Raw genomic sequence first — 72,089 nt, 5'->3', positions numbered from 1 at the left:
GGAAATGAACAGAAGTTCTGCTGGGAAGCAAAGAATCCTTAACCTTGGGAATGTGGGAACTGAGCTTTTTTTTTTTTTTTTTTTTCTCTCTAGCTCCCATGACAGCTAGAGAATAAAAAATGAAGATAATGCATCTAATGGGAAGAGGGAAATGCTACTTAAAAGCATTAGTGCCTTCTAAGGAGGATGGGTCTTGTTAACTGGCTTCCTAAAAAATTGACCAGGCTGAGGACTCCCTGGCATTTCTACCCCAGCTTTTGTGCATGGAAGAAAATTCCACCTGGTCACTTCTTTAACTGCAGTGTGATTCCCTCAAATAATTTTAAAAAAGAAAAAGAACTGATGTTAAACCCCTGGTGACTCTCCCATGCGGGTGTGCTGGTTCTGATGGGGGCAAGGGTTGTGACAAAAGTCACCTCCAGGGGCACTAGTGGCTGCTCCGTGCTCCTTCTCTCCTTCCTGGGATGACACAGTCAGGCCAAGCTGGTCGGTGACAGGAGGCTGCTGAGGCCTCCGCCCCACGTCCTTCCCAAGGGCATGCCCGGTGTCCACCATGGCTGCCTCGTCAGGCAGTGAACTCAGGGCAGAGGAGGGCGGAGGGAAAGGCATTGGCTGCCAGTAGCAAGCCCTTGGCAGCGGGGTCTGCAGGAGGCTGAGGGCCTCAGCGTGAAGGACCAGACCTCTCCAGGAGGACTCGTCGTCTGGGCTGATGCCAGCCAAGACTGAAAGCAAATGGGGCAGCTTCTGATTCTCCAGCTAAATGTTTGTTTTCTATGGCAGTCATGGCTGGGGTTGGGTTTGGGGGGTTTTTTGTTGTTTTTTTTGAGATGATTCACATATCATAAAATTCACCCTTTTAAAGTATACAACTCAGTGTTTTTTTTTTTACAATGTTGTGCAACTATCACTACTAATTCCATCTATTCCATCATCCCCCAAACAATTTTCATCACCCCCAAAAGAAATCCCATGCCCATTAGCAGTCACTTTCTATTCTCTCCTCGTCTCAGCCTCTGTCGACCGCGAATCTACTTCCTGTCTTGCCCAATTCGTCTAATCTTGGCATTTCGTATTAGTAGAATCCGACAGTATGAGGCCTTCTGTGTCTGGCTTCTTTTACTCGGCACAACGTTTTCAAGGTTCATCCATGTTGTAACGTGTATCCAGACTTCATGCCTTTCTATGACTGAATAAATGTCTATGGACATTTCAATTGTTCCCACTTTTTGGTCCTTATGACTAATGCTGCTAATAGCATTTGTGTAAAAGTGTCTTGTGACATATGTTTGCAATTCTCTTCGGTGAATTCTCTTCAGAGTGAAATTTCTGGGTCATAGGATAACTCTATGCTCAACCGTTTGAGTCATTTCCAGACTGTTTCCACAGCGCCGGCACCATATTACATTCCCACCAGCAATGTGTGAGGATTCCAATTTCTTCACCTCCTCGCCAACACGTGCTATTGTCCATCTTTTTGATTAGAGTCATCCTCGAGGATGTGGAGGGCGGGGGATATGCACTAGGTGATGCTTGTGATTAGGATGACCCAAGCATGAATTGAGAGGTGGAAATTCGGGTGTTGGGGGCATCCATTGAGAGGTGGAAATTCGGGTGTTGGAAGCATCCCAGTGTACATCCCTAGGAGGTTTGGGGACATGTCCCATCAAAGGTGAGGCAAGCAGCATGTGAGGTTTACTACTGGCTTGTAGCCCCAGCACCTGGAATGAAGCCAATAACTAGAAGGCACTCAAAACTGTGTGTTGAATATATGACTGAATTAATGAATCAAAGCCTCAGTCACTGGGGACCTGGTGAGCATGGAGGGACTAGGAAATGGGTCTCTGTCCTGCATATTCCGGGTGAGAACTATTCCCCTCAGTCTTTTTCTTGGATGGGGGAAGATGTAGCTGTTAGTCTTTTTTGTAAACAAGGCAATGAGGCTGGTAAGGAATGGGTGGGAAGGGACCAGGGCTTGCATTGCGGAAGCAGCGGGCTGTGAATTGCAGCTCACAACAACCCCAAAGGACAACATCTCCAGAGAGGCTTCAGCAGCCAAGAAGCTGTTCCCCTGTTGCACCTGACTTCCCAAATCTCCCTTCCGTGGGAACGTTCAGTTTCAGATCTTGTCTCTGTTATCTTCTTCAGATCTCTCTCTGCAGAGATTGCTATGATCCTTGCATTCCATCACAAGGGAGAGGACAGCCACTCGACGGCTGAGCCTCCTCCCAGCGTGAACTAGCTAGCTATTCAGACTAGCTAGCTGGCATGGCTATGTGGGTACAAGATGGGAAGCAGAGCGGAAAGCCTGCAGATGCTGTGCTTCCTGAAGCTTGGCACTGAGGAGGAGAAGGGTGCCGAAAAGGCCACTTTCTGTGACAGAACGCTTAGTGTAATAATCGTAACAGTTCTAGACGGTTATTATTAGAGTATTTTATATACACCAGATTCTGCCCAGAGTGCTTTAGATAATCTGGTGACTGCTGTTGATTATCTCCCTGAAGGAGACAATCCTCCCTTCCTCCTTATTCCTGTTAATAGAGGACCAGAGGATAAAGTGAGATAGGCACCTCATTCCCTTTTCCCACATACTTGTCTTCCCAGCATCCCTTGTAGCTAGGGGTGGCCATATGATCCAGTTCTGGCCAGTGAGATGTAAGGAGAAGTGTTCTGGGTGCTCTCTTAAAAAAAAAAAGCGAGGTGTGGGAATGGAAGTCCTCTGTACTGAAGATTCTGCCTTTAGGGCTCCTGCAGCCCCCTTGTGACTACAATAAGGTGAAAGAAAACCAAGTGGATTTCAGAGCCATTGAGCTAACCCTGGAAGTGCCTACTCCTGATGTCTTGTTATTCAAGAAAAATATATTCTTTTTTGTTGAAGTCACAGTAAATGAGATTTTTTCTGTTCCTTGAAGACAAAAAGCATAGTAGGCACATCTGATTTATCGGATTAATCTTCATAAACACCCCAAGTATACTTATTTCCAAATTATAGACGAGAGAATTCATGTTCAGAGAGGATAAGTTACTTGTTCAAGTTCACACAGCCAGAATAAATGGGTGAGTCAGAATTCGAATGGAATGTAGGTCTGTCTCCAAGCCCTTGTTATTTTCATTGTTCCAAACCTCTGTCCACTCTGGCCTCAGATTGGGAATGTGAACAATGGCCAGACAGAGGTTTTGGCAGAAAGGGACTTTCTTCACCCCAAAATGAGCCCTGTGTCCCCCTGGTTGCTAGTTTTTTTCCTCCCTCATGGTATCAGAGTGTTTGGGCCCTTCCACAAAGCAGGCCCTTCACCATCTGGTGGGAATGACCAGGATACAGGAAAGCACACAGGGTTTAGAATAAATAGGCTTGGGCTCAAATCCCATCTCTGCCACTTATTAGCTGTGTGACCTTGGGTAGGTGGCCTGACTTCTATGAGCCATGATTCCTCGTTTGTAAAATGTATGAGAATTCACTTGGACAGAAAAATCAGGTTGAACTATCTTGAGCCAAAATGGGCATTTACTGGCTTTTTTCTGCTGAAAAGTCCAACGGGTAGCTCTGGCTTTAGTCTTAGAAGTAGGGGTATTAGTAGAAAGAGAAAACATGGCCCCTATTTCCAAATTCCACTGCCCAACTTCATCTCCCCAGGTGGCTGCATTTTCTCCTTCTCCCAGCGCATCATGTTCTGGCCCTTTCACTGGCCCCATGGAAAGATCATGCCTGTTTCCTGGGGGTACTGGCAACAGGTTCTACAATGAACACTGGTGTCTCTGATTGGTCTGGCATGGTCACATGACCACTCTGGGAGCCTGGAGTTAGTTCCATCAGAACCCTTCTCTGAAAGTGGGAATGGTTTGGTTCCCCATGGAAAGAGGAGGTCCTGTATCCAAAAGTAGGGAATAGGTACAGGAAAAATCCAAAAGATGTCCCCTCCCACTCTTCAGAGAGCAGTTTTGAGCATTCGATGAGATAGATACACATGTGCAGGTGCCCAGCACAGTCATTGACCCTGGTAGACCCCTAGTAAGTGTAGCTGGCCTCTTCCCAGGACTTGGCCCTGCCCTTGGCCTGTCCCTCTATGTCAGTGGGCACATTTGGGGGAACAGGCCCACCTTCACTATGCAGCCCTTATCCATCGCCCCAGCCTTTGTCCCCGCACCCAACATGGCAATTACCATGTTGCTTGAGATGAAATTCTAATCCTATTATTCATTCATCAACCAGTGGATGAGAACAGCACTGGATCGAACACTGCCAAGGAGGCCGGGAGAAGCCTTCTCCACTGCTGTGAAACTAGGCTTAGTTCAGGCACAATAGGTGTGTAATTTAAGGTTTTGTTGAGCTGAAATCCAATCACATACTTGACTGGTGGATCACAGAGACTCCCAGGCTAAAAGAATGAGATAATTCCACCTCACACAAACACTGGGATTCGGCTTTGACTTAATGACAAATGTGTGACCAACCTTACACTGTTTCATTCTCTCCCTCTCTCTCTCTTTTTTTTTTTTTTGGTTTCAATATATTTCCACCTCCTTCCTCTCTCTCCTCCATGCCATCATCTCCTCTGTACCATCCAGATATGGGATGGGACTCGGCAAAGTCCTAGAGCTAGAAAACAAAGGTAGATAAGCAGGAGGATGCTTTATAAACGATGATCATCTGATGGGATGCACTCATGTTCATTTTATTCACTCAATTGAATGATTACATGGAGGTGAGAGATGGCTTCTAGGGATGGATTTATTCTAATGCTTTTTATTTTTAAAAATATTTGTTTATTTATTTTGGCTGCACAGAGTCAGTTGCCGTAGGAGGGATCTTCGTTGCGGCATGTGGACATTTTAGTTGCGGCATGCGGACTCTTAGTTGCGGCATGCATGCGGTTGTAGTTCCCCAACCAGGGATTGAACCTGGGCCCCCTGCATTGGGAGTGTGGAGTCTTAACCACTGGACCACCAGGGAAGTCCCTATCCTAAATCTTACTTGTCTTGGTTCTTCTGTTCCAGGAGTGGCTTAGAATGAGAAAGGGCAGCAGGCAAGAGCGATGCCTGGTCCTGCTCATGAACTATTCCCTTTACTCATTCAATGCTTTTTGTCTAGTGGGCATTGCTCAGTCTGGGGTGGGGAAGGGTTGTAAGAAGAAATATTGTATTTCGTTTTTGAGCCCTGTTAAGTGCTGATATAGATGTTTACATAATTAGATAATAGTATACATGAATTCACTCAACTTCATGAGTTCACTCAAATTTATTCACTGCACAAACATGTTATTGAATAGATACCACATGCCTGCACTCTGGTAGCACTGGGTGATGCTCTGGCGAGTGAAGGCATTAAACAAATAGGCAACAAATAGCATGTAACTAGGAATGATGGAGAGTGCTACTTTGCAAGTGAAAGGGGTGCATTGGTGGTGAATTAAATGAGAGGTGGTTGTTAGGGAAGACTTCTCAGAGGAGGGGACATTTGAGTTGAGATCTTTATTCCGAGATCTGGGGAAAGAGCTTTGGAGTCCTTGGCTGGGGCCTAGATGGGAGACAGCAGGGTGAGCCAGAAGGCCTGGCATCAAGCTCTGCCCGCCATTTACGTGGGCTATATGTCAAGGCAAGTCATTCACGTTTGTCGGGGCAAGTCATTCACCTTTCTGAGTCTCTGCTTTTTAACCTGCTGTGCTAACTTCACAAAATTTGTGAGGTCCCATTGTGATCACAATGTGTCAGTCTGAAAAGTGACAAGCAGACTGTAACTGCAAGGAAGATGATTAGATTCACGTTTCTTCATCGAATGGGCATACTAGGTGTGGGGAGTGTTGTCCCCAGAAATGGAGGTGGTCTGGAACCAGTCTTTGGAATGGGTTTCCATTAAATGTTCTTTCTTGGAACTTCTGTATACGTCAGGCCTTGGCTGGAATTTTTCAGAGAAATATTTTCTATTGGTAGAGAGCTGAACTGAGCTTTCAAATGAGATTCTGGAATAATTTGAGATGAACTTGACCCTCATCACTCTTGCACTGACCCAACAGTGGCTTGACTTTGTTGCCAACATTAATTTTACATCAAATAAGTGCCAGATACTGTGCCAAATATTTTACTTATATCATCTCATTGCATCTTTATCAAAACCCTAGTTTTAAGACAAGGAAAACAAGGTTCTTAGAGGTTAAATGATTTACTGCAGGTTACGCAAGACAGTGGCAGAGCTCAGATTTGAATATTTCTAGTACTGTTATTACTGTTATGAGCACTAATAATGATAGCTTCCATTTATTGAATGCTCACTAGGTGTCATAACTATGTTTTTATTGAGAAGTCAGTTATTATTTTAATTGCTGTCCCTTAGTAGGTAATAATTATTTGAGTTCAAGATGCTTCTTTTTGTCTTTAGTGTTCTTTCACTAAGATATGTCTAGGCACGGATGCTTATTTATTTATTCTGCTTGGGATTCCTGAATCTGAGGGGTTATAGACTATTTGTGTCCCTGCAAATCCACATGTTGAAAGCTAATGCCCAATGTGATGGTATTTGGAGGTGGGGCCTTTAGGGGGGCTCTGCCTTCATGAATAGGATTAGTACCCCTACAAAAGAGTCCCCAGAGAGATCACTCACTGCTTCCACCATGTGAGGACACAGCGAGAAAACAACCATCTATGAACCAGGAAGCAAGCTCTTACCAGACACTTAGAATCTGTCAGCAACTCGATCTTGGACTTCCCAGCCGCCAGAAGTGTGAGCAATAATTGTTTGTAAGCCACCTCGTCTGTGGTATTTTGTTAGGCAGCCTGAACAGAGGAAACATGAGGATTGGTGACTTCTATCTATTCTGAAAAATTCTCAACCATTTTTGTTTGAATATTGCCTCCCCTCTAATTTCTTATCCCCTCTTTCTGGAACTCACAGTAGATGTATGCTAGAACTTTCCCCTTTATTTTCCCTATTTTTTAAACCTCTCTTTCAAAACTTCCACTTCTATTTCTCACTGTGCTACAGTCTAAGTAATTCCTTCAGACCTGTCATCCCATTCACTAATTTCCACTCAGCTGTGTCTAATTTATTTAAGTCATCCATTTCCTTTTAAAGAGAAGTAGCTCCATCACTAGGCTTCCAGAGTCACCCAGGGAATGCTCCCATGGTGGGCCTCCTGTCCTCTGAGTGTCCTACGTTCATCTTCTGTTCTCTCCCAGCCCCGCTCCCCAGCCTAGTCTGTTCCGTGGGTCCCAGGATCCCCTCTACCCTCCTCCTAGCCTTGGATCTGGACTCCTGGGTTCCAGTCCTGGTGAACCGGGGTAACACCAGTATCTGGGGTGCCTTCATCTTGTCTGCATCTGTCTTGGTTGCTGAGAAAGAACATGCCAGCCTCTTGGTCCTCTGAGCTGCTGCTTTTTCCTCCAAAGGGAAGTTGTTTGCGTGTCAGTTAGAAATAAGGTTCAGGGGGCTTCCCTGGTGGCGCAGTGGTTAAGAATCCGCCTGCCAACGCAGGGGACACGGGTTCGAGCCCTGGTCTGGGAAGATCCCACATGCGGCGGAGCAACTAAGCCCGTGAGCCACAACTACTGAGCCTGTGCTCTACAGCCCGTGCTCCGCAACAAGAGAAGCCACTGCAATGAGAAGCCCTTGCACCGCAACGAAGAGTAGCCCCCGCTCGCTGCAACCAGAGGAAGCCCGTACACAGCAACAAAGACCCAACGCAGCCAAAAATAAATAAATAAAATAAATAAATTAAAAAAAAAGAAATAAGGTTCAAAGGGTTGGAAGCACAGAAACTAACTTCTATTGAGCTTTTGCTGTGCACCAAGCATTTGTTTCACAGTAGCGAGCAGGCGTTATTTTACTTTGATATACTTTGTGTATTTTTGACTGCCATCAGCACCTACTTGTATTTTACATCAGGTTTCATTACACCGTTTGGAGACTTAACACGGGATGGGCAGAGTAGCCTGGTGGGTCAGAGCAGGGGCTCTGGAGTCAGAGGTGACTGGGCTCAAGTCCCGGCTTTACTATTTTCTCTCTGTGTGACTGTGAGTCTATCTGGATCTCAGTTTCCCCATCTGCAAAGTGGAGCTAAGAATAGCAGCTACCTCAGATAACTAGAGTGCAGACACTGGGAGGTCACCTCTAGTCAGTTTCCATCCTTGCCAGTGGCTGAGTGTCTCCTGGCCTGTAAGGGCGAGAGTTGAAGCCCCGAGGAACACCCTCAACCGTGAGGCATGGGAGTTGGTGGGTAAATAGCCCAGCTTCTGGGCCCGCAGTTGGGACCATCTTATGGTATCTTCTACGTTGTCTCTCAGAGGGTGCCCAGCAAGGTTGAGCCCCAGTTGCCCACACTGGTAACCAGCCCATTAACACACTTTTTATAGACTTTCCTCCCTTCTTCACCTCACTTCCTCACCCCTCACTGTGCCTCCTGAGATCACCTTCCATGTAAACATGGGTACCCAATCTTGTTCTGTTAGCTTTGCTTCCCAAAGCATCACGTGGGAGATGCTCCGTGCTCTGTTCTCAGATGGAATTCTCTTGCTCGGGGATAACGGGATCCTGGGCTTATTGGAGGGAAGGATGTGGTAATGGGAACACACCACTTATAGTTTTTAAATAGCAGAATCCTTGGTCTGGTGACATCATCGTATGCACCATGATGAAGCTGCCAGCTGGGGGGCACTGCGTTCTTGACCTGCACGTCCTGCTCTGTGAAATGGGAAAGTCTTTTAGCATTTTTCCTATTGAAACATTACAACCTGCAGGCAGCGTGCCGGTGCCCCCAGATGGCAGGCTTTGGGAAGCGTGGGCAGGTGGGAGGCCCTTTGCTTCCCATCCACATGGACACCTATATCAGGCAGTGGCTCTATGACCTGCCCCTGAAATGGACGGAGGTGCTCCGAGCTCAGTGAGCTGTGGTCAGGACTTTTGGCCACTGGTCTGGGGCTGGGCAGCAGGCGTCTGTTCTGCGTAGCTGGGGCTTGGAGCAGAGTGACCTTGTCCTCTTCTCTGTCATTTGCCACCAGCTACTTTTTACCACAACGACCCTGAGAAGTGAGTTTCTTTCTACTCCCTTTTACAGATGAGGAAACTGAGGCTCAGAGTGGGAATGTGACTTGCCCCAGTGCATCCAGGTGGTAAGTGGAGAGTCCTGATTTGAAGCCAGGATTGGTCTGATGCAAAAGAGGAGACGGGAGTCATGGGGTGGGGCTTGCATGACGTGGCCGTAAGCATGGGGCTTCCTGGTGGAAACGCCTCTCTATTCCGGTCCTTGGAGAGGCAGTTGGGGGTCCCTGGAGCTCGGGGGGCAGTGACAGGATGGGTGTCACAGGGAATGGTGAGGCAGGAAAGCCAACAGAGGGGGGCGTGGTGTCCTCTTCTTGAGTGGGCACTTCCTTCAAAGCTGGGAGAAGGGGAAGAAAGGTGGTCCCCGAAGGGGCCTCCCAGACTGTAGGGAATCTGTTCCCAGCTGCCTGAGGCTGTGTGAGAGCCTGGGACTTACTGCACCCCAGCCAGCTGAGGAGATGGTGTTGAGGGACAGGCAGCAAATTTAATAGGCACCCCTGCCTCCTGCCATGCAGGGGTCATGCGGCTGGTCTGGGGAGCCAGGGAGAATCAATCATCTGGGACCCATCATGCCAGAACCTGATTTCTCTTGGGACAGGTCTTGACAATGGAGTCGTCAAAGTGGGTGGAGACAATGCTGAAACTCTTCCTTCTAAATAGGAAATACATTAGCGGTGTGGCATTTCATTGTAAAGCTTATAACCTCCCTGGGAAGTTAGTTAGCTGGGGCTGCTGGCCATTTAGCACCTGAGTTAGAAAAAGATGCTCCTTCCTGGGAGGATGTGGTCCAGTCACATCCCTGGTTGCCTGCTGAGTGAATGGGGGCTGGAATGGTTGGGCATCTTTGCACAGTCTGTGGACTGTCCAACTGTAGTGACCCCGAATAACAGCTATCCCCATTTTACAGATGAATAAACTAAGACTAAAGAGGTACTGGCCCAAAGTCACACAGCCAGTAAGTGGCCGAGTCAGGATTCGAACATGCCTGAGTCCCAAGCCACCGAGATTCATACGACACCACATTTTAGAACCACTCCATTTAATAAGTATGCTTGGGTGTGTTGGTGGGGGGAGAGGGAAGGCGCACATCTATAATGATGCCTTTCATTAAAACCTTGTAATTGCCAGACTGGTGTAAAAAGAAGATAATTTGCTACAGTTTTAAAGTCATCAGTGGATGGGGGAGAAAAAAAAAAAAAAAAACACTTGTAAATACTCTTAGCTGCTCTCCAACTTTGTTGAATTTAGCTGATGTTTTCGGTGTTGACTTTCCCAGCTATCAGCTTAACTATATAAATCCAGTCGACGTGTCTTTATTCAGATAAAACTCTAATACTGCAAGTGTAGCAAATTAGATGCAAATGCCCCTTTTTTATTTTAAGTATACTTAAAGCTGCCTTTCCAATGCAAATTTTATAGGAAATCTCAACCAGCTAGGACAAACATCTTAGCTGTCAGCAGGCAAATGCTTTCATTTTGGTCTTAGGCAAGGGAGCTGCCTGCTTTTTTTGTTTGCCCCTGCAGACTGAGATAATTAAAACTACAGAGAACTAGTTTTAAATATACATGATACACATAGTTCCTTAAATTATGGGATAATGCATAAATTCACGCATTACCATATTTGATAGTGGTCTCACTGACCAAAGCTGGGCGGCTGGCAGTTGCGGGTGGGTGATGTGATTTTCTCCAACTACTTGCTTCTCTTGTCACTAAGCCTCACAGCTCCTATCACTTCACCTGGTGTCCTACGGAGCCCTGGTAATGGTTCAAAAAGAGGTTGTGAACACACTCATTGAAAAGGGACCACTATGGTTTTTTTTTTTTAAAGATATAAAAATGTTAATGGTAACTTTTTTTTCGTTTTTTTTTTCCCCCAGCAGTTCTCAGTCTCTTCGGAATACATATCCATTTCGGCTTTGATTTGTTGAGCTCCCTGAATGAGTTTATCCAAACAATGTGAATTTACTCAGATCTCTCTCAAATCCCACATCTCTTGTGGTTGATAAAGCTGACTTTAGCTAAGAAGGGCTGGATCAGTGTGATTTGAAATTCACATTGAAAATGATAAGGGCTTTGCTGGAAATAATAAGCACAGTCAAACGCTGTCAGGAGGAAACTGTCGAGCATGCAGGGAGAAATTTGGTAAGGCCGTGCCCTGCCCTCCCCCTTCTCTTTCAAGAATCAAGGTAGAGAAAAGAGGGGAAAGGTGAATGGGGCTTTGCTTAGACACACACTTCAGCTCTGCACAAGATGGGGATGATAATTCCAAAGAGCTTTGTGCATTAGCTTATTCTTTATGATTGAAAAATCGCAGCAGTCCCTTGATGGGTAATGGACACCCCCGGCCATTTGGGGTGACAGTGATTTTTGCCAGCACAGTGCCTGACACCAGCTGGAAGGCAATACTTTCTCTCTCTCTCTCCCTCCTCTTCCTCCCCTCCCCCTTCTCCCTCTTTCTCTCCCCCTCCATCTCTCCCTTCCTTCCTCTCTCCTCCATTCCTTTTTGAGCACCTAATACATGCCTGGTGCTGGGCTACATGTTTTCTCTTTTCTTCCTCACTACCCTAGGAGGCAGCACAATGATTATACCCATTTTACAGATGGTGCCATCAAGATGTGACCTTGTGGCAGTCCAGTGGTTAAGACTCCGCGCTTGCACTGCAGGGGGCGTGGGTTCAATCCCTGGTCGGAGAACTAAGATCCCACATGCCGCACGGTGTGGCCAAAAAAAAAAAAAAGATGTGACTTTCCTTGTGGAGCCATGGAGGACACCACATCCTGAGGTGGTGGGCATGTGGGTCCCACGTGTCACGGATGAACCTTCATTCTCTTTCCAATTTCGGCGGCCAGGCTGAAACCAACACCTTAAGGAAGTGATGTTTGGAACCTGGCTCCTGAGAAACTCTAAAAAAAGACGTTTTGTTCCTGGAACATGTTAACCAGTGAAACTGACAGGGAGGAGGGGGAGTGGGGAGTGAGGGCAGAGGCTGGTGTTTTGGGGTCCAGAGTGAACTGGAGAGTGGGGTTTTTTTTGTCAGTGAGTGAGATCTGGGTAGATGGGGGTGGGTGCTTCTCAGACTTGGCACTATTGACATAGGGGCGGATGACCCTGTTGCGTGGGTAGGTGGGGGCAAAGGGTGGGACTGTCCTGTGTACTCTGGGATGCTCAGCATCCTCCCTGGCCTCTACGCCACAGATGTCAGCAACTCCTCTCCCCCTATTGTGACGGCTCTAAACGTTCCCGACATTGCCACATGTCGAGGTCGGGGGCGGGCAGCAAAATCACCCCAGTGGAGAACCACTGGTGTAGACTTGGATCCTTCGGAGCCCAGATTCCTCCTTTTCCTTAAAAGGCAGCTTGCATGTAGGTTCCATCCCCACCTCTCTGTTTTCCTTTGTCTCAGAAGGCCTCACTTTCACACGCCCTCCTAAGCAGCTAAGTAACCTTCCTTGGAAATAGGTGGATCAGAGGAGCTTTGCCACTGAAACCTTATTTCTAATTATAGTAATAGCTCCCCCTCGTCTGCATCATCAGGGCAGTGGGATCAGGTGCTGGGATTCTCCTCCCTGCCTTGATCTATACAATTCCAGTTTGGCCTCAATGAATGAATTTTCTGACTGCCCCTGCCTTGCCTCTGTGCGTCTGTGCGCATGCGCGTGTGCATGTGTGTTGGGGGAGCATAATAGCCAGGCTGGGGCTGGGGGGCAATTCATCCTTCCAAGTCCTTGTCCCCGGGGCTGCCTCCCAGGCTAGGACGGCCCCACTGCAGAATGCGTTTCCACTTACTGAGCTCAGAGCTGACCTCCTTTCCCCTCCACTTGGGGCCTCGTCTCCCCACTTCCATCCTCAGCCTGGGCCACCTCTTCTGACCCCACGACGCACTATGTCCTAACCAAGGCCACTAATAGCCACCGATCACCGAAGGGCAGTTTAAATTCTATTTAGACTTAAAAAAAAAAAAATAAAGAAAGAAAAGCGAAACTTCAAAAGCTGTTTCCTGCAAGCTGAGCGGAAGCCCAGTGCAGCCATTATCAGTAGAAGCCAGATCGATATTTCAGCACCGTCCCCTGGCTGGGTTTTCGAGGAACTTTTATTATTATTGCGGTTAAGCTGTTCTCAAGTGGAGAATCATTTATAAAACAAACGGATCCCTTCCAAATAGGTTATTTTCCTGGTTAATGACCGATCGTCTGCCCTGGGGTCTGTCTGTGTTGAGATTCCAGATGGGTACAGGTACTACCAGCCCAATTATCTTTATTAAGTGTTTTTCCTCCCCCTTTCTGAAAAATGAAATGGCAGCCAGCTCAAATATCTCCTCCTTCCCCTTGCTCTCACCCCTGTGCCATTTCCTGCGTTTGCCTCATTATGGATAAGTATGTCCTCTTAGACACGGAGAGTAATGAGGCGGTTTTATGAGACTAATACATTTAAAATTTTACCGCTGGCGCTAGCATCTTTAAATGTACAATTATACATTCATTTAGCACACGCTCTCACTCGCTTTCTCTCTTTTGCTTTAAAAGTTAACAAACCACAGGTGACTAAAAAGTGTATGAAAAGGCAGAATTTATGTCGTTCTTTAGGATCCTCAATTGTGCGAGAACAGAAATTTTCTCCTGACTTTTCTGAAGCAAAATTAGTGACTGGGCTAATTTAAAAGAAAAGGGTTTAAAAAAAATTTTTTTTTGAGTGAGGAAATACAGGAGAGGGTAAAATTATACCTCATGGAAAACTAGTATTTTTCCGTCCCTCTTTTCTACATATAGGGAGTATAGCTAGAAAGCATTTTGAGAATTAGATGTTCTGTGGTCCAGCAGCTGCAGCTGGTGAGAGAGAGAGAGAGAGAGAGAGAGAGAGAGAGAGAGAGAGAGAGAGAGAGGAAACCCCATGTATCCTGGTCTTTAACAAAAGCCCCCTACATTCCCCACCTGACAGGACTTTATCGGCTAGTAATAAATAAGGCTGAATTATTGATGATGAGAACTGCTAATATTATTATGACCTCAATTAAGTGCTTTTTGCAGACACATTAGTAACAAAGGGTCTTCCCTCTCCCGGTTGCTGTTTTTCTCCCCCAGGCCCCACTTTACATTAAAATCTAATTGATCAAACCTATTTGCCATTCGCACAAGAGTGATCACCATAATGGGTCATCTATCAGCACGAGCTCCTCATCAGGCTATTAACACCTTTTGTTGCTGGCCCCAGTTCTGCACCAGCCGAGAGGATCAGAAAGGCAGGGCCTCCGACCTGGAAGGATCGTGCCTGTGTGAGGTCTGACTTGTGGTACCCTTTAATTGCCCTCTTTAACACCCTTGCAAAACACAGAAGATGCTATGCTTCCGAGGAAGTCCCGCCAGGCAGCGGTGGAGTAACCACTCCTTATCAGAACAGAAGGTGCTGTGTGTGTGGAGCGGTTTGGTCACCTCCACTCCTCTGCTTACTGTTCCCCCCATCATCTCCCCCTCCCTCTTGGCCTTCATCTGGCCTGCCCCAGGGAGTGCCAGTGTCCTGACTTTAAGGAGTCTGAAACTTGGTGGTGCACGTGAAGGTGTGGCAAGCGTGCAGGCAAATACTTCTCAGAGTTGGTGCTGGGTTAAAATGGAGATGGGTCCCCACTGATGAGAGTCTTCCCATGACTTACTGGCCCATGGTCACTCATGGAAGGTCCATGAATGGCCCATAAGCCTCTGAATTGTGTGCAAAATTGTGTTGACACGAATTTTTCTGGGAGAAGGTTATAGCTTCCATTAGATTCCCAGATTTGTCCATGACCCCAGAGTGGGTTCGAAATGCTGTCTCGGGAGCTTCTTAGATGGGAGAGGTCTTCTCTCAGTCTCACCCTCACTCAGGGTCTTGGATCTCTGGCTTTGGGGTTACAGTGAAGCCACTGAAATGAGCTTTGCTCCTGGTATATTGCCTGATGTTGGGTTAGACTCAATCTCTCTCTCTCTCTCTCCCACCTCTGTTTTGTCTGCTGATTTGGTCAAGAGAAACAAACTCTAACCTCTTGATTTCCAAAATGACTTTGGGAATGGGCTTTCTAAGTTAGTCTAACCCATGCAGTGTCTCCCTCTGGGTGTTGGAAGATATGAGAAAATAGGAAGTGCCCTGTGCTAGTTGGGTTGCTGTTGTTTGAGAGGTGACAGCTTCCAATTGGACATGACAGGAACTCTCTTCGGGTGACATTAGAAAGCTTGGAGAAGGGTTCGAGGCCATCTTTTGGCTCATACGACTCCACCTGCCCACATGAAACTCGCTTCATCACTTTTTTCCTGATTATAAATGAATACATTCAGGAATCAGTCAGAAGGGAATTCAAACCTCAAAGCTTAACATTTTGGCTTATCTCAATTTTCATTTTTTTCTATGCAAATAATGCTAAGAAGAGTTCCATGAAAAAATTTTTGGTTCATTTTTCAAGAATTGGACTAGACATAGCATTTCTGAATTTTCTTATTTACTTAGCAATATATATTGAAAACATCTCTCCATGTAAATAACTATAGTTCAGCATCATCATTTTCAATGGCTGCATAGTATTTAATTGAATAGATTTACCAAAAGCTATTTACCAATTCCCTCTCCCTAGATATTTAGGTGTTGTTTCCACTTTTGTCTATTATAAACAGTGCTGCAATAAATGTCCTTCTATGAATGTTATTCACTTAGCCGATTATGTTCTTAAGATACACTTGTAAAAGTAGAATTTCTGAGTTAAAGGGTGTGTGTTAAATTTTTTTTTTTTTAAATGTACAGTACAGATTAAGGTTTAGGCTAGATCATTAATGCGACTTTTAAGGTGTCATTGTCAAAGGGCCTTTCTGTCTGAAGGTTGTTCTAGGTGAGGAGTTTTGGAAGGGAGGAGAGTTGAGTTACTGAAGGCTGATTTGGTGAGTTTTCTCTCTGCAAGCGTGAGTCTGGAGCAACCAGGACAATTAGGCTTAGACTTCCTGCTCCGTGGAGGCAGTGGCGGGGTCGAATCTTTTGGTTCTCTTGGAGCTGCTGTTTATAAAACATACAGCCCCTGCTCCAAACAAGCCAGTTCTCTGTCTGTAAAGAGGCTGCGGGGCTGGCAGCTGTGAGGTGATGCCCTGGCTCTCCCCTCATCCCAGAGCTCTGTCCTGATTCCCCTGGACCCGGTGCCCGGTGCCCGGCAGCCAGGCGGGGGTCTGCCTGCCCAGAGCTCCTCGGGAGAATGGGGTGGGCGGGAGACTTCAGGGTCGTGAGGCATTTCGCCACGAGGCGGAAGACATCATTTAGCACTGCCTTGTGGCTTCTCAGCCTGTGTTGTCTTAATTCAAGTTGTCATTCATAGACCAGTAGCAAACTAAAATCAATAAGTGGTGAAAATGGGCTTTAAAGGCAAACTAAAGTCACAGAGGAGGGAGGAACACAACATCTGTTGCCTCCGTGGGTTCTATTTTCCCTTCCTACTTAGAATGGCTGAATCTGGGGCCTGTGTTTTTTTTTTTTTAAAAAGGGAGGGGGAGAAAATGAGTGACTTTCTCTTTGAAAGATAAACAGGGCATCCCTTGGACAAGGCCTGGGGCAGTTGGGGGGACCATCATTTGATTAGGCCAGAGAGAAAAATGAAGATGATGGTGTTTGTGGTGGGTCCATAGTTTACCACAAGGTCATCGCAGGTGTGTTTGAGGTGTCTGTCCGCTGATTGCTGTGTTACTTCCTGCCAGTCTATGCCCCTCTCTGGGCCACAGTCTTCTCAACTGGAAAGTGGAGTCAGACAAGGTGCGGTGATTTTTCAGCCCTTTTCTGTGGTAAGAATCCACAGCAGATGTGTCTAGGGATGCATCGTGGTGGAAATTGAGGTGGGGGGGTGGTGGTGTTTAGGGCTCTGGTCCTAATCTCTGCGAAAGATTTCGTCTGAAGTTAGAATTTCACAGCAGAGACAAATTTTTTGGGGAAAAAAAATCACTGAAAAAGAGGGTTTCCAAATTTCCTTCCACTTCTCAGGGGCTACAAAGATCTTTTGCATGCCTACAAGTTATTGGTGAAACCCCAGCTTGAACTAATTCTACCTTCTTCCGGTTACTAGGGTGGAACCAGCAGGAGTAGAGAGAGTGCCAGGCGCAGGTGGGTGATGGGCTCTAGTTCTGGCTATTCCTGGAAACACTGAAGGCCTCCGTCACCAGTGGGGCATCTCAGCCGGCTTATTCTCCATCTCTGCACTTCATGGGCTTGGTTGTCAGATATGGAAGAAGAGGAGGCATGTGTCGAACTAGGAATAATTCAAACCAAGAGGCAACACCAAAAACATGGCAGCACCGTTTTAATGGTGATAGAACTCTGCTATCCAATCTCAATGGCAAAGTGAGGCAATACTTTCTTGGGCCCCCTTTGAAGAAACCTGAGCTTCAGGTTTCTTTGGCACCAAAGGGGTGGCCTGGAGGGGGCATGGAGGAGGGAGGAACAGGATTTCAGCAGAAATCATCCACCACCCAGCCATTTGTTGCTCCTAAAGCCACTTCGGGCAGGTCCCCTAGCGCCCTCTTTCAGTGACTCTGTCACCACTCACATTTAGAAATTCTGGGGTCTCTTGAGCGGTACGCAGATTTGCCTAGTGCAGACAGAGAGCACCAATAAGGGTTTAAAAAAGGAGAAACCTCCCCTCCCCACAACACTGGTAAGAGTGGTGTCAGAAATAGAAATGGGAGGTTACCTGTACTTAGAATGTACAAAATAAGTCAACACGTTGGGAAACCTTTCCAAGAAATTTGCCTCTAAAAGCTTGACTTGGAGCTAGAGGGCTGGTTTGATTTGGAGCTGGTTTTAGGAGGCAAGAAGTTACTTATCTGGCTCGGGGGGAGTTCTGACCAGTGTGGAAGGCTGGCCTGGGTCAGGCAGGGAGGGTGGGTTGTTTACCTCCACGTCCAGGGCTGCTGTGTGTACTTGGCTGCTGAGAGGGGTGGACCAGGCAGTGCAGAGAAAAAGCCTTAGTGCACGTGCACACTGGACTTCTAGAAACCTAGTGGCTCAGGGCGATCCAGACACAACTGTCGTTCTGCTTTTCCTTGAGCTGTACCTGCATGTCCGCTAGATTGTCTTATTAAAAGGGGCACCTGTCACTCACCCATCGTAATAGCTTCTAACATTTATTGAGCACTTACTCTGGCCACATACCATTCAAAGCCCTTGACATGTACGAATGGATTCCATCCCCTCAACAACCCACTTCACAGATGAGAACCTTGAGGCTCAAAGAGGTGAAAGAGGCAGAGCCAGGATTTGACCGACTCTGGAGTCTGGGTGTGCAAACACAAGACCATTTTGTCTTTGAAACCGAACACTTCTATATTTAAAGGAAGCGAGAGAGAATTCTAGTGCCTTTGAAGTTTGATCTTGGCCGCTATCAGCTCCCCTTTCTGGGAGGCCCTTGAGAAACACCTGAGAGTAGGTCAAGAGCTCCTCTGTTCATAGCTGAAGCTTCGGGCCCACAGAGCCCGATTCAGTGCTCTGCCGAGAGGGGCTGGGCTGCCTGGTGACCCCCAGGCTGCAGGGAAGACAAAGGGGAGGAAAGTTCTCGGTGGCTGAGCTACCTGCTGCAGGCCTTCCCAGGTGGGGATGCTTAAAGATGCAGAGAGACGCCATGTCCTCTCAGGGGAGCACAGTCCTGTGCTGTTGGCATCTTCTGAATCAGGATCTGGCCCCCTGAGACATCTCCCACCTGACTGGGTTGCAGGTGATGGAGAGAAATATAGACAAAGAGGACCAGACCTGTACCCTTCTCCTTCCCGAGGCCAAGCCTTCACTCCCAGCACACACCTGTGTTGAGAGCCGGTCCGCTGTGCCGTACACACGGGTGGCCGGACTCAGTCTCTAAGGTGGCAGTGACAACGGCTGCTAACACATCAGGAAGGTGCAGAGCCCTCGCTGTGTAATCCTTAATTTTTTTGAGTTGTGGAGCCCTATTATTTTATGTGACAGTCTCTTCCTTCCCCCTACCGTGACGGAATGTTCTGTGGCGTATGTTATGATCTTTAATTAAAGGGAACTTAATTTGCTTTGGAGGCATCCTTTGTTCATTGGAGACACCCTAGGGTGTTTTAAAACCAGGTTTGGAATCATTGCCATTGAAATCTGGAGTCTAAAGGCAGTCTCACTGCTCTGGACAGACGCTGGTTGCCTGGATATAAGGGGGTGTCTGTCCCCCTTAAACCCCACCCTGAGCCTCAGTGTAGAAGCTGCATCTTCTCCAAACCCTCCCTGCTTGCCTCGAGATTTTTTTGGCCCACCGTCCAAAGAACACAGACCCTGCAGGCCTGGTGAATGGACCATGGGCCAAAATTATGTTTGAGAAGGGGACGGACCATTTCGATGACAAATGGGCTTCAAGACACTGTCAGAAAGTCCGGGCGGGGGGACTATTAACGGTCACACAGAGGCAGCCGCATCTGTGATGCCAGAGCCGGTCGGTGGGTCCCCACTGCTGTGTTTACCGCTCCTTAATGCGGTATTGTTTACTCACAATTAAACCCTTTACCATTAATTTAACTTTCAGATGCTGAAATTGGTCACACAGCCTCGAGTCTCAAGGCCCGGACAGATGTGTTCTATACACTTGTTTAAACACGGCTCTCATTAGGAGGTAATGCATGTATAGCAAGTTGATTACACCACAAAGCAGGACGCTTTATCATGGGGGCCTCTCCGGAGGCCGCGGGAGGGGCCGTCAGCTGCCGCTGTCACTCTCCCCCCACTCGGATGCTGAGTGACGGCTCGGCCCGCCACCTCCTCCGCCGCCTGCTCGGAAGTACACAGCTTCCCGTCAGAGCGCCGCCGAGCTGCCTGGGAGGAGGTATTAATTGTTGTCAGCCTCCATTTCACACCCCAGATAACAAACGGGAGCCACCCGGGCAGTGTTTAAGGAAGATAAACAAGTTGCCCGAGCCCCTGCAATTAAACACGCTTGCATATTTCACTGAGATGTTTCCTGCAAAGAAAGCAGGGCCACCCCGAGCCGGCTGGTGGGGGGGGGGGGAGCGGGCACAGAACGGTCCTTCTGTCCGCGGGCATCAGGAAAAGCCCCCCACCCCATTTGTTTGCCGTGTCTCTCGGTAAACCGCGTTCCTCCATCCTGATTCGAACGAACGTCTGAGTCGAGCGTGATGTGAATCTCCTTTATTTCCTGTCTCCCAGGAGAAAGGTAGAATGGTGCAGTGGTTCAAGGAAAGGATGCTGGAGCCAGCCGACCTGGGTGTAAATTCCGGATCCACTTTTCTCAGCGTTGTGTTGTGTGACTTCACCTAAGTAGCTTCTTGGAGCCTCAGTTTCCTCATCTATAAAATGGGTATAATAATAATACACGCCTCCTGTTTCAAGAGAAGTAAAGGAGGCTAAAGTTTGTGGCACCGTGCCTGACCCATGGAAGACAGTGAGGAAATGTTAGTTATCTATAGAAGTCAACTTAGTGGATTTTACTTTTACCTTTTAAGGGGTAAAACTGCTTAGCAGCAGATGGTTAGAAGCAAGAACTTTAGGTTATCCCTAAACTAAGGAATGTGATGCCAGTGCTTGTTTGTAGGGTCCCTTTCCTCATAGTCCTGAAAAGTTGGGATGGGATGAACTCAAAGCAGAAGCTGTTGGTGGTGTTTTGCTCAGGGCAGATCTAGCAGAACCGGGAATTGGATAGATCACCACCTTCTAGATATTTCCAGATATTTCTTCCCCAACCTCTGTCAGGATTCAATCTGCCAAACAACCCAGTTTGCTTCTCTAGTTCTCCTCCTTCCCCTTCCCTTTCCCCTCCCCCACCTTTCCCCTCCCCCTTCTTCTTAAACTTGGCTCTGCAGTGAAGTCTTACATCCACCAGCCCACAGTAGCTTGCCCCTCCATTCCCTGCCCTGGGGTGGCCACCTTCTGTTCAGACCCTCATGTTTAGACTTTGAGGAGAACTGTAGCAGCTGGGATGGAGGTCTCTGCTACTCTATCCCCGTCATATTGTTCTCGTCATGCAAGTCCAAGCCACCTCCTCCCCTTTGTCGTGGGACCTTTGCACATGCTGTCCCCCCTGTCCAAACCACCTCTACTCACATCAGCATCCCAGCCCTGGTTATCACTCAGCCTTTTCCAAACCACCTGATTGGAGCAGATCTCTCTGCTTTAGGTCTTTAGAAGACCCTCTTTTTTCCTTTGTAGCAGCTCTCAAAATATTCATGATTTGAGTAATTATCTGTTGAATTTCCATCACCCAGTGAAGATAGGGGCTGTGTCTGTCTCGTTCACCACCTAACCCCAAAACTTAGGACACTGCTTGTAGATGCTCAAAAGATGTTTGTTACAGTATAGTAAACCGCTAGGATGAATCGGATCATTTTCCTTAGGGATCTGGAGGGAGGGAAAGTCCTTATTATTTCTCATGGCTCTTTAGTCTTTTCTTTCTATAACTCCTTTGTCTCCATTTCATTGTTGGAGAAGGAGAGAAGGAAGGGTTAAAGTGGACTCCCATCAGCTAGGTGCTTCCGGTGCCTCTTCCCAGGGCTGGCGAGTCATCACTTTTTCCTTCAGCCTTGCTGACACCACCAACTGCTGGAGAACCCGCAATCATTTGTCCTCGGACAATGCAAAGGATGTGGCTCTGCCTTGTGGGTACATTTTAGAGAGGCGGGACCTTCATTTATTTGTCTGCACAGCTGCTTCCTCTGGGCTTTGTGGTTGCCCATGTGCTGCCTTCTCATCCGATCGCATTACCCTTAATAACCATCGCCATGGCAGGAGAGGGGTGCCGAATTCGGTATCCTGCGTGCATGTGTGTGTAACGTGCTGGGCAAGTGATCCTAATGAGGCATTCAGCACACCACTCCCCCAAGAGCCAGCTTCCAGCTTCTCCAAATCCATTTATATTCCCACTCAGACCTTTGGGATCAACATTTCTGACCCTTTTGTGAAAAGCCAAAACACCTTTTGAAAAAAATAGAAGAGGGAGGTGAAATTCCCTGAGCTTTCATTTCCCTTCATGGTTGAACTTCGATGACTCAAGCCATTTGCAGTCAATCTATTTAGCTGACTTGTCCTGCTGACTGCCAGGAGGTCAGCGTTTCAGGATTTGCCCCTCCAGGGGCAGCATGTGGTCCCAGCTGGTTGTGCCGTGGTGGGAATGGGGGTTGGGAGGTGTGGAAGCTATGTCGAGGTCTCTTCTGTGTTCTGCAGAGATGATTCTTCTAGGGTAAGTGCTTTTGTTTGCTGTTTGTTTGTGTTGGTGGGATTAGCTCTGATTACATAGTAATAACTTAGAGCACCATCTAGTAATTAGATGTTATCTTCCAGATGTTTAAAAGAAACCTTTAATATTTTAAGCTGCTTGGAGGTCTCTTGGCACTTTATTAAAATGGATGGAATTTAAAATGGGGGTTGGTAGGTAGCTTTTTCTGGATTCTCGTGCTGGTCTAAGGCCTCAGAGCCCAGGGTACCCGTGAAAGGACCCCAAGCATTTATTGTGGGAACAATTGGGGCAGCCACCCATTGAATGGGTGGTAGAGGGAATGTCGCGGCACTTCTGGCCCCCGTCAATCGGCCAGAGCGGCTCATTGATTCCTTTGAACCACTTGAGTGAATCTCTCAGAAGTTCCCCCTTCTCGGAATCCCATACAATCGCCTGTTCTCTCTTTATTAGGCGCTTTGAGGGACAGCCTGGTCTACACCTGCCTTTGAAGGGGCCCCCATCATGGTTTTAATGACCTCCATCCGTCAAAGGAAAAGTTCAGAGTTCATTCTTTTGTCCAAGTCCCAGCGACTGAGGAGTCCAGGGTGCTGGCTGGTCCGGCCTCCTTAAATCACCCGCCCCGAAAACTTTCCCTGTGACCCCGCTCATGTCAAAACAGCGAGCTGGCCGCTCTGGCCATTGTCATTGGAATAAGGGCTAAGTGATGCTGCTTGGTCATTACGTGTGCCCTGATTGGCAATCAGGGTACAATAGGGGGTCATTAAAGGCCATAAAACTGCCACAGCTCTGAAAAGGGGATTTTGAATGGAGCCAGAGGGCTCTGGGAGCCTGCCTTTGCCCCGCCTTCAAGGAGAGGGGCTCTGAGCTGATCTGGGAGGGGAAAAGTCAGCGCGGTCTGGATTAAGAAGTTTCTCTCCTGTGACACCAGAAAAAGCAGCTCTCCTAATGCCCTCTTCCCTGAATGCTTGTTCCTCCATCCTCAAAAAAGATGCACGTGGAGCAACCACCCAAATAACGCTGCAGGAAATGAAGCCTGGAGGGATGGCTTTATATATGGAGGTAAAAGTTATTCATAAATATATAAATGCTTATTGAATTAAGGAGTCAGCATGCACGTGTGTCTGTACATAGCTCTCCGTAATGAAAGAGGCAGCTCTTAGTTAGTGCTTGCTTTATATCAGCACCTGTTATAGGTGCTTTACAGGTGTTAATTTAGCACCACACCAACCCATGGAGGTGGGTTAACATTATTATAGCTCTAAAAGGCATTCTTGTAAAGCTTCCCAACATCGCCGGTCTCGGAAAGGAATCATGAAAGAAGAAGGGGAATCGTTTTTCTTTTTTTGAATGATAACTCATTTAAAAAATTAATTTTCTTTATTTTTGCCTGCATTGGGTCTTCATCACTGCGCACGGGCTTTCTCTAGTTGTGGCGAGTGGTGGCTTCTCTTGTTGCGGAGCACGGGCTCTAGGCGCGTGGGCTTCCGTAGTTGTGGCGTGCGGGCTCGGTAGTTGTGGCTCGCGGGCTCTAGAGCGCAGGCTCAGTAGTTGTGGCTCACGCGCTTAGTTGCTCTGCGGCAGGTGGGATCTTCCCGACTAGGGATGGAACCCGTGTCCCTGCATTGGCAGGCGGATTCTTAACCACTGTGCCCCCAGGGAAGTCCCGGGGAATCCTTTTTCTTAGGTAAAGATGCGGGCAACATTAAAAGTTACATTTTGTTGAGTTCCTACTAAATGCCAGGCATTTGCTGTATCAGTTAATTCTCATGTCAAAACCCTGGAGTTGATAGTATTATTATGGAAACTGAAGAGCGTAAAGGGGTGACACGGCTGGCATGTAGGCACTGCCGACCCGGGAAGTGCCGAACACATCAATTCTGTCAGGAGTGCCGCCCCTACAGTTGTGCAACTCCACAGTGCAACTCCGGTCCCTACTGGGACTCTCACCCAGCCTTGCCGGTTCCACTGTCTGGGCTCTTGACTGTCGTGTGGGATGGATGTGGTGTCGGAATCCTGGGTTAGGCTTCAGCAGATGTGGGTCCGAGACTCTGCCCTGCTGTGCAGCCTTGGGCAAATCACTTCACCTCTCTGAGCCTCCGCCTTCTCCGCTGAAACATGGTAGGAGTGAGGTAAGATCTGGACTAGCTCTGAGCTTCTCAAACTCGGCCCTTGTCTGCATTGGAATAAAGCTGGGGCATATGTGGGCATCGATCTTATTCCAAGACAAGTTGTTAAAAACATTATTTCTCTGTTTTCTCAGATACAGATATATTCTGCAGTCAAAGGTAAAACCCCCATGACATCTTCAGATTAAAAAGGAACTTTTATAGAAGCGTGGAGCTAGCACTCTACGTGTTTGTGTTCCGTCCACTGCCCCCTCTCATCCCCAAACCTCCCAGGGCTACTTGCTTCCTCTCCTGTGCCTATAGGAGAGCTTGGAAGAAAAGTGTAGGATCCACCTGCCATGGAGACAGCTTGAGACCCTCTTGAAGTAGCCCACTAGTTGGTACAGGGTCCTCTTGGTCTGCAAAAATGGAGCCTTCAAACCCTATTGGGGGAATCAACTGAGATTTTGGATGAGGAAATGCGCTGTCAGCTATAAGTGTAGGTGCGAAGGGGAGGATGAACCCACTTTGAGATGACTGGGGATTCCCAAGCCTGTGGTTCCAAGTTCCAGCTGGGACAAGGAGGAGGGACCCTGGGGACCAGGAACAGACATCCCCATAGCTCTTGGCTCCTCACAGCACTAACTCTTGAGACCCTGGGCAGATGACAACTTCTCTGAACCTTTGTGAACTCCCCTATAAAAGGGGAATCATCCCAGCTCCCAGAGCCTAGGGTGGTGAGGATTCAATGAGGAAATCCACGCAAGGCGCTCAGAACAGGAGTTTATGTCATAAACTCTCTGTAAATATCAGGCACTGATAGTATTCCTACAGTGCTTTATTTCTGTGACTAAGCCTGTTCTGCAAAGAACTGAACCACTCACCCGGGATCCCCATGAACTCTGACTCAGAAGGAAGAAAGAGAGAAGAAAGGAAAAGAGGGAAGGAGAGAGCGAAGTAATGTGTGTTTTTTGTGGTCTTTCCCTTTTTCAAGGTTTTCTTGGAAGGAATTTTTCTTTCTCTATTTGTATGTTGAAAGCCATTGGGTGTTTGTCTCCCTTTCTATCGCTTTGCTTTGGGTCAATTAGACTCTCTTTGTCCATCTGTCTCTCTTGGAATCCAGCTTTCTCTTTCTGAATCTCTGAGACTCTCCCTCCCTCTCTCTCGGTTGAGGATGGGAGGTTTTGTTGAGTCCCTGAAGGCAGCCTTTGTTGGAGGGAGTGGAGCTTCAAGGTAAGGGAGGGGAGAGACATTTTGGGGTGAAGCCATTCTCTGGTGGGTGAGAACCCGAAGCCTCTCTTACCATCCCAACTGCCCCTTCTCCCATTCTCCATTTGGAACGCCCATTCCGCCACACTGACTTGTCCCGGGGAACTTCTGGAACGTGAAGGAACCATCCTGGACCCCTTTCTCATGTCTGACTTAGGCCAGATTTGCCCGTGTAGATGGAGATTCCCCGTGATGCCCTCCTTCCCTCCGGGAATTTTCCAGAGCACATTTTTCTCCCTCTGTGAGACAAGCAGGATTTCCTGCACTCCAGTCCAAGTTATGAATGCCCAGGATACAACACCGTTTAAAGTCTCATCAATCTTGCATCCCAGTTTCTCGAATAAACGGCAGTGGACCAGGCACGGACGTTCGTTTAAGGTTGCATGATCCCAATGGCGCCTTGGGTAAGGGACCTATTGACTTCCTGCTCAGGTAATCTGAAGATGGGCTGGAGTTTGCTGGTTTGTTCCTAGTCCTTTTGGATCTGTAGATTCTACCCTGGCCTGGCCACTGTCTTGTCCTATGACCTTGGGCCATTCTCTTTCCTTGGCTCAGCCTTAGTTTGTACATCTGTAAAATGAGGAACACAAAACACCCATTGGTGGTTGGTGGCATTGGGAGAGGCCTTTAACACACAGATTAAATATTTGCTTTTAAGAGTAGTTGAGCTTAGTGCATGCTCTGCAGCTGACTTTTAAGAGAGTAACTTGGCGATTTTTTTCCCTTGGACTAAATATCTGTCTTGATGAGCATGAAGGGAGTAGCTGCATTGAACATCAAAGCCCTCATTACTGACCAGAGGGAGGCCCTTCCCTCCTCTCTCCCTCTCATAAGCCCAACCTTATCTGGAGGGACCTCTGTCCCCAGAGCTGTAAAACAAGCTCTTTTCCTAAGCTAACGGTGCACAATAGTGTCAAATTATGTATAATGATTTTGTAATGTGAACTAATGCCACCAGGGACCTCGTGGAAAGTACCACTTTCATTAAACTTATCCAGCAACAGGGTCTGAATACGAATTTAGAGGTGCCCGTAAATTGCAAGGCACATTTATTTGAAGCATTTGCGGGCTGCTCCTAGAACGCAGAAACCCGCGAGGGCAGGAATCAACAGGACCGGTGCGTTTTGGTTTCTTGGTGTGGCAGTGGGAGGAGGTGAGAGTGATATGTTGGCTGCATCTCTTCACCCCGGGACCCCAAGCCCAGTGAGGTTCTTTGCCAACAGATGCGAGGGCTGTCTGTCCCTCTTTGTTTCAGACATGCTCGCATCTCCTGGAGAGTTCTACCGCCCTCCTGATGGAGCAGAGAGGGCACCTGGGCATCACCTCAGAATTAATGAGACCTCCAATTACATTCATTTGCTTCAAGGAGTTGTACCCCGCAATGACCCTCACGTTTCAGAGTTTTCCCACCTCCTTCGTGTTCCTTTAGAAAACGTAGCTAATTATAAGAAAATCATCCTCAAGAAGGACAAATGGAAGAGACCTCAGAAGAAAATCACAAAGAGATGCCACCTCTCCACCCCAGGGTCTGGTCCACGAACCCCACTTTGGAAGCCTGACTCGCTTTCCCTGTGACCTGATAGAGCTAAACTCTGCCTGTGTTCTGGCCACCACCACGAGATGAGAGACAAGACATCACTAATCAAAACTAACCCATGCCATTTTTTCGACTCTGCTAATCTTAATTGAATCAATCTCCCAGCCACTCTTGACAGTGAAAGATTGCTCAAATCTGGGAGGCCAGGCTGGACACGACTCCTGGAAGCAAAAAATCTTCCTTAATCATTAATTTGTCCATTCCCTCCCATTTGGCCCCATCCTTCACTGTCTTGATGGTGCACCCCCCGACAACCTTCCTCTCTTGGTAATCACTCCTAAGTGTTCTTCCCAATATGCTCACGTGACTAGAAGCCAATTTGCGGGAAGAGGATGTGGGAGAGTTGCTCCCACCCTCTCCCTTTCTTTGGTGCTCCTTCTCTCCCTTCTTTCTATGAAGTCTAGTTTGGCTTTAATTAAGTCCAATGAAGTGTCTAGTACTATCTTCTTGACACAGTGATAAACAGGTTTAGAGCAGACTTTTCCCAGGAGCCTGAACTACTGTGCAACAAATTGGTCTTAGGTAAATCATCAGACAGAATGCTATCATCCAAGGATGCATCCTGATTCTAGTGAAATCCTATAATGAATGGAGCTGCAATATCTTTAATATGTCTCAAAAGGAAAAGGACTTGTTATGTCCCCTGTATTTAACACTTAGTTTTCAGAATCTGCTCTTTTTCCAAATTATTCAGAGCTCTCAGACTCTGGCTTTAACCGTGATTTTGTCTTTCTTAAAATGGGTCCAATGGTTAGTGAGAAATATGCATGAGGTGCAAGTTGAGGTGAAAGTAGAGTAAGGGAATGTGTCACCCTTTGCATTACCTGTGGCTTGGACCGTTGCAATAGTATGCTAACTGGTCTCCCAGTTTCTATCCTTGCCTCCCAATGCTCTGACCTCCAATAAGAGAGTGATATGTTAAAAAAAAAAAAAACATAGGTCACATCATGTTACTCCTTTGCTCAAACTTTCTTAAGTTTCCCATCTCACTCAGAGGTAAAGCCCAAATCTTTCCATGGGTTTGACCACCAGTGACCTCTCTGATCTCATCGGATATTACAGGCATCCCCCACTTTTTGAAAGTTTGCTATACGCCACTTCACTTTTACGAAAGAGCTACATTAGTACCTGTTTTTGATGAGTGAAGGAAATCTGAAGAGGATTTTCGCTTTTACAAAAAAAAAGCGAAAATCGTTTTCAGCGTTTGCTTGGCAGGAGCCATTAGAGGCAGCGCGTACTCAGAATGGAGAGAGTGGCGCCACCAAGCGCCTTCCCCAGGAACTACACTCAGCATCCAGCCGCCAGAGCTTTGATCAAGCATCTGTGCTTGATCTAGATTTATTTTGTGCATCTCTTAGCAAGATGTGTCCTAAGGTAATTGCTTCTTCACCTTACACTGTTTGAACTTAAGAAAAGTTTCGTAGGAACACTCTCCTTTATGACAGCAGGGAAACATCCTACTCGTTCCTTGCCAGCCACCCTGGTCTCCCTGGTGTTCCTTGAAGATGTCAACCTTGCTCCCACCTCCAGCCTTTTCACTGGCTGGATGTTCTTACCTCTGTTATCACAGTGGCTTTTTCCTTCACTTCATTCAGGTCTCTAATGAAATGTCCGCTTATCAAGGAGATATTCCCTGACCATCCTGTCTGATAAAGCACTCCCTTCACTCTCTGCTTTATTTTTCTCTGGAGCAACTATTCTCATCTGACCTATTATTCTTTTATTTTCTGTGTCCCCCACTAGATGGTAAACTCTGCAAGAGAATATACCTGCCACATAGTAGATGTTTAATAAATGACTGTTATCCCAGAGACAAGTTTCACGGAGAGGCCTTTAAAGACTCAGGACTCTTGAAGGCAAATTTTCATAATTTCAAAATTCACAAAATGTCCCTTAAAATGTTACATATTAATCTTGAATTTCCCAATAACAAAGATGGGAAAAGTCTCTATTAACAACAATAATTAGCAGTGTTTGAAGCTAGGCAAGACGTGACAGTTGTCACACTGGACTCCCAATCCAACACTGTTTCTACTCAGGATCAAGAAGCTTTCACCAGACAACATATCTTTGTGGTTATTTGAGCCCAAGTTCTTAACCCAAGGTGGGTTGCCAGTCATAGGTGGATTTATTGTAGCCTTGTGGACTGTTCCCTGGCTCGTACGGGCCAGCTCCCCCCAGGCTCCTCTGTGTGTAAATGCCAGGTGGTAAAACAAATAAAGCACAGTGTTCTTCTCTTGTGCCTCGTCATAAATCGGTCCCAGCCTCACTCCTGGGGCTGGCGTCAAGTCTGATTTATGCAGCTGGTGAGATTTATGGTGTAGTCATTTAACATAAAAAAAAAAAACCTTTCAAACATGAGTTCTTACACATAAATTCCAGAGCTAGCAAACGTTTGGAAACTTTTGTTTTCTTTAGATGATGGTGAACATGCCTGCCTCATCTTAGGGATCATTTAAGGCAGAAGGCTTCACAACTGAAATGTCAATGGAAGAACAGAGGCTGATGAGTGAAGCCAACATCGTGCTTTGTGCAAAGTACCGAGTAAGGGTCAGTTGATTTGTTGTTCAAATTGGGGTCTGTACTGAGGGTGGTGAAGGGTAACTTCAGCTTGGCCCCCAAGGTACCCCAGCCCTGCCTCAGTGGAGGAGGAGGTGCAGATTCCACGTGGGAACAGTTGACGTCATCAGCGGACACTGCATCTTCATTGGTTGCCCTGATGAACTTGGTTCGGGGGGTGAAGGGTGGTGGTGGAAATTTCCCTGCCTTCGAAGTAAGGAAATGTAGCTTTGCATGAGTTTGCCATTTTTAGGCCTTGGTTTCCTTTTTTCTAAATTAAGGGAATAGATTAGACAGTTCATTGCTGAGATCCCTTTTCATATTTGGTTTTATGATTCTCTGCTCTGGAAGGAAAGGAATGCTTCCAGATTTTTCTTTGTATTTTCACAAGGTTTGGTGAAAGGAGGGATGCCCATACATTTGTTGAATAAAAATTGATTTTTACTTCAGAAGTTTGGGGTGAAGGGAGAGGTAGAGAAGGAGCTTCTGTTCAATTTTGAAAGGTCCTTGATGGCTCATGAAGATGAAAATAATTCTTTATTTGGTTTAGTTTGTATATGCCATTTGGAAATCACTGAGGAGTTCATCCTCAGAAATGCTTAGACTGAAAAAATTGCCTAAAATTTGGTAGATTTTTGTGATATTTGGCTATTATAAAATTTCTTATTTACTTCTTCAGGGCTGATAATTGTCATTTTGAAAGCAGTTGGGTGTTTTGGGTGTTTCCAGCCTTTCAAAAAATGATACATCTCACCATATACATGCTTATGTGGAATATATATATATTTTTCCTGTTTAGGTGACAGTTTTAGGATCCTTCTAAGCAGTGATAAAAAACTCGCAGTTATAATGTGTGATCATTTTGCCTTTCATTATAATGCAGAATTTCTCCATGCAAAATCAGGCCAAGATATAAGCCTAAACCCAGGGGCAAAATTCATTCATTATGCATGTACATTATTCCCCCAAATATTGATAATACTTTTCATAATAATTATTTTACATATATTAGCTCTTGCTGCTATATTAGTATTAAAGATACCTTTATTAATCTTGAATATTTTGTTGAATAATAAATTAGGATCTCAGAGGCTTGAGTTAAAAGCTGCTCTTAGCTAGAATGCTGTAAATCAGTTGTTTTATGAATAAAATTGGCTTCCTTATTTTTTTCCTCAGGATTGCTTATTTAAATAATTTTCCCATTTATTGAATGTGGTTTTTTTTTTTTTTTTTTTTTTTTTTTTTTGCTAGAGACACATCACCCTGCTGCCACCTTCCCTCCTGGCTCTCTCTCCCTGTTGGAGAAAAATGCAAAATCACATAAACCGCCTCCTAAACCTTCACAGTCTGAAAGGACAAACAGTTTGCATTATTTAGCAGGCAAGAGACATTTTTGTCCAGTGACGACGCTCTCTTGCAGAATTTTTTTCTTTCTTTCTTTCTCTCTTTTTTCCTTCCTTCCTTCCTTCCTTCCTCCCTCCCTCCCTCCCTCCCTCTCTCTCTCTCTCTCTCTCTTTCTTTCTTTCTCCTTCCTCCCTCCCTTTCTTTCTTGTTAACAGATAACTACAGTAATAAGGATAATGATACACACCACTTGTTGAGAGCTAAAAATGTATAAGGCCTTGAAAGTATTAGCTCACTTAATGCTCACCCTGTTAGTTGAATACTGTCATTTCCTCCATTTTACATATGGTGAAGCTAAGGCTTAGAGAGGTTAAGGTCACATAGCTGGCAAAGGATGGAGACAGGATTTCATCTCAGGCTGGTCTAACTCCAAAGCCCATCCAATGCTGCCTCTGAGGGAAAAGTTCAGAGAGGGGTGTTTGTGTGGTACTGAGGAAGGGGCCAGGCCACAGTGTTCAGCCTTGCAGGTCCCCGAGGGCTGCAGCTGGGGAGCCCTATCCTGCCATTGGTGGGTAAGGATGCCCATGGAAAAAGGATTGGCTATTGTAAGGATGTGACACATGCCATCATATAGCGGTCTCTCCCTTTTTTGTGTAATGTGGTAACTACATCTTCTGATTGTGTCAATGAGCAAGGAAAGCATATATCTTCTTAGACTTCCATAATTTCATCCATGGTAGAGGCCAAGGGCTAGCCCACTAGTGCCCACTCTGACTGATTGATAGGGTCTGCCTGGAGTTAGACTGTGTCTGAGGCAATATCACAATGGATTGGTGATGCCTGCCATGGGCTCAGGATGGGGAACTGGGCAGCAGACATACTGGGTGCTTGCTAAACCTGGGCTGGATTATGTAACTGTTGGATGATCTGCCTTTCAAAGGATTCCATGTTGGGCACTTGGAGTTATGGGTCTCACATTCTAAAGAGGTGAAGGCTCCAGTGAGGTTGTGATTTTTCCAAAGTCTTATAGGACAGTGCCATCCAGGCTCCTCAGATGCCTTTGAACAGCTTCCCTGTGAAGCATCTCCTCGTTGCTCTGAGAGAGAGGAGCATGGCTGGTTTCGTTTTCCTCATCGTATTTATGCCTGGCCGAAATGACCTTATTTTTATTTGTTTGTCCTGTCTGTTCTCTCTGCTGGGATGTAAACCTCATGAAAGAAGAAACTAGGTCTGATCTGTTTACTACATTATCCCAACACCTGGCACTCAGTAAATATTTGTTGAATGAATGAATGTCTGAATGAATGAGTGATTCGAATGACTTTCCCAGGACCTACATTCTCCTTTGAGAAATTCCCCCACTCCCATCTCAGGCTCATCCTTCCCAAACTCCATTTTCTGGAGTTGACCACTGTGTGTGGTTCCGGATTCTCTTTCTTAATTCCTCCAGTATCTTCCAGTCTTGCCATTTAATCACGACCCACGTGTGTTCCTTGGGAGCAGTCCAGGGTGAAGAAACATATTCCTGAAGTCATTTGTATTCCTAAATATGGCCTTCTCAGCTCCCACAGCTAGGGGCAGCCTGGCTTAGTCAGGTTTTAGATATGCATATTATTATGTAAATGTACTTGAATTGAATATAATTTCTTTAAAAATATTTTCCAGTGGAAATAGGTCTCCTTTCAGGAGGAACTTAGCCAGACAGTACCTGAAGGAAACCTTACCTCATTGTTTGCAGGGAGTGTGCATGAGACATGTACGAAAATGAGACACTTCAACAAGCTATTTTTAGAATTAATGATGACAATAACAATAGCGAGAATCTATTGAATTCTTGCTAAGTGCTGAGCACTGAACAAAGCACATGAAGAATGTTTCCTCATTTAAGCTTGCCAGCAACCTGAAGGGTACTTACAATGATTATCCCCAGGTTCCAGATGAGTAAACTGAGGCATGAGAGGATTTGGAACGTGCCCCAATGTCACCCAGCTTAAGGAAAATCTGAGATGTAAGGCAGTTCAGGCTGGCTTCAGAGTCATTGTTTAACCTCTTCGTTATCTTTGAATCATCTTCCAAGGCACCTCAGAGGAAATGTTGAAATAAATCTGGACGCTTAAGAAAACAATGTACAATATCCAACTCCTCTTTTTGTGCATAATTCCAGCTGGGTCCAGTGCCTCTCAGGGATAACTTGGAGAAGCCAGATATTTCTAGTTAACAAATGTGTGAAATAAATCAGAATAGGTCCCAACTCCAATACAACATGCAGGATTAGACCTGCTTGGTTTTCAAAATGGGAGTGATATTTGCATGAAAAGACTGAGTGTGACATTGTTCCCTGGAGGAGCAATTCCAGGGGAGATTCTGCCTTTTAATTTAAAGGGACATTTGACATTCCACCCCCACCATACAAAAGCACCCCATAGACTTTCCACATGACTAATCCAGTCTCCTGTGACCTCTCTTTAGCATGACGGGGACACAGGAACAGAGCCTGCAGCTTCTCCCGACCTCAAACATTTAGTTACATTAATCACAGCGTGTTTTTGGACTTGGAGCTTCCAGAATGAAAGACACTTTCTTGGGGAGACATTGATCAAACAGTCTACAGGTATCTGTACATCGAGGGACATTAATCATCTCTGCATTATCTCACCCACCAGTAGAATATGTAAATGTGATTCCTGTCAATGATAAGGGGAAGTGAAATTATTCTTAGAGATTGGTCCATCTGGAGCTGTTGATACAATCTTACCTAAGACAATAGGTTGTAAAGATAAATTTTTTAGCATTACTAATCCAGGGTTGTCAATGCCAATGGAGGATGGAGAAATTTAAAACCAAGCTAAGGATGTACAGTTGAGGGAAGAGAGGAAAACTAAAGTTTTGCTTTAGTCCCTGCAATATTATTTGGCCACCTAGCAAGAAAGATGCTTTCTGCATAATTATAAGGAGGGCATTTTTGCAAGAGTCTCACTAGGCAGTTGGAGGGTGTGTTCTGAAATGGTTCACATCTGGCCAAAGGTTTAACTCTTAACACACACAAGACAAAGACCTCAAAACACAGCAGGAGAGTTCCATTGTTTCTACAGACTGGGAGTCCGGGGATTCCATCCTCACTAGAGGAATCTTCCTAGACCCTCTGACCCATCAACTACCCCTTGTAAGAGGTGGCAAAAGTGTTCAGTGTAGGAGGAATAGGAGAAAATGGGTAGAGCTCTCAGCTGAAGGAGACCCAGGCTTCTAATCCCAGCCGTACTCCTCAATAACTTTGCAACTTTGGGCTAATCCCTTCCTATCTCTGGTTTGTTTCTTGAATGAATAAAGCAAAGTGGTTTGGGTAAGTGATGTCTTCTCCGTGATAAAATGACAGCCCTTTCTAGACACTCCATCTTCTCTGTCAAAGTTGAGAAAGTTAACAAGTTCAGTAGAGGACCTTGAGATGCGGACCTCCAGAAAGAAGTCTCCGGCATTATCTATTGTGTGGCCAAAGTGCCCAGAAACTTTGGGCTGTTTGGTGCTGGTGATCTTATGAGATGCCCTGTTATGGAAGAGACCGCTGGAGAGAGGACCTACAAGCTTGAATGAATATCATCTTTATAAAACGTATATTACTCAGGAACCATTGAAAGCAGGAGGGTGTCTTGGGGACCTACACCCTTTTTAAGCGTGAATTCTAAACGTGTTTTGCTGAAAGTTCCAAAATTCAAAATTACTGTGGGAAGGTGACTGAGAATCAATATTGAGTGAGTTTTCGGGGCCTTCCCCACACTCTAACTGTCCCTCCCTCCTTTTTCATTAATAAATAAAAGAAGTAAGGAATTCTAAATTATTATTTTTAAGTTCCAGGCAGGAAAGAAGCTGAAGGGCTTCGATGGGCATGAAGATGATCTTTCTTAGCAGTTAATGATGGGCTACATGAGATGGGTTATTAAGGGATGCAAGGAGCTCTTCCTTTGGAGACCTTTAAGAAAAGGACTAAGTGATGACTGGCAGACTGCAAGAAGGAACACTGTAATTTCCTTCTCTGATGTCAGCTTCCAAAGGTCAGAGATATTTTCTTCCTCCAAATCCTTAGCTTTCCTCAAGTAATCCATTTTGAACCTGACATCCACGAATTTGCCTGAATGTTCCTTGAACTTGATGGGGTAATGAGTTCCTCAACTTTGTTGTCTCCTGTGAAGGCTAAACGATGTCCTTCATGCTCTATAGGCTGCCAAAGTCATATTTCAGAATCTAGAAAGCCCCTTGCCCATTCAGTTATGTCCCCTTCTTCATCCCTCTTTTCAGAATTAGTAGTCTTCATTTTTTAAAGCTTGTCCTCATATGAAAGTTTTTCTATTACTTGCTAATGATCTCAATTCCTTGTTTGTTTTATGTTGATGGCGAGGTTATTGGGTGTGAAGACTATGCTATTGTACAATGATAGGGTTATGCTTTTTGGACACACGTTAGACCAGATTCTCCAAACTTGTTCAGAAGACCTAGTCGTTTGAGCCTCTATAAGACGTTACTTGAAGAATGGATTTTGTTTGGGAAACTCTAGATTAAAGAGGTAAATGGTTCAGAATGGAATGTATGTTTTTTCAGTGCTCTTATTTGTGTTCGTGAGCTCTGGGACTCTCAAAAAGAGGGATGACAGTACTAACATCCCCTACATTTATTTGACCACAGAATTCTCTTTTCTAAGCATACGTCCCGCAGTGAGTGTCCACGGAGCCCATGTTGAGAAGGCTAAGTTGAAGGTTGCATGCCTGGGATGTATTACAAGAGTTTATTCTATGCACCATTCAAGAGGGAGGCTAGATTACATTGGTCCTGGATATTACTTATGAGTTTAAGAATTCAGGATCACTTGTGAAATTTACTTATTCAAAAGATCCTTTGTAGAAAAGAGAAACTCTCATATTCTGCCAGTAGGATTAAAAATTGTTATAGCCTTTCTGGAAGTTGATTTTACAATGCTTGTCAAAAATGTCAAAAATGTTAATACTTAGTAAGTAGCAAGTCCTTTTCCAGGAATTTATCCTAAGTGAATAATTATTATACTGCAATAAAACTTAGTTCTGATGATAGTTACTCCCATATTGTTTATAAGGTTGATATTCAAAGTATTTAATGACTGTCATGGCCAGGGCACCAACCAATCAGAACACATACCTCTTACAGAGCATTAGTGTGGCTAGACTCATGCCCAACAATTAAATATCAGCCCTGATTCTTTGTAGGAAAGATGAAAATTGAAAAAAAAAAAGTCATGCAATAGAGGGATAGGTATATAAATTATGATATATCTATTTAATGGAATATTTCACAGCTATTAGAAGTAATATTATTGAAGACGATTTAATGGCAGAAATGTTCTTAAAATATTAAGTGGGAAAACCAGATTATAACTGTATATAGGTAACGATTCTCTTTTGAAAATGAAATAAATATGCAAGGAGAAAAAATCAGAAAGATACACACTCAAATACTGAAATCAGGTATCTTTGGGTGGTAGGATGTCAGGTAATTTTGTTTCCTTCATTTTATTAGTCTAGATTCTCCAGGTTAGGGGTCAGCCAGCTATGGCTTGAAAGCCAAGTCTGGACCACCATCTGTTTTTATAGATAAAGTTTTATTGGAACATAGCCAGGTCTACTCGTTGATGTATTGTCTATGGCTAGATTCATAATACAACAGGAGAATTGAGTAGGTGCAACAAATACTATAAGGTCCCCCAAACCTAGTGTATTTTCTAGCTGTTTCATTACAGAAAAAGTTTGCCAACTCCTGGTCTAGATGATCTACTAGGAACACCTTTTACTTGTATAATAGAAAAGCTTACCACTCAAACATAAAACAATAAATTAATGGGGTGTAAATATCAAAGCTGTGCCATTTTAAAGATAGAAATATTAAAAAAAAAAAACCCTTCAAACATTTAGTTATATTATTCCCAGTATTAATACCTCTCAAAAAAAGTTCCAAGGGGAAAACGTAACAGAAATATAACAACCTACTAGATGCCATCTGACATGGAAACCACAACATAGGATGTGTAGATCAGAGGGCTGGAGTTTTCAGACAAGAATAAGCTTTAACCAAGACATCAGTAAGATGCTTCTTCGTGCCTACCCATTTTTTCCTTCTCCCTGTTCCCAATGTCTTCCCAGCAAATCCCAATAACACATCACGTTTAGAACATTGAATGGTCGATCCTCTCTCCTGCTCCTTGAATTCCATCTGCTTTTCTTATGATCATCCCTCCCTTTCCCCCACTGCCACCCTGCAGGAGATAAGAGATTCTCCTCTGGAGAATATGAGTGGCCCCCAGGGAAAGACTACTAACAATTGGGGGTCTCTAAAAGCAAAATATGGCCTTTGTCCAATCATCAAAACTCATCGAGCTTCCCAGTCACTTTTTAGAGCCTATTAAATATAAACAAACAGCCAAGGATCTTCAGATATTTGAGAAAAGTCTTCAATATGAAAAAGCAAAGACACCCACCCTCCTCCAAAAAAACGAAGACAGGAAATAAAGACAATATAGGAACCAGAAGCATTGAAACAAACAAACAAACAACTATATTATCTCCAGAGTGATATTATATCTATGAAAATCAACATGTTCTTGGAAAGAGTTCTTAAAAACTAAAAATATGATAGTTAAAAATAATTTAATGGAAGAGATGGAAGATAAAGTTGAGACAATCTTTCAGAAGATTACATTAAAAAAAAAAACGAAAAAGATAGCTATTAGGAGGAAAAGATTTTTAGGAAACTAGAGGCCAAACCCATGTGTCCTTTATCCCACTATCAGGAAGCTTAGGAACAATGCACACAGAAAAGAGACACAAAGAAAAAAATGCAAGAACACTGCCCAGAAATCTTCAAATTAAATGGCCTATTGGCTTTCCAGTGCAATGAATGAACAAAGATAGACCCAAAGATTGAACTAAATGTTCACTATGATGACATTTCAGATCATTAAAAGTAAAGAGAAGGTCTTAAAGACTTCCAGAGAGAAAAAAACATATCACACTGGGAGGATTGGGGATAAGAATAGCAAGAGACTTCTCAACAGCAACAGTGGAAGTTAGAAGATGATGGAATATTGCCTTCAAACCCTGAGAAGATCCTTCTTATCCCAGAATTCAATACCCAGCAAGTTCTTTATCCAATTTTCTTTTTCAGAGATGAAACACACACACACATAAGCACAAAAACTCCCATGTACCTACTGAAATGTTATAAATAATAATTCTATTGCAGCATTTCCTAGTTGAGTAAATTAAACTTTCTGAGCCTCAATTGCTTTATCTGTAAAATGGGCATAATAATAGGACTTGTCTCCTAAGGTTGTTCCGAGGATTAAATAAGATAACAGCTATAAACCACTTAAGACATCAATTCTGGCTGGTGGTGCTCATTAAATGTTCATGATTATTATGACTATTATGATTGGGGAGGAACATGTGGAAATGGCAAATGCCCAGTCAGGCTTTTCAGTGTTGGGTTGTCCAGGCAGGATGGGAAAGTAGGATAGGAAAGAGATGACTGATCTAGCACCAACTGAGCACTCGCCCTGTGCCAGATCCTGTGCTTTCCCTGAGTTTCTCATGGCACCATTGGTGTCCCCATTTTACAGATGAGGAAACTGAGCCTCAGGAAGGTAACATCACTTGTGCAGACAGGAGCTGGCAGAGGCAGGTTTGGAAGCTTGATTTTCTGCCTCCAGGGTTCTTGTTCCAGGCTCTGGGAGGTGGGGGTCATGGGGGCTTCCGTCCTGCCCCTTCTCACCCTTCTAGTGCCTACTTCTCCTCCACTTAGGCCTCTGGAGCCAAGCAGGGGACCTCTCAGGCCAAGCCGAGGGCGGGAAGTTAGATCATCAGCCATCTTTAAGGGGGTAATTAGCTGACTATGAAAACAGCTTTGCTCACCGCAGCGATTCGCCCCACCAGGGGAGAGGGGAAGTCCATGTTTTTATTATAAACGGAATCATAGAAGGGTTTAAGGCTTAGCAGTGTTTGGTTTGGTTTTGTTTTCTAAAGGCCTGAGGTGGAACTTGGCATCTACTACCCCAGCCTAGAAGAAAGGAAGTTTATTTTCTGGGTCAGATGAAAACACTTTGGGTTTCTTGATTTGTATTTTCATGGAAAAGGAGCAACTTACGGCCTTTGCTGAATCTCCCAGACCCTCAGGTCTTCTGCTGCTTTTCCAGGTCAGTGACGGGAAGGCAGGTCAGGCAGTCTAAGGAGGGAGAGAAAGAGAGAGAGAGAGAGAGAGAGAGAGAGAGGCACCTCCAGGGTGATGGGGGAGGGGCGGCTGCTCCGAAGCCAGAGGGCAGCCTGAGGGTCTTGAGATCAGGTGGGAACATGGTGGAGCCCAAGGGAAGTGCTTCAGAGGCCACTTATTGCTTGCATGACCTTGACCAAGTTACTTAACCTCTCTGGGACTAGTTTTCACATCTGTACAGTGAGGGGGGTACTGCATCTTGTCCAGGGAACCAGGCTACCAGCATGATGTCGTGACTTAGGACATGGGCTGCCTGGTTTTGAACTCTAGCCCCAGCCCTTACTCGCTATGTGAGCAAGTGACTTAAGCCCTTGCTTCCTCATCTGTAAAATGGGAATGATTTTATTAGGATTGTTGTGAGGGACAAATGGAAACAGTTCTTCAAGTAGTGCCTGGCACATAAGTACTCAAGAAACACCAGCAATTTTATATGATTATTAATAGCATTGTTAATGTGGTCTGTCTGGTTTCTGTATGGGGAGTGATGGAGAATAAAGTTGAGTTTAGGGTGTATGGAAAGATTTAAAAGTCGCGCTAAGAAATTTGGATTCAAGGAATCAACTTTTGAGTGAAAGGTCCCAAGAGGCCATTTTATTCAACCCACTCAAGTAACAGAAGGAAAATCAGGGGTTCAGGAAAAGGATGTAGCTCGTTCAAGGTCCTGCTGTGGCCGAACTGTGACCAGGAAGAAATCTTGGACGGTAAGTCAACAGACTATCAGTGAGAAGGCTTCCCTTCCAGAAATCTCCCAGATTACATCTCCATTGATGGTGTTGAGAATCCTTCCAAAGGATCTTAAAAGACACCTTTCATATTCATAGGCAAACACCTGAAGCCCACGTAGAACTATTCACACTTTAGTATGAATTAGTTTATTGGAAGATTTTCAGTGTGCTAGCTAGCTGAGAGCAGGGAACTGCTGGGTAGGTCAAGGGGCAGATAAATTGTGATTCAGGGTAGAGGTAGAACATGGAGCCCTTCTAAGTCATCTCCAGTGTGCCTGGAGTTGGGGTTGCCGGGGAACCAGATGGTAGACTGAAGACCCCACCATTTCATTTCCCAGGGACATCAAATGTATACCTCTCTAAGAGCCAAGGTTTTCATAATTTGGAACCTACTCAGCTTTGGGTAGAGATTCCTCATCCTTCCTGACCACTCAGAACCAAAAACTGCTCAAAAAGCTTAGCCAGTGGTATCTTAACCTCAGGGGCCCATTTACAAATAGACCCAGTGCATTGGGTTCAACCATTTCCCCCACCCACAGTATCTCTGGGTTACAGCAGTATTACATTCATTTTTTCAGATCTGCCTCTGACAGGAAAGGACCTTGGGCAATTTATAAGGATATGTTAAACCAAACAAGATGGTCTCCCCACCACTCTCTCCCTCCCCCGCCGCCCCTTTAAGGAGCAAAGGAAGGAAAGGAAACAAGGGTGGGGTAGAATGTTCAATTAGAACTCAGGCTACAGAGTGGGGACCATCAATTCATTTAGCTTGTTTAACAGTGGGCTATATCTGACTCCATCCAGGGGTTGATTTTGGCCTTTCTGGAAGCTTAGATGGAATCTGCTTCTTTAACCCTCTAAACACCATCATTGTTATTTCTAATAATGAAGAAACAGTGAGACAGAGGTCTATCTGTTCCCTCAATCAACTCAACAGTCATCACGGAACCTCCCCTGCCCCCCGCCCCTTTGAGGGGGCTGCCTCCAAATGGGCTCTTTCTTTGGACCAATAGTTTATCCATTTAGTGCATATTTATAAGATGCCTACTATGTGTCAGCACTCTTCTGGGCTTTGGGGGATGCAAGGCGTAACCAAACAGTCCCAGGTCTTCCCCTCATAGAGCTTGCCATTGAGTGTGTGCTTGGCACATTATCTATTAAAATTCAAAATGCTGAGAAGTTCTCCAGGACCCTGCCCTCTCTGAATGCAACAAAGACACTTTGGAGAGGGGAGTGCATCAGTCACGGTCCAGACAGGAAAACACGAACTCAAGTGTTTTCAACAGAGGGGGTTGAATGCAGGGAATTGATTACAGCTAGAGGAAGAATCGAGATGCCAAGCAGGGAACGGTGAAGTAACTCGGATAAGTTGTGTTTCCCGAGCCCTGGGACCAGGGTCACCCAGTGGAAGCTGCAGCCATGCCAGGCTGTCTGGAAGCTGCAGCCATGCCAGGCTGTCTGGAGGGAGCCTGAGTCACAGAGAAGATGCAGTTTCTCCTGAAAGCCACTTGAGGCAGAGAGAGAACACTCTGGGTGAAATACCCTGGCTTTTCCCTTCCCCCACCCTCCGGACTCCCACCAGGACCTCCTTGCAGCTAACTGAAGCCGGTTTTTACAGGAGTCTGAGACCACAGACAACCTGCAGAGTTAGTACTGCCCACACCCCATTATGGAGCAGAGCAGAGGAAGGGCAAACAATAGACGTGTTTACAAAGCAGGCCTCTGGCCACGGAAGGAACCCCCTGGCAACATTTTATATGACAGCCCAGAATATAAACTCACCCTCATGGTCGGGGTAATAACAAAATTCAATGCCAGGTTCTCCTGAAATCATCGTCATCATCATCATCTATTACCACTGCAGACAGAGAGCCTTCTATGGGTAGAATCCTTCCCCAACTTTCAATATGTATGTATATATGCTTACCCAAAGAGATTCTATTTGGGGCCATTTTATAGATGAGAAAACTGAGGCTGAGCGAAAGCAGCTCACTTGCCCAAGGTCATGTAGTGAGCAAGAGTTAGGACCAGAATTTGAATTGCAGTCTGTCTGACTCCATGTCCTATACCCTTGACCACGGAGCCCTGACCCACCGAGGCTCCTGGGGCAGTGGGCTCTGGAGGTAAGCCCGTCTCAGGGCGTGGGGAATCCTTGGGAAGAAAAGGCAGTTCTCTGAGGGCTCAGGGCTCAGAGCCAGCCCTGGAGGAGGAAGCCTCCTCTGGACCCTTCCTTCCCCACCCACACACACCAAGTAACATCTGAATGTCAGGGGCCGGCGAAAGGCCCGGAGAACAGGCCAACAAGCGGTTGGCAAGACCACAGCCCTGTAGCCCAGAGGGTTGGAGCCAGTGACTCAAAGGGCAGTGCATGCTCATTTCAAGATGTGTAGTGTGTGTCCCAGGGCCAGAAAATGCTCACCATGCCCTCGTGCTCTGTGCAGTCGATATCAGATGGGGTTGGCGCTACCTGGGACTTTCCTGGCTGGTCCTGCTTGTGGGGTCTCTAGCTCTTGCTCTGAGGCTGCCTGGTGCCAACAGAATGCCTGGCACTGGTGGGCTGAGAACGGCCCCTCGCCCTGCTTTTGGTGCTCTAGGCGAACCCCTGTGTCTGTGTATCGTCCAAATTGGGAATGGGCTGGGAAGAGCCAGCGAGCAGCCAGCCGTAGCAGGTCAGACACTTCTTTGAGGACACGTTCCCCTGACCCTGTGTGGCAGTCCTCAGTCATTCCTGGAGGCTGGGTATAAGCTGCGTCTTCTTGAGAATGTCAGATTGTCAAAAGGAGAAAAGCCAAATAAAGATGGGGAGTCAGCCAAATAAAGCGGGGCACTGGGGTGATTGGGTGAGTCTTCTTCGAGGGCCTTGTCACTGAGTTTCTGATGTGGCTTTCACACTTTGTAATAGTCAGGCCTCCGTATGTTACAGTGTTGGTGGCCTCCGTATGTTACAGTGTTGGTGGATTCTGGCTTTATCACTCCCTAATCTCAGTTTAATTGCTGTGGTCAATTTACCCTGCACTTAATAACCCACAGCTTGGTATATTGTTTAATATGGTTGACACACACTTTGCTTTAAATGTCAGCACTGGCTGGGCCTGGGGACTTGGCAGGCTCCCTGGGAGAGATGGCAGAGGGGCAGCGTCATCTGCTCGGTGTCTGGGCTGCTGGTATGTTGGCTGCAACTTCTCTTGGCTTGAAGGCTCAGCCAGTGCCCAGTGCTGAGCTGCTGGATGGCAGTTGCCATCTCCAGACTGTATCTGAGGCCCACCCAGCCCTGATCTGCTTTCCTCTTGCTGTGTCCCACCTAGGGGTCTATGGGGAAGGGGTGTCTGTAAGGCAGCCATCCTCAGCTTGGAAAGCGCGTTGCCCCCAGGCACAAATGGGAGTCCTGTAGCCCCAGTGCTTCGTGCAGGCTGGCCCTGGTCATGTGTTTGTGACCAAGACCCCAGGGGCGGCTGTTGGGTAAATATCACACTCTGGTTGAAGGATTGCAAGCAACATCAATGATGACAGCTGTGCCAGGATGGCTCTGCCCATCGCTCTCCTGTGGTTGGACTCAACCAGCAAACTGGATACATTTTTGCTACCCACTCGACTTCCATTCCTTCTGCTTCTAATGGACTAAATGATTAAATTGGATGGACTAAAAATGATGGAACTCCCGAGGTGGCCTCCCGGTTCACCCTCCACTGCAACTTTTTATGGAAATTGCACTTTCATCCACAGGACAAAGGCACCCAGAAGTGTTGTTTGTCTTGGGTGTTCCTGCCTCATTGGCAGGACCCCTGACCTAAGCTGGGCCAATCAGCTTCTCTCTCCTGGAGAAATTCAAGATGAAGAGACAGCACAGTGGTGTCTGAAGGTGTCTAAAATGATAACTCATAGACCTGGGAGCCATGGGGCAGCCATACTTTGCCTCTGGACCAGATTGCAAAGGAAGTAGAGTGAAATGTACGGAGATACAGATGCTCCTCCGGACGTCTCTATAGCTCCAGTCCCAAAGGAGCAGTGTTTTCCCGCCTTTGGCTTCCCTGAGACTCCCTGAATCCTTATGATAAATGCCCCCTTTTGGCTGAAGCAACTTGGGTTGGGTTTGTCATTTGCAACCAAGAGCTCTGCCTAAAGCAATCCAGCGAGTGCTCGCCACAGAGCTGGCCAGGTAGAAGGCTCACCTGTTATTATTAAGATGTATTTAGGGTATGCTTATGGGGGGAATGTAAACTTCTTGGGAAGGAGTCTGGTGAGGGTCACGGTGGCTTTGAGTACAGGAGATTTGTCCCTAGGGTTGGCATGTCCCCTGAGCGCCTCACCTTCGTTGGGTTTCTCCTTCCATCCTTGACATGGAGGGTGCAGCTGGAATCTGGGGTCTGTGCCCCAGACTCAGCCTGGGGCATTTGCCCCAGTATTGGGTCTGGTCCCACTATCCAGGCGAGGCCAGCCCCTTCCAGGCTGTTTGGGAAAGTCACGCTTACCCAGGAGTACCTGCCAGCTAATCTGGGAGCATCTTCTCCATGGACATTTTCCTTTTGGGTTCAGCCCTGGGCACCACCTCTGGGATGCTGTCAGCCTGATCCCCTGCACCCCAAGACAGCCTATCTATCCTTCAGGTAGGCAGGCACAGTGTCTAGGCCCATGGTACTTCTAGGGGTGCACGGAAAGATCTTAATATCAGTTTCGTTTTAAAATCAGAGGGAAATTGAAAATAGTGGTAATAAATATATAATAATGACTCCAGACTCCATTCAATTGGTCTTTATACCAACATCATTATAAAATATGTTTTAATTTCTCTTTTATTTTTATTTTTATGGAGGAAGAGGCTCACAAGGACTAGAGTGTCTAAAGCCACCAACAGCATCATAATGTGGCCCTGGCCACAGCACTATTCCTAAGCGTATGTGGAGGTTCCAGCTTCCTGAGAACCCCAGGTGGAGCCCACAACCAAAGTGGGTAGATGTACCCTGGATTGTTTAGGGGGGTCTACAAGGAGGGCAATGACCCCAAGTGTCTCTGCTGCTCTGGCTCACATTTCCCAGTCTTGCCTGCCCTGTACAGCTGGGCTGGGCTGAGGGGATGGGCCACCTGCTCTGGGGTCATTACTTTTCCCACCTGGATTGAGCTCCAAGTTTAGCCAAGCAGAGACGTGAGCCCAGGGCAGAGGCTCAGCATTGTCTGAAGACTCTGCTTTCTTAACCTGGAGGGACAATCACCCCCAAAGGTATGAACATTGGCCCTTGTAGACTGTCAGGAACTTGAACTCTGCCGTGGCCTCTTGCAGGCAGGAACCAGACAGCATCCTGCTTCCTCTCCTTCCCAAAGACAACAGAACATCATGAGAGCTACCAAGTGCCAGGCTCATCCCACGCATTATCTCATTGAGTTACGCCAGAAGCCCTACAAGGAGGCTACTATCATAAGCCCTATTTTATAGACCCGGAAACTGAGGCTCAGAGAGACTAAGAAGTTTAGCCAAGTTCAGAAAGCTAGTAAAGTGGCAAGGTCAGGATTTGAATTCAGATCTGCCTGACCCCAGAGCGATATAATACTTCCCTTATACCCCTGCCCCCAACCAGAGGACTGGCCTCCTAGGTGAAGGGTCACGTTACCAAGGAAGCAGCGAGGTATCAAGAGGTGTTTCCAAGGTGAGGCACAAATATGGTGTCCTGGCCGTACACAGGAGACCTTGGGGTGGTACACAGAATGAACTTTTTCTGTGTATTCCGTAGCTATTTGGGCATATAAGCCAACATATATAGTTGATACATCAAAATCACAATTACCTGAATAGTCCTCCTAGAGTAAGGTATATAAGTTTTTCCAAGTGAGTAGATTTAAAGAAAATTATTAAGTAAATCATGGTGCAGCTGACACGGAAAAAGTGAAAAACAAAATAAAACAAGAAATACTAAATTCTGGTATATGGGAGAGAGACCTGTAGATCGTACAATGTAACCTCTGGGTTGAGTCATCGCGTGAGCGTCCTTGAGAAAGATTCTTCAGTTCTCTGAGACTCAGTTTTCTCATCTGTAAAATGGGAGGGGCCCCAAAGAGTTGTTTAAAGATTCAAAGGAGGTGACACACAGTGGATGGATTGCCAAGCTCTGTACAGACATAGGGCCGTCGGGCAGGGAGCCACACGGTCTGGGCCTCCTTTGGCTGTGAGCTCTCAGGCAGGGGGCAAGAAAGCCATTTTTGGACAGAAAAGGCAGGGGAGAGGTTGTGCTTGGAACTTGGGGTTCTCCATGCTTAATTCTATTTGGACTCATCCCAGATTGCTGGGCCTCCCAAGTAACATTCTATAAATCTGTTTAATTGAACGTGAGTCTTAACTGCCAAAATTACCTGTAACATTAGCTTCTTTCACGGCTGTGCCCTCTTCCGGTGTTGATGCCAGTTCTCCAGGGGTGATTGGGTCCGGGAGGGCTGGGCCCTAATGCAGCAGGCTGTTGGCGGGCCTGAGAGCTCAGCACAGGGCCCTGGAGTGGTGCAGAGGGACCAGGACTGGGAACCCAGCCTTTGGTCTTCCCAGGATGGTCCTGCGCCCTCAACACAGCCAGGCTAGCGTCTCCCCTCAAGATGCCTTCCCTGATTGAAGATGGCAGAGAAGGCTCTCATCTTCCTGGAATCTCCTCAGATCCCAAAAGTCAGACCCATGTCCAGTGTTTCTATTATAACTCAACCACAGAACTCGTGATGCTCAGCCAATGGGACCCCTGGGCATCACTGAAGGTTTATAGTAACCAGATGGAACAAGAGGCATGGAATGAACCCTGGGGAGGTAGTGGCTGCCACAGGCTCTGTGTCTTTGTCTCAGATATCCTCATCTTCATTGAATAACGTGAGACAATAAAAATGGTCAAAAGAAAGAGAGAAAGAAAAGATACCTCAGACTCACAAGTTATCAGGGAAATGCAAATTAAAATTTAAATCACATATATTTGTTATATTTGTTCACCCATCGCATTGCAAATAATTTTTTTTTAAATTTTATTTATTTATTTATTTTTATTTTTGGCTGCGTTGGGTCTTCGTTGCTGCGCACAGGCTTTCTCTAGTTGTGGTGAGCAGGGGCTACTCTTCGTTGTGGTGCATGGGCTTCTCATCACGGTGGCTTCTCTTGTTGTGGAGCATGGGCTCTAGGCGTGCAGGCTTCAGTAGCCGTGGCACGTGGGTTCACTAGTTGTGGCTTGCGGGCTCTAGAGCGCAGGCTCAATAGTTGTGGCACGTGGGCTTTGTTGCTCCGCGGCATGTGGGATCTTCCTGGACCAGGGCTCGAACCCGTGTCTCCTGCATTGGCAGGTGGTTTCTTAATCACTGCGCCACCAGAGAAGTCTGCAAATAATTTTTAAGTTTAATAATTTCAGTATTGTGTAATGTGGGGAAATGGACATTTTTAAAATTCCAGTGAGAGTTTAACTTGGTTGAGGAAATTTGGCAGGATTTACTAAAATTAAAAATGTGGGGCTTGGGACTGTGGGAGGTGCTTAAGGAGATCCTGAGCTTTATATCCACTGTTTGAAAATAATTTTTACAAGTGAGTGTATTCATGTACTATTTATGTAATTAAAAGTAAATTTATTGATGGGATTGGGTGAAGGATATGTGGAGGTCTGTGAGCTTTTGTATTTGCCCAAATTCTCCATCATAGAAATTTAAGAATTACAAAAATAAATTTGACATTATAAAAGTGATTACCTTACAGAAATATTGCTCCTTCTAAGAGATCCATTTTTTGTGCCTGGCTCTGCCTTCAAGATGGACCCGGTCAACTTTGGTCCCTCTCTATCATGGGCAGTGCTGACTGATGGTCTGACTCACTGAATGACTGAATGACTGAATGAATGGACTATTCCACTGAAAGGGAGCAGGATCTACCAAACTGGAGACCTGTCTCTTGATGACCCATTTCTGGTGTTCCTGGAAGCTCTAGAGGTGACCTATATGGGTTCAGTAGGAAATGTGGTTCCTACTCTTCCTCAGGACTGGAGAGCTGGGTATCCCGGGGCACTGGGTATTTCTGACAAAGAGGAAGCTTCACTACCCCTGCCCCACCCTAGTCAGCAATGTGAGATTCCTTTATCATGGCCCAGCTGCTCCTTCACCGGGGCTAAGCCCTGGCTTATAGAAGAGGTTCCCTGGATGGTTTCTAGACTATTGAACAAGATGAGAAAAGCTCCCATGTGTCTGAAATCCACACTGGACCCTGTTGGGAATCACCTCACACATCCCCATCATTCTCCAGTTGGGCTCAGGGCAGACACCGGTCATCCACAATGGTGGTCTTTCCCATGGAGGCATTACTTGGTCTCAGACTCTTGTCCCTGTGCCCTGGGGCAGCTACATTAATTGACAAGATTTAGCATGATGAGTAGAATATATGTGCCACTCCTGCCTGACCTTGTCAATGAGAACCGCTTTTCTCTACAGCAAGCATTTGAAAACGGAAAGGAGAGAAAGGAGGGAAGGGTGTGTGGAGTGGTCTGTGGGTGTTGGGGTGATGGTGGTGGGGAACTTGAAGGAAAGGAGGTGGGGGAACAGATACGGAAAGGGAGATGTGGGGTGCTGGAAGCACATTGTATGTGCACCCCAGTGCTGGGTGTCCTGGGGCATTGGGTGTTTCTGACAAAGAAAGAAGCTTCACTACATTTGTCCTATAACTGGTACAAATGTCCAGTTATAACACGGTGGATGGTAAGAGCTGTAAAAGAGACAGATGTCCTTGAATATTCATTTTTGGTTAATCCCATGTTGTAAGCATCTTAACACACATGACTTAATACAACTCAAATTAACTGCGAACTGAAATCAACAGTCTTGTAGAAGACAGAGGGCCTCACAAAGCTGATGAACGTGAACTTGGAGAACTTCTTGGAGTCATTCTCAAAGCCAGCGTTCAAAGAGGACCTGGCAGCAGAGGCGGAGCAGTTGGCAAAAGAAAAAGGAAAATGAACAGGGATGACGACGTGGTAAGGGCTTTGCAAGAGGATGAGTTGAATATCAAGGTGTTGAGTGTTTCTTGAGAAAATGAATGAAATCCTCTGATGTGTTCACAAGATGGACTTTTAAAATAATCATGCTGTCAAAGTCAAACATGGAGAGAAAACCATCGGATTGACTCCTTGTACAATTTTATAGGAACTGTGGCTAAGAACATGAGTGGTTTTTTGTTAGTTCTCAAAATTAACGCACAGTTGTAATTATAGCCTAGATGTGGTTAAACATCGAATAAATGTATTGGAAATCTTTCGTTTATCTCAAGGTAAATTCTAAACGAAACCCTTTTGCATTATTAACACATGATTTTGTTTGTGATTTGTTTTAAAAAAAGATGTTTTAATTGTGAATATTTTTAGCTTTGTTATTTTATTTTTATTTATTTATTTCGTTTTTGATGTGGACCATTTTTAAAGTCTTTACTGAATTTGTTACAACATTGCCTCTGCTTTATGTTTTGGCTTTTTGGCCCCGAGGCATGTGGGATCCCAGCTCCCGGACCAGGGATTGAACCTGCACCCCCTGCATTGGAAGGCGTAGTCTTACCCACTGGACCACCAGGGAAGTCCCTGTTTGTGATTTTAAATGAAGTTGCTTTTGACATTTTTTTTTTCCGATGTTTCAGAGTGTCTAACCCTGTCTGGGGAAGAAGTGGAAAGGAAGGTCCCTTGAGGCAATGAAACATGAGGAGGAGAAGTTTGCCCAATGGACAAGATGAGAGAAGGGCATGCCTGGCAGAAGGCACAGCACATGCAGAGGCTCAGAGGTACGAACGATTGAGGTGCACTTGTGGGGCAGTGAGTTTGACATTGCAGGGTCCCTGAGTACAGATGACAGCAGAAGAAGGAGATAGACCATGGAAGATGAGGGGCCTTTGTGAGAGGTTCGGACTTCATCCTGCAGGCAATGGGAAGGGATTTCAGGAGGGATGTGACATGCTCTGATTCAGCTTCTAGAAGCAGGAGGCACAGAGGAGCCTTGTACACTAGTCCGGACTTCCCCAGTGAGGATGCAGCAACACTGCATGTCACTCACCCTGTGTAAGGTAAGCAGTAACTCATTTGATCCTCACCATAATCCTGAGAGGAACAGAGAGGTTAAAGAGTTGCCCAAGGTCACACAGCGAGGAAACTGCAAGAGCTGGGTTTCGGACTCAGGCATGTGCTCTTAACCTGTTTGCTCAATCTACCCCCCAGGTAGGCGGGCTCTCCTATATACATTTTCAAAGTGTAAATGGACTTGCTTCTGTAGTAGATATATTTATTCAGAAAGACAGCCCTCATTGTTATAAATGAAAAGGCAATTTATTTTCTATTGCACATTATATATATATCTGTCTATTAAAAATAAAACATTTGCCCATGCTGGGGTCTAATGAGAGGTGAGTGTGTGAACTAAGGCAGTGGCCCTAGCCAGAGAAGGAGGGGGCCCACGGGAACACATTTAAGAGGTTGTGGTGACAGGACGATGTACTGAGTGGCTGGAATGGGGTGAGGGGTCACCTCGACACACCTGAGGTCTGGGTGACTAGAGGTGCCATTCGTTACCTGGGGGTGTGAGCGTTACAAGAAGTTCTCCCGGGCGCGTCAAAATTAAAATCCTAAATACAGTGCTTTGAGGGGTAGGTTACATCAAAGATAGTAGGATGGGATGGAGTAGAGGACTTGGTCACTGGGGGACTTCCTGGACGAGGCAGGAAGGGCTCTGGCTCAGGACACTGGGCCCTGGACCAGGGCTGTGCCATTAACATTGCGGGGAAATGGAAATTCCCAGTGAAGGAGGCAGAGGAGCGGAGGGCAGGCGGGACAGGCGGCTCTCCACCGGGGCCAAGTGCACGGTCCCAGCACAGCCTGTAACCGGAGCCCTGGAAGAGCATTAGGAACGTGACATCAGGGTGGCATTTGCAGCCTCGCCCCCAACAGGTGGGTGGAGCATTTATTACTTGAATAGTTTCAGCTGAGGGTGAGAGGTGAGCCGGGGTAACAGGAGTCCCCGCTCCTCTCCCGGGGCACCTGGCCCTTTCCAGTTTCCCTCTTAACTCTCCCCACTCCAAGTAAAGCAAGGCCTTTCTCCCCTCCTGTTGTCTTTTGTTTCTGCGGCGGAAAATTTGAAAGCCCGGCACACTGGATTTCTTTTTAGCACACCGATAAGGCAGAGGAAACATCTGTGGCTTGAGACAAAATGTGTGAAAGATGGGGGGCCAGGGTGGGGACAGAAGTTTTCTGTCTTGAAGAACGTTTTATCTCCTTGCTAGACACCTCCTTTATTAAAACGAAATTTATAGGTTGAAATGTGAACATGAACGTAGAGGAGACAGAAGGTTTAAATCCAAGAAGAGGGAATTCAAAATAAATAAAAAAGGAAATCCTGAAAAGTCACACTTCCAGAAGCAAATGCAGACACATTTGTTTCAGTTTCCTAGACTTTTTCTCCGCCATCCAGCTCAAAGAGCTGCACCACCTGTGATCCACACCTCAGATTTATTATCAGTTTCCAGGGACCAGCCGAACAGCTTCACCACCAGCCTCTTAATAAATCAGGCGCTGAAAGCGGTTCAGATGCGAAACTGATAGAAAAGGCCTGAACCCCAGAGGCATCGAGCTCTCAAGTCCCTGAGTCTCGCCATTTGCCCTTTTGCATAATCCCAAAGAGAGAAAAGATCTGGGAGAGGATAGGATTTGGTGTTGTCTGGAGTTAGCCCAGAAGTCAGAGACAGCTGTATTCTGCAGCATCCTTCCCCTGCCTCCCTCCCGGCTTGCTGTGGTCCAGGCCCTGGGATTAGGTTGAATCCAAGGAGCGGTAACCCAGTTGTGCCAGGCTGCTGGGTTGGACGGGAGCCTCCAGCTTCAGGAGGGAAATGCCCTGCTTCAAAATAGCCACAGCACACTCTGTAAGTGGGCCATTTGTTGTTGATATGTTAGAAGTTTCATCAAACCTCTGGGCATATTTATACAATTAGAGCAGCAAGCGAAAGAAAACAGCACAGTGACAAATTGGGCTCGTGCACTCTGATTAACTTGTTAAGCTAAATAGATCGCGTAGGAAACGCGCCCCGTTTGAATTTGTGAAATTGCTTCTCCTCAAGATAGATGCCTGCTGGGCCATTCGGGGGGAGGGCAGCTGGTACACGCTTTGGCTGGAATTCGACACAGGTCCAGAAGGAAAGGCGAAACCATCCCCTGACTCCAAACAAAATGACAAATCTCCTTCACCGTGGCCAGGCAGGGTTGCTTTGTCCAAAGCCTGGACCATATTATCAAGTCCTGTTGACCCAGAACCCAGGCAGCAAGCTGACTCCTGTCACCCAATGTTCTTTGGGTTCTTGGTTTCTATGAGCAAGATGACGGGTAGAAAAACAAGAGGGCATGGAGTTTTAGTTTAAAAACCCTGTAGATCCAGCTTTCATCTTCCATGTCTTCAGCCACTGTGGGTGGACCCCATGCCTTGCAGAGTTGAATTCTGTCCAACCCTAACAAATAGAAGCAAACATTTATTACATACTTACTCTGTGCTGAGATAAATGCTAAATGCTTTTGAGTCAATTATGTTATTAAAGCTTCACGATGACTCTATGGCAAAGGTGCTAGTATTATTCCCATTTTCCAAATGAGGTCAGATAAAGGTCCATGGTAGGGCACAGTGAAGCTGGCAAAGGGCAGGGCTGGGACTTGAACCTGGTGAGTCTGGTTCCCGAGCCTGCGATGTTCATTTCACACTGTGTTGCCTGCATCAGGACTATGGGAACCCTCAGGCCCTTCAGAGGACTCCCAGGCCCTTCAAAGACCCTATAGGGTCTGAAACATCCTTTTGACACATCAAAGAGGTTGAGCCAACTTGCAAATTATTTATAAAATACAAATAGCACAATGTTTGAAAATTGGTATGTACAGAGATTGTCTCCCAATCTAGAAAACTGGATTAATCAATTCGCCTTATGCCTTGACCATTCTGATGCTAAAGGGGAGAATGGAATTTACAACATGTCAACTCCACCAATAATAGTAATAGCTGATAATAATGGTAATAGCTAATCTTACAGCACCTGTAGCACCCGTGCTATGTGTCTGGCCCCCCCTACTTTGCCTGTGTCAACTCAATCTTCACAGCAACCCTATGAGATAGGTACTATTTTTTAAACACATTTTCCAGATGAGGAAACTGAAGCACTGGAGGTTAAATAAATTCTGAAGGTCACACCATTGCAATAGGATGCAGGCAGTAGCCGTCTGGAGTCCATATCCAGACAACCATGGAAACGCTGTGTCCTGCCAACAGGGCCGTCTTGTGCACCAGGTAAAGTCCTCCACTTTTCACTGCTGGGAGATGGTCCTTGGGGCCTGGTCAGGCTGTGTCCTGCACTCTGGGAAGGTGACGCATCCTCCTTGGTTCTGGAGGAACCCTCTTCCTTTTCTAATTGGTGACCTCGCTGCCCGCTCCTTTGCCGCTGATGGGTGAGCTGGGGCAGCGGGTGTGGTCCCTCAGGCGCTGCCCAGCCAGAGCAGGACATGGCTCTTTGGCTCCTACCCCCTTTGGAGCGTGGCTCTACAGCATGTGGAGCTAGAATGACAGGAACCTGGTTAATGGGGACACAGAACTGTGCTTGTCCCCTGGGACTGGGGACTCCTGTCAACAGGGCCTGTGAGGATGGGCTGGGGCTAGTGCTCTGGTTGGCACATAGGATGGCAAGAGTCACGTCATTTTCTTGCAGGGTGACAGGCCCAGGCCTACCTAGGCTGGGACAGATATGTGTGCGCTGTAGAAGGTGGGGCCCGACTTTTTCAAGAGACTTCTGAAAGAGAGGGGATTCATCTTCTCTTGAAGGAGATAAAGGACCTCTTGGAGGTCATCATTTGCCACTGGCGATCTAGGACTTTAGCAGGTCACTCATTCATTCATTCACTCATTCACTCATTCAACAAGTCTACAGTGGCAACTGTGTGATGCATGGGGGACACAGAGGTAAAGAGCACAGTTAAAGTCCCTTAGGAGTGAATGATCTAGGCTAGGATAAGGCCGAAGGTTATATTATCACATGAATAAATACAAATTTGTTCATCTGGGATGAGAGCTACAGAGGAAAGCAACCTAGTGCTTTGGGACCCTGTAGGGAAGAAAGACCTGGTCAGAAAAGTCAGGAGAACTTCTGCGAGGAAGAGAAACTGGCTCTGAGATCCGGATCATGAGAAGAACTCGCTGCATGAGGGAGAGATGGGAAAGGAAAAACACTCCTGGTGGAGGGAACTGCAGGTGCAAAGGCCCTGTGGCAGAGAGAACATGGCAGATGCAAGGGCCTGAAGAGGCTGGGGTGGCTGGAGTACAGAGTGTGGGAATGGGTCTGGAGAAGCAGCAGGGGCCTCACTAGACTGGGCCTTGCTGGCCCTGTTAAGGCCATGGAAGGGGTTGGTTTTCATCAAAGAAACAAAGAGAAACTATTGAATGGTTTTAAGCGTGCAGATGGGAGAGGAAGGTAAACATGGAGAGAGGGCTGTGACACACCCATTTGTGTTTGGCAAAGATCACAGTGACCCAAACTCATCTCTTCGTGTCAGAGCTTTCAGAAAGGGCTGGGTGTTTCCAACATGGAAGTCACAAGGGTGAGACTCTGGGTACATGGAGCCTAGGAGAAAACCCAAGTAGGAAAACAATCAATTATCTAAGCAGTTTTGGGGGGGGGGTCTTCATTTTTAGGCACAAAATCTAGCAGACTGGGAACACAGTGCTGGGGTATGCAGGACCGCACTTAATAGCCTTTAGGGTAGAGCCTTGCTCTCTTGCAGCAATAGAAGTTCATCCTAATGACCCCAAGGCTATCCAGAAAAGATAAAATTATAGTGAGTATTATTTGTTTTGGAAAATAATGAACAACGTATTACATTGCAGGTGTATCCCCCCACCCCCAGTGATGGTTAAAATAAAAAAGAAATTGGTGCTAAAGGAATACATCACATGACCTCTAAAACATTCCATCATGACCTGTCCTTTGAGCAGATAGCCAAGCCTGATTGTACTACAAGCATATTGATTAACTCAAGAGATTCTTAACTAGCAGCAAGGAAGTGCAGTGCTCCTGTAACAAAGGTCTGAACAGGTGGAAGTGGCTTCGGCATTGAATCATGGATAAAAGCTGGAAGAATTTTGAGGCACAGGAGAGAAAAAGCCCACATCCTCTTAATCGGACTGTTGGCAGAAACATGGACATTCGAATCCCTTCTGGTGAGGGTTCAGAAGAGGAGAAACATACAAAGAAGGCCGTATGAAGACAGAGGCAGAGATTGGAGGGATGCAGCCACAAGCCAAGGAATGCTGGCAGCCTCCAGAGCTGGAAGAGGCAAGGAAAGGATTCTCCCCTAGAGCCTCCGGAGGGAGTAGGGTCCTGTCCACACTTTAATCTCAGCCTCATGATACTAGTTTTAGACTCTGGCCTCCAAAACTTGAGAGAATAAATTTCTGTTGTTTTTGAGCCAGCAAATTTGTGGTAATTTGTTACACCAGCCACAGGGAACGAATACATTCTGAGTAACATTTACTTCATATTCCACAAACATCCGTGATTTCACATTGCTGGTGCATCCTCATCCTTCACAGCTCAGACCAATAGGCACCTCCTGAACTGGGGCTCCCCAGCCCCCCTAGCCCGATCAGTTAACCTGCTTGTTAACCTCCAACACACTTAAACTCTCAAGCCTAAATTCTTTCCTTAGTTTGTGTACTTGTATTTTGTCTGCCTTCTTCCCATTAGAATATGAGCTCCAGGCAATCAGGGACCGTGGCATCCTGTTCCCTGCTAAACCCTCAACACCTAGCAGAAGGCTGGAGCGGAGTGAACATTCCTTGAAAAGTTTGCTGCATGAATAAACGACCTTTCGCAGTGTCCTGGAGGCCCCCTGAGTTTGACTGGTATTAATAAGACTGGTCCTCTCGCTTGCCTTCATCAACAGGTATTGATGGTTATTTAGATTCTTATTTTGGATCCTTAGTCCATCCCAGGATGTGAGGCTGTTTAATATTCATTCATTCATTCACTCATTCAATAAATATTTATTTATTCGGGCTTATTATGTGTGAGGCAGTCCACTGATGATTCCTAATTGGGCTATTTTTTCCCCTGTTGAATTTCAATTGAGAAAGAAAAGCAATTGCAGCATCTTTCAAGGCAAAACGAGCCCTATAACAACCACAAACCGCAAACAACAAAACAATCTTTCATGAGGCTAATTAGTCCTAAGCCTTAAAAAAAATAATAATTGCCGATTCTGGAGCAGTCTTTGAAGGCTTTTTGCACTGAATAGTAATCAGGAAACTTCAGCCTTCACAAGGCAAAGGGCTCAGAGCAAAACAAGTCACTTTAGGGTTGTGTGCTTTCTGTAACTCTGATTTGGCTGAATTTTCTTCTGATAAGGAAATTTTAAGGACATTGATGGGCAAGGGAAGCACATTCATTGCACACACTGATTCTTTCAACAGACTTCACGATACACAACCAGTCTCATAATCAGAAGTGTTTCTTTCTGTTTAAAACCCAGAAGGGTAGCTGACATCTTTTATCAAAAAGACAGACAATTCTTATCCCCTGACAATTCCAGATTATGGATCCCAGGAGGCTCTCCTTACACTGGTATTTTATCACCGGAATCAGAGCGACTGCTGTTTATTTTCTGAACCTCCCCGTAGTTTTCAAGGTGTTGCCAGCAGGGCCTGGGCTGACAGTGACACGTGTTATTGTCACATTGCTAGATCTGAAAGAAAACGCCAGATAAATAAATATCAGTGTTTCCTTGGATCTCTTTTTGCTATCATGGGCACCGGAGGCACTGGCATTTGTTAATTCACATATCTTCCCTGTTTGGTGAGGCAATGTTTCCTTTCATCTACTGGAGTGGGGGAGGAAGGTGGCGGCCCAGGCTGGCAGCCTGGCATGGACCGGGACGGCCATTTGATCTGGGTGAGGGGCAGAGGGGGAGATGGCCTCTGGATAAAGTTCCATCCACCGAGAGAGGCGGAGTCTGGCTGCAGGACTGTCTTCTTATGCCTTCCTCACGTGGGTAGGTTATCTTGCAGTGCGCTCAGAATCAGGTAATGTGAGCTGGGGTCCCAGTCGGATAGGTTGCTTAACCTCCAAGCCTCTGCTTCTCTGTCTGTAGAACTGGATACTGGGACCCTCCGCTGTCCCTCCTAGGTTGTTGAGAGACCCACAGAAGAGGGAAGTGCCCACCTCCAGCCAGAGGGACTCCTCATTTCCCCCAGACCCTCTGCTTCCTCCGCACTCTGCCCTGTTCTCTCCTCTGGATCACATCTCCCTCTGCCTTTTGCCTTTTTTAGATCTCTTTATCCTACATCAAGGGATGACGTCAACAACCTACGGCCTGTGGGCCATATCTGGCCTGCTGCCTGATTTTGGAAATACAGTTTTCCTGGAACGCAGCCATGCCTGTCTGTGGCTGTCTTTGTGCTGCAGTGGCAGAGCTGAGTAGTTGCAACACAGACCGTATGGCCCACAAAGCCTAAAATCTGTACTATCTGGCCCTTCACAGAAGTTTGTCTGTTCTCTATGCTCTCCTAGACATCGATCACGCTGATTCCACTCATCCTTGAAGACCCAGCTTGAGTTCTTGATCTGCTTGGCATCCCATGGCTTGTTCATCGGTTTTATATGCAAAAAGTTTCCCATGATCAAATACATTTGGGAAATCCTAAGTTAAAGAACCGTAAGCAGCCTTCTTTACTAACTGCAGAACTTATCAGTGCATTTAATGTGCTGGTGTGCGTTGGGAATCCCTGAGAGGGGAATGTGGTATGCAACATTTCTCAGATGTGTTTCTCTATTGGGCTACTGAGTGTTGAAGAGCTTGACCCATCTTCTCTAATTATTCTCTCTCTCTGGGTGATGCGATCTGCTAGTATATCTTTAGAGTATATTGGGTTTTTATCTGAAATGTACATTTTTAGCCTGGATCTCTCCCCTGGACTCCAGACACTGCACTCCCTTTACAACTGTCTAACAGACACCTTAGACTTACAATGCTCCAAATGTACCTGTTCTTCTCCCATCATTATCCTTTTTAGGAAGTGGCAACACCATTCAGCAGTTGCTGCGGCCAAAAATCTAGCACTCTTCTTGACTCCTTTCATCCTCTCACACTCTTTCTCCGATCCATCAGCACGACTGTCCTCTCTAACTTCAAAAGGCATCCTGTATAGGACCACTTCTCACCAACTGCACAGTGCCCAGCCAACTCCAAGCCACCAACATCTGTTGGCTGGATTCCTGCAACAGCCTACAGAGTGGGCTCTCTGCTTCTGTTCTTGCCCTCTCTGGTTCATCCTCTGCACAGCAGACAGAGTAATCCTTCTGAAACTCTAATCCAATCACTTATTTCCCTGGCTTAAAATACTTTAAGGAAAATATTTCTGTTCCAACTAGAATAAAATACAAACTTCTCCAATGGCTTTCCAGGCCCTGGATAATCAGGCCTTCACCTACGTCTCCCTCTGGCCTAATTTACCCGCAAACCCAGTAACCCCAGGGCCTTTGCACATGTTAATCTTTCTTCTAGGAAAGCTCATTGTCATTCCATTTCCCTCCCCCATCTTTTCAAGGCCTCTTCTGACTCTTCATTGTCATCTAGGTCATTAGACCCTCAGAAAGGCCCTTACTGACCAAACCAAAGAATACCCAATTTCATTGTATCAAGTTATTCTAGCTTATCATCTTCATAGCTCTTACTGAAACCCCAAATTATCTTATCTATTGTTTTAATGCTTATTTTCTGTCTTCCACTGAGTACAAGCTTCATGAGGGGGAGAACCAAGCCTGTGTTTCCTTTTCCACCACTAGGGATCCAGAGCCTAAGACAGTCCCAGGCACACAGTGGCTGTTTGACAATCACCGCTTGTTGACAGACTGACCCATAATCTCCTTAATCCGCAGAGCACCCTGTGTATTAGCATTTAGATTATTGTTATAACAACAAGCTAGAACATCTGACATTCGCTGAGGGCTACTTGCCAGGCACTGTGCTAAATGCTTTTCTACAGTTATTTCATGCCGTTCTTCCAATTAACCTATAGAGCCTATGAGCAGGTACCATTTTTATTTCCATTTCACAGGTGAGGAAACTGAGGCACAGAGCAACTAAGTTGCTTGCCTAAGATTGCACATCTGGTCATTGACGGGGCCTGAACACTGACCTGGATCTGATTCCAGATCTGTGACTATGGGCAGCGTTGGGGCTGCAGCTGCCACATTACAGGGGTGGGCATTTGAGCCTCTAGGAAGAAGGTTTACAGGGGCCTGAGAGCATCACAGCCAGGTTCACCTCTGACTGTGGCTTCTGATTTGAGCGAGGCTTCTCTATCTTACGTGCACGTTACTTGGAACGTTGCTTAGTTGGGTCAAGAAACTGTATAGCACAGGGAACTATATTTACTATCCTGTCGTAAACCATAATGGAAAAGAATATGAAAAAGAATGTATATATGTATAACTGAATCACTTTGCTGTACAGCAGAAATTAACACAACATTGTAAATCAACTGTACTTCAATAAAATAAATTCAAAAAAACCCCTTATTCTCATCAGGAACAGTGAGGTGTGTGTTTCACCTCGCATAAAAAATGGTTCTACCCTATCTATCGTTCATGAGCTAATAGTTATAAAGCACTTACAACAGTGCTGGCCCATAATAAACGCTTTATAATTTTTTGTTAAATAAATAGCTATATGTAGCTGAAGGGCTTTGTCCTTGACCGCAGGGGTGAGCAAAATCACTGACTCTCTGTGTCGTCCCTCTTTCCTGCTCAGGTAGTGATTACAGGTGGCACACCTGCGTGACATCAAGTAACGTGGAATCACAGAGTCGTTCCCTCCCTCGCAGTTAACGTGGCCCGATTTTAACACCTCTCCAACACCTAGCAGAGAGTTCTCTGGGACTAACCCAAGGCCCAAAGCCTTTGGCAGGAGAAAGGATCTCTCAGGCATGTAAGAGCCTTGCTTTGTATAAGGTTGCAGACGCAGTATTTGCAAACGAAACACAATACCATTGTGTCTATTTAAATCTTGAGACTTTTATTATTATGGTAAAGTTTGCTTTATAGCAAGGGATACTGCCTTTTCATTATAGTAGTGACTTCAAGTTTTCTTTCAAAATGAATAGAAGTTAAAATTTAGTTTAAAGCACACATTTACCATATGACTCAGCAATTCCATTCCTAGGTATTTACCCAATAGAAGTGAAAGTCTGTGTTACATGCAAAAGTTCTTAGCAGTAACTGTTCATAATAGCCTCAAATTGGAAACAGTCCAAACGTCCATCAACAGGTGAACAGATAAAGGAACGGTGGCAACTCCATACAAAGGAGAACTACTCAATAATAAAAAGGAACAAGATATCAAGGCACACAACAGCATGATGAGTTTCAAAAGCATTGTGTTAAGTGAGAGAAGTCAGAAACAAAAGACTGCGTACTCTGTGGTTCCATTTCTAAAATTTTCTCAGAGAAGGTAAATTGTTGCAGAGGTAAACCAGTGCTAGAGCCCTGGAATGGGAGAGAGGATGGATGTGAAGGGGCCCGAGAGCACTTTAAGGAGGATGGAAAAGGTCTGTATCTTGATCTAGAGATGGTTCTATGAGTATTTAAGTTTGTCAAAACTCATGGCATGGGCACAAAGGGGGTGCATTTTATTGTACGTAAAGCATTCCTCACTTGAGTTGATTAAGAGTATAACGGAAAAAGAGGCAAATAATAAAATAGGTGTTGTATGAAAAGGTAGAACTTGTGAAGGTGGCCAAGGGTTCGGAACTCCTGGACCAGTGTTCTGCTGCCCCGAGCAGGAGATCTATTATTATTCTTTTGTTCTTCTCCTGACTGTCATTAAAACATTCCTCAGTCATCTTTGTCACTTAATGCAATTGTAATTTTAACTCTGTCAACCTTTTCTTTTCTGGATTCTGGATTTCATATCCTGCTTAAGACACTGAAAAGGACTTCCTCACCCTAAACGTATGAAGACTATTATCTCATATTATTCTCTCACGCTCCTATAATTTTAAAAAATATGACATTTAAAAATTTTTATTTTTAATTGTGGTAAAATACACGTAGCATAAAATTTACCATCTTAACCATTTTTAAGGGTACAGTTCAGCGGCATTAAGTACACATTACTGTGAGACCATCACCCCCAGCTAGCCATCTCCAGGACACTTTCATCTTCCCAAACTGAAACTCTGTCCTCATTAAACAACTCCCCATTCCCACCTCCTCCCAAACCCTGGCTACCACCATTCTATTCAATACTTTCTGACCCTATGAATTGGACTATTCTAGGTGCCTCACTTAAGTGGAATTGTACAGTATTTGTCCTTTTGTGACTGGCTTATTCCATTTAACACAATGGTCATACCATTTATAAAACCGTGAGATTTTTAGTCGATCTGGAATTTATTTTTGTGCGTGTATGGTGTAGGTAATGATTTAATTTTATTCCTCCCAACAAATGGTTAACCAGTTTTCCCAGCATCATGTATGGAAGAGATCTTTCTTTGTCACAATCAGTTGATAGCCACCTGTACTTTAACTGTATTCTACGCATAAATGCATCTCTTTGGGGACCCTCTTTTCTGTTCCCATGGTCTGTTTATTCCTAACACCATTGTGACTACTTCAGCTAAGAGCTCACCCAGCCCAAGTCCAGGGACTTGCTCGGACTTAATGCCTTCTTGTCATCCTTTCAGGTCCTCCCAAGGATTTGGGGCGCCCTACTGCCTCCCTAACGCTCTCCCATCTCTCCCTTTCCCAAGGGAGCCTAGTATGCAGGGTTATCGGTCCAGGTATGGGTGAGGAAGCCCTGGGCTGTGCGTGTCAGAGGGCACAGACCCCCCCAGAGACTTAAGCACCCCCATCTGCTGCAGGGCTGGGGTCACAGGGAGGTCAGCCACTGCCCTTGCCTCAGAAGGATCTGGTGGGGGGCATAGGCGCTCGGGGTGGTTTAATTGCTCTGCCTGCAGTGGAACTTTACCATGACCCAGTTGACTGTCAGGCAGACTTCAAGATAAGGCAAGTTAATCTTGGGTCCCCTCCAAGGACATTTGGTGCGACATGCAAAACCGAATCCTTTCGAAGTTCATTTCCGAGGAGACCCTGGAGGCGGCGGTAGAGTGTTCCCTGAATTTCTACAAAGAGAGTGTGGCAGTCCTGCTGGGGCCACCTCTCTGAGGCGGCGAGAGGACACAGAAGGAGCAGAGCCCAGGCCCATCTGGGCAGGGCTGGTTAGCAGGTGTGCCAGCCCACAGACTTTCTGTGACTACCTGTTGGGCTGTGTTAAGCCCTTGGCCCAGTGTCCCATGGGATCTGGGCACTCCAGACTGCTTTCTTGGGGCCAGAGGTGTGGGCAAAGAGTGGGAAAGGCTGATGTTTCTATGAATCTCTTGCTGTCTAATGTCAAATGAGTCAGGTCATGCCTGCGAACGAGCTCCCTCTAGGTCTCTGGTAGGAGGCAAGAAGCTGGGCCAAGGGAGCAGAGATAAGCTGGGGGAGCATCTTCTTTCCCCACCCCTGCCTACCTCTGAGCACCAGGGAGGCCACCTGGAGAGCCTGGCTGAATTTCATAAAAGCCCCTTGGGCACCAGGATGGGCTGCGTTAGAGGAGATGCTGGGATCGTGGGGAGAGCAAGCCAGCTCCCTGCACAGGTCTTAACATTTTAAACACACACACACACACACACACACACACACACATTCATAAATACCTAGAGACAAATGACAAAGAAAACACAATGATCAAAAACCTATGGGATTGGGTTTCCCTGGTGGCGCAGTGGTTGAGAATCTGCCTGCCAATGCAGGGGACACGGGTTCAAGCCCTGGTCTGGGAAGATCCCACATGCCGCGGAGCAACTAGGCCCGTGAGCCACAATTACTGAGCCTGCGTGTCTGTAGCCTGTGCTCCGCAACGGGAGAGGCCGCGATAGTGAGAGGCCCACGCACCGCGATGAGGAGTGGCCCCCGCTTGCCGCAACTAGAGAAAGCCCTTGCACAGAAACGAAGACCCAACACAGCCATAAATAAATAAATAAATAAATAAATAAATAAAATTTAAAAAACAAAAACAAAAAAACCTATGGGATGCAGCAAAAGCAGTTCTAAGAGCGAAGTTTATAGTGATACAAGCCTACCTCAGGAAACCAGGAAGATCTCAAATAAGCAACCTAACCTTACACCTAAAGGAACTAGAGAAAGAAGAACAAACAAAACCCAAAGTTAGTAGAAGGAAAGAAATCATAAAGAATCAGGGCAGAAATAAATGAAATAGAAACTAAAAACAAAAACAATAGAAAAGATCAATGAAACAAAAAGCTGGTTCTTTGAAAAGATAAACAAACTTGATAAACTTTTAGCTGGACTCATCAAAAAAAAAAAAAGGGAGAGGGCCCAAATCAGTTAAATCAGAAATGAAAAAGGAGAAGTTGCAAGTGACACCACAGAAATACAAAGGATCATAAGAGACTACTATGAACAACTGTATACCAACATAGAAGAAATGGACAAATTCTTAGAAAGGTACAATCTCCCAAGACTGAACCATGAAGAAATAGAAAAGATGAACATATTCAAATGCTTTTTTAATGTAAGTAAATTTAACATTTTTATAAGCAATAATATCTGTGATATAGTAATAATCAGTATCACTCAGAGAACACTTATGATATGCCAGGCATTGCTGGAAGTACTTTAAATATATTGACCTAGTCAATATCAACTTTCATTCCCCCCCAATTAACACATGAGGATGCTGAAGCACAGAGAGGTAAGTATAGTCACTTGCCCAAGGTCATGCTAATAGGCTGCCTCTCAAATCATGGACCAAACATGGGCCACGCTGATTTTTTTCCCCAAGTCACATTAATGAATCCCCAAGAATATATATATGTATGTATATCTCGAAGTAAGAAATGTTCATCTGTATATCAGCTGGTTCTTTCTGCAAACCCCCAGTTCGTGGACATCCACTAAAGCATGGCTCTTCTGGGAGGGATAATGCATGTTCCCAGTCAATGCTGGAGGTGGGATGGCTCCTTTCCGTGGATGATGAGACCAGCAAGACCACCATCCTCCTGACACACCCTGCCCACCTTGGCTCTGTCAGCTCCATATATGTTTATACCCAGTGGCTACCTCCCAGCCACCACAGGGATCTGGGGTGAGTGTGCTGGGCAGGAGGGTAGGAGGAAAGAAAAGTCTGAGGTCCATTCGCCACGGAGAATCCTGCAGAGCCTAGCAAGTCACTCCCCATTGTTTAGGTGCAAAAATCACCCAATTCTGTCATGGTCACTTTCCTGCTGTCTGGTTCAAAATCAGGCACCTGGCCTTGCTCGCTCCTGAGTGCGTCTCCATTAAGCTGGCAAGTAGGAAGTTCAAAGTCAGGCTCCAGAGCAGCCCACATGGCGGGAGAGTGTGGTCCTCAGCTCCAGGCACAGAGATTTATGGCCTATTTTGTGGCTTTCATTGAAAGTTATGGCATCATCTGTGGCATCATGACCACCTTGGAGCATCTTCTGGGAGAGCCGGGCAGCTCTTGGGGAAGCCCTGGGGCATGTTCCCATCTCCTTAGGGACACTGGGAGGATGGAATGGGTTAAGGGATGAAAAGTGCTTTTCCCCTAGAAGCTGCCCAAGAGATGCTGGCTGGTGGTGCTATGGGCGTGCCTCTTTGTTGGTTGGTTTCTTGTTTTCACTCCAATATTTCCAGAACCTCTTCTCCGTGACGGGCTCCGTGTTACATGGAATTCAGTGGCAACTGAGATAGATGCAGTTCCAGCTCTCGTGGACCTAAATGCCTGTTTTCCCTGTTTCTATATTACTCATTTTTATGTCTCTTAGAGACGGCATCTTCTAAACCTTCGGAGGGAAGGTCACAATCCCCTGCAAAAGTCAGACATATGCACGTAGGTATAAGCTACCCCCATTCGGCCGACAAATCAGGGGGTCTTTGACCCCCAGCCGCTCTCTCCATTCTCCTTAGTGCCTCTTAGCGTCCCCTAAAGATGGAGTGGAAAAGAGAAAGGTACCCTCAGCAATTTATGCCCATCCTAACTTCCCCTTCCTAGCTCCCATGGGTGCTCTTGAAATGGTGTGAAACGCTTCCTTTAAAAGCCCAGTTATTTACACTGACAGTATTTACTTTTAACCTCCAATGGCTGAGTCAATATCATTTTTCCTCCTCTCCTTCGTTTCCTTGGCTCAAAAAGCCAGCATCTTTATGAAACCCACCTATCTCTTTATCACACTCTGGCCTTTTAAATTTCACCTGCTCCGGGAATTAAATTACAGAGGCCATGGAGCTCCAGGAGAGGCCATTTTTTAGGTCTATGTATTTGCTTCTGCCTCACATGGATGCCCATTTTCTCTCTTGGCATAGTTTCAGCCTCCAGTGTTCTAGGTGTGCCCCAACTGCAACTCTTGCGCTTTTTTTCCTAAGTACTCCTCCCTACCTGTGACCTGAAGCATTGACCCAACCGATGTGGGAGGGTGGGAATTTTCTTCGAACCTGTGACCACCAGGGAGTTTCTGAACAGACTGTGACTGCAGGAAACAACTCTCTTATCTGCTCTCCTAATCACTACCCAGGTGAGTCTTTCGGGCTACGCCCTGCCACAGGGCACCCTGTACCCAGAAGTAAGCTTCCAGGCAGGGGCTGCATTCAACAAACCAATCCGTTCAATCCTATCTCTAATCAGATGCCGTGGGAGAGGAGAGTGATAACACCTTCTCTGTTTTGCAATCGTGGACACGACTGAAATGGGAGATAAATCAAGGGAGAGGTATGGGGCAAACTTGAACCCGCTCCCCAGACACCAGCGAGGACATACAACTCATTTTTCTTGTTGAACAACATGTATCTCCATTCCTTGGCTTGTTGATCCTCCCGTAATTCTCTGAGCTGCCCTGGCCCCCTCAGAAGCAACGCCCAGCATTTAGCAGCCAACTGGGTGATGAAGATCTGGCTGGATGCTGATGGTCCTCAGTTACCAGCTCAGGGCCTTCTTGATTCTGCAGAACTTCCCTTGGGTCCCTGGCCTGTCCTGGAGTGGAGGGAACCTACCGTTCCCCTTTGGGCAGTTCCTCCTGCCAAGAAATATGGTCTCGGCAAACTGGTTTTTGTTGGCACATCCTTCTCTCCCTCTCTCTCTTTCTCTTTTCCTCCCCAACAGAGCTTCTCAAAGCCTCAGTCCTTCTCTGGCCAGTTCATCACTGGATCTGCAGAGCCTGGCATTGTGGCCACCCAGCATATTCTTGGCCTGAGACCAATGTCGAATGAATCAATGCTGAAGAATGAGTGCACCCAACACCCACCCCCCGGGAAATGACAGTTCAATTTGCAAGGCTACTTTTTATCTTACCTGCCTCCTCACTAGGCCTAAGAAAAAGGTACAATTTATAAGCTGGAAGGAAATGGACCAGTTTGATCCTGAAGTGTGGGTACAGCTGTTGCCGTGAGTGGAGGACATGAGGCCATGGGTGCTGGTACCTGTAGATGCCTACAGGAAGCTCTGTAGAGCACAGTGCATTTAATGCCAGTCTGTAGAATCATAGGGGCAGCACTGTTGGTGAGAGGGGAAGGGGGCACAGCTGTAAGGCTGGGCCATGGGTGAGGGGATGATCTCTTTAGGGTATGTCAAAAGTTCAGCCAGTGTGACTTTTCTAAATACTAGGAGGCAGGGGAGGGGAGTAGTTATAAAATAGTATGTATATATGGTATATATCTATCCATACCAATATGCATTGTTTTTTACAATATATGTGACTGCTATGTTCTGAGTGCTGTGTCCTCCTTAAAATTCATATGCTGAAATCCCAACTCCCAATGTTATGGTATTAGGAGATAGGGCCTTTGGAGGTGCATGGGCCATGAGGGTGGAGCCCTCATGAATGAGATTAGTGCCCTTATAAAAGAGAACCCACCATATGAGAACACAGTGAGAAGTCTGCCACACAGAAGAGGGCCTTCACCTGATCATGCTGGCACTCTGATCTCAGACTTTCAGTCTCCAAGACTATGAGAAATACATTTCTGTTGTTTTTAAGCACCGCCCCCCCCCCACCAAGTCTACAGTATTTTGTTATGAGACAATGGACATTTTCTGAACTATTAATTGCTATGGTGGGTCTACTGGTCAGAGTCCCAGTAGGACATAGATAGCAACTCAGATGGTTCAAGGGTCCTCAATGAAGGGCCTGCATTCAGGGACATTAAGGGCATGATCAAGGGATGACAAGCCCCAGAGGCTAGCTGGGGAGCAGGATGCTGTTACTAACTCTAGACCTGAAAGAGCAGGGGAGGCAGGCTAGCTGGGGAGCAGGATGCTGTTACTAACTCTAGACCTGAAAGAGCAGGGGAGGCATGGGGACATCGGACCTCTGCTAAGGTGGGGTCCACTGAGCAGAGCGGTGCTGCCTGCCAGAGCTGTAGCCTTGGAGTGACATGGCCACAGCCAGAAATCACACCCCAAAGCAAGAAGAGAGCAGGGAATAGATAATCTGTCCTCTTCTCTTCCCGATCTTTTGCCATGGCCTCGCATTGGCCAGCTGGGAGCCAGAGAGCATGGACACCTGAGGTCAGCCCCACAGAGTGCAGGGAAGGGCAAAGAAGGAGGAAAATGGATGTAGGGGTGGGGAAAGTGGGGGTAACAGAACAGTTGGGTAGGCAGTCAAGATCTTGCCTGGCCTTGGAACCAAAGTCCACGTTGGCTGTGTGAGTGATGCTGCCGGCTGCCCTCTTTTGTGGGCATCTCTCCAGGCGACATTTGTACCACATAATAGGTGCCTGATTAGTTCTTCTAACCCATTATCTATTAAGTCTAACAAATTATCTATTACATTAGCTACTTGGATTCATCATCTAATTTAATTTTAATGCAGTGCCTGGTATATAGAAGACGCTCAATAAAAATCTCTTAGACAATGAGTGAATGAATAAACTAATAAATAAACTGATGAATGAATATGAATCACCTTTAGCGTGGGTACTATGAAGTCAGACAGGAAAAGAAACCTAGCACCGGGAACTATATTCAATATCCTATAATAAACCATAATGGAAAGAAACATGAAAAAGAATAATAAATAAATAAAATAGAAAATGCTTTTAAAAAGAGAGAGAGAAACTTGGGTTCTGAGAGGTTAATGGTTCAGCCCAGTGTGCTTGGCCACTCAATGTATTTCCCAAATATTTACTGAATACTCACTGTGTCCTGGGCATGTTTACCTTTGACTGGAGGGGACAAACACATCAACATGTGTTTGCTGTGTAATAGCTAAGTGCTACAGAGACAAATACAGCAACAGAGAGGACGGGGAGCTCTGGGGATGGGGTGTGCTTTTATAGCGTGTGGTCAGGGATGGCCTCTCTGGTATGGAGAGATATTGGAGGCTGGATCTGAAGGAGGTCTCTCTGGAGCTCTCTGGGATAACAGCATTCCTGGAGGAGGAAAGTGAGTGCAAAGGCTCCGAGGCAAGAATGTGTTTGGGGCATTTGGGGAAAAGTGAGACCAGTGTGGCTGGGGCAGAATGTAACTGCCACCCATCCAGCCAGATAGATGGATGTTCTAAAATGTCAGTCTGACCCCACCCTTCCTCCAGTGGCTTCTTGCAGTACTTGGGAATGGGAATACCCTGCCCATCTCCCTCCATGGCTCCTTCCCACGATGTACTCCAGTCACCTTTGTAACCTGGTTCCTCCCACCTCCGGGCCTTTTCTCTTGCTGTTCCCTCTGCCTGGAACACTTATCCTGGCTCTTTGGCTGTCACTCCAAAGAAGGCCATTCCCAGGTACCCTTGTCTATCATGTCACCCTTTTATTTCCTTCATAATTGACATTATTATCTCCCATTATCAAGCTTATATGTGTGTCTGCCAAGTTATTGTGTCACCTCGTGAGCCTCTTATGTGTGCTCCACCATGTGCCTCACTGTGAGCTTCCTGAAGGCAGGGACTTCAACAGTTTGTTCTTCATAGGGTCTCCTGTGCCTGGAACAGTGGCTGGCACATGGTGGGTCCTCAGTAAATAGTTGTTGAATAATGAATGAATGAATGAATCAGTGAGTAAACTTTGTCTGAGACCCCAGAGTGGGACTCAGAAGAACATAATCTGGGGCTTCCCTGGTGGCACAGTGGTTAAGAATCCGCCTGCCAATGCAGGGGACACGGGTTCGAGCCCTGGTCTGGGAAGATCCCACATGCCACGGAGGAACTAAGCCCGTGCGCCACAACTACTGAGCCTGCGCTCTAGAGCCCACGAGCCACAACTACTGAAGCACGCATGCCACAACTACTGAAGCCTGTGCACCTGAGCCTGTGCTCTGCAACAAGAGAAGCTGCCGCAATGAGAAGTCCTCACACTGCAACAAAGAGTAGCCCCCGCTCGCCGCAACTAGAGAAAGCCCGCGCACAGGAACGAAGGCCCAACACAGCCCAAAAAAAAATAGTAATAAAAATAAATAAATAAATAAAATAAATCTATTAAAAAAACAGAAGAACATAATCTTTCTTTCCTCAATCTTTTGACCCTGTAGACTTTCTTGTGAAACCCTAGGTTTCCCTGGGGAGGGTTTAGAGAAAATATGCACACTGGCATCAGTGACCAGAAGAGAAGAGCTGTGGGGGTCCCAGGGAGGGTTTGGGGAAAGATTTCTTTTGCACTTGCCCCTTTCCTTCAAAAATACTTTCCATGCAAGTTCTCCACAGTGCCAGGAGCTCCTGGAGTCCTGGCGGAAGCCCCCAAGGACGCAGTATATCAGCTACACCATGGGATCTCCTGCCAGCACCCCACCACTTGCTGAGTCATTTTCCCTTTGAATAAACGAATTAATGAACAGAAAACCACCTGCTTATAGAGCTGAAGCTGACATCAAGGTTGTGTTCTCAGCCTAGACAGATCTGAGGAATACAGATTCTCTCACCTCCAGAGTTCTCAGATTCAAACATCTATGGACCCTTGTATGATTTTTACCAATTTCTTCTCCCCCGATCTAATTACTTAGGCAATACTTTGAAATGACTCCTGTTTTTTTTCTTATATGCCTAGTTTTGTATCCACTTACTCTGTGAAATAATATAAGCTTGTTGTGCTGTCATGTTTGCTATAATACACTTTAAAATACATAGACAGCTATAAAAATGATGGATAGTCCCTCCTGCACTACCCAGTGCCACCCTTGTGCCACCAACAATGGAAGCATCTCATTTAGCAAACACTAAACTGGAAATTTGGTTCTTGAGAACCTGCCTTTAGAAAAAGCATTTCCAGTGATTTTAATGTATATGGTCTGAGGACCATACTATGAGGACACTATTCTGGGCCCCAGACTTAGCTTTTGGTGTGATGAGTAATGTGTGTGTGTGTGTGTGTGTGTGTGTGCATGCAGTCCATATCCAGGTAGGTGTTTAATGTCTGATAAAACAAGGTCCTATCAGAATGCTGGTATAAAATGTAAAATAGATAGCTAGTGGGAAGTAGCTGCATCACACAGGGAGATTAGCTTGGTGCTTTGTGACCACTTAGAGAGGTGGGATAGGGAGGGTGGGAGGGAGATGCAAGAGGGAGGGGATACAGGGATATATGTACACATATAGCTGATTCACTTTGTTGTACAGCAGAAACTAGCACAACATTGTAAAGCAATTATACTCCAATAAAGATGTTAAAAAAAAAAATGCTGGTATAGAAATCTGCCATGATCACCATTATCTTATTGCTTTCTATTATGATGGCTTTTCTTTCCTTTAAATCTTCTAACCAGGTGTGCTTATAGATGGGGCAAGCCTATTTCTTATCCTCATTTTACAGAGGAGGAAGGACACTGAGGCTGAAATTAAATGACTTGGTGGGGATCATTTCACAAAGACTCTGCAGTCCATCAGTTTCCCCTCTACTCATAGTAGCCAATATAATAATGTGCTGGTAGTGGAGGGAGGAGAGAGCTGAAAGGGAGAAACTCAGAAAATTTGCCCCACATGGAAGTGTATGAGAAAGAGAGAAAGATGGGAGATGAGAGAAATCATACATAAAGCTTTTGACCAGCTAGGATCCAGCTTGTGTATTCCAGGGAAGGTGAAAGCCAAGAAAGCACACATGCTGAGAAAAAAGTACTGAGATGAAGATGGGCCTCCATCAACTTCTCTATGCTGGCCCCCAACTCTCTGCCTTTGGCAGCACATCTCAGCCTGGGGCCAAGCAAATACTCCTGAGGAGGCTAGGCCTTGGTATTTACACACAATCTCTGTTTTGGAAGTAATTAATCTTCGAATGTATGAGCCTCTTTGTGGTGGAAAGCGCGCGCTGACACTTTTGTGTAAACACCCAGCTTAGCATATTGACAAACTGGTGGCTGTTACTTTGATCCTAGGCTGTTGGCTCTGAAAAGGCAAGCCGGCTTTGGGCCACCCCACCAGGCACAAAGGCGGCTCTAATCCCTTCTACACTCGTCTCAGATCCATATTTAGAATTTGGAGTCTTTATTTTCTATATCCACTTAAGCTCTGCTTGGAGTTTGTTTAGTAACCTTCTTCCTTCTTTGCGTTTGACGGTGACTCATAAGTTCGTTTTCTTAGCAAGGCATGCAGCAAAATTCCAAAGTAGCAAATGACCTGAATGAAAACCCTTAAACTCACATAGATTTAATCACTGCGGCAAATTGGAACCATTTGTGGTCAGGTTTTGATGGCGATCTATAAAGATTTCCCCCATGCCCCCCTCCACTTTCTTTTTAAGTGGCTTAGTTAAGGTTAGTGAGAAAAGGAGTCATCAATGCCAAGGTCCAGGGGGTGGGGGGAAGTGACTTCAGCTTTTTTTTTTTTTTCAGCTTTTGGGGACATCTGTAGTCACCCAAGGATCTTCAATGGCAAGGAGCAAACTCTGGTGGTAGCCAGCCATTCTCCCACACGTCCCGGTGGTCAGGGCTCTGCTAATCCAGAAAACAGGGAAGCCCGGCCACTTTCAGTGCTGTGAGTTTC

General features: G+C 46.0%; 1 long non-coding RNA gene across 1 annotated transcript; it reads left to right on the top strand.

The window, feature by feature from the left end:
* The first annotated feature begins 22,153 nt into the window (after window positions 1-22,153).
* On the top strand, window positions 22,154-69,331 carry LOC133079144 (uncharacterized). The gene is made up of 3 exons (XR_009698062.1): window positions 22,154-22,212; window positions 49,705-49,845; window positions 69,276-69,331. It is a non-coding gene; the product is annotated as an uncharacterized LOC133079144 (long non-coding RNA).
* The last annotated feature ends 2,758 nt before the right edge of the window (window positions 69,332-72,089 follow it).

This window comes from Eubalaena glacialis, chromosome 18 (genome assembly GCF_028564815.1).
Source record: "Eubalaena glacialis isolate mEubGla1 chromosome 18, mEubGla1.1.hap2.+ XY, whole genome shotgun sequence".
Lineage (NCBI taxonomy): Eukaryota > Metazoa > Chordata > Mammalia > Artiodactyla > Balaenidae > Eubalaena > Eubalaena glacialis.
This window is presented reverse-complemented; position numbering and strand designations above follow the sequence as displayed.